Below are 72,089 nucleotides of genomic sequence, written 5' to 3' on the forward strand. Positions count from 1 at the left end.
CATGGAGGTGGGTATTTTGCTTATGTCATGCCTTGGGACTCACTTTTCGATTCGGCTCAAAATCTCATTCATTATTGCCCTGTATGGGTCACCTTAAAAGCCTTGCCAGTACCTCTCCTCCCATACGTATCCTCTATTGCAGCTCTTTTGGGGAGAGTATTGCATCTTCCGAAGTGGGATTTTTGGGTCTTCAGCAGAGGTATCCGAATTTGTATTTTGTGGGATATGAAGCAACCCGTACCTTCATGTTTGGATATTGATTATGGTTTGGAGGATCCTCTTCACATTCTCTTATCTTTTTCTTCCTTCCCAAATGTGTGCTACAAGTGTAGACAGATTGGTCATTTTGCTCAGAGTTGCCCTTCACAATCATGTCAATTTGCTCCTGTTGTTCCTCAAACTACCACTCCTCTTCATTTCGATAAGATGCAACAATTGAGCACAACAAGAAAAGAATGGAGAAGGGTACACCCCCCTGGAAAAGAAATCATTTCACCGTCTCTTTCGGTTCCTTTGTCAAATCCGTTTCAGGCTCTGTCAATGCCGAATACACTTATGCTTGAAACACGGTAATCTTTTGGTGTTAATGCTTTTGACTCTCAAGAGTCTTCTTCAGCTCAATAATCCTCCTTGGTTGGAATTGAGACTCTCAGCAGGCCTTACTAGTTGATGAGATGCACTCTATTGAATTGCAAGTTGATCTTTCTCCTTTGGATATAGTTCATGATTGTGTAGTGGCAATAGATGTGGATTTGCAAGCCAAACATACTCAGACTAGGGTTGATACTATGGATGCTACTACTGGACTCAATACAGATGCTACACCATTGTCGAATCTGGCTCCTGCCTCTCCATTTTCCCTAGATACTTTCCATCCTTGGTTGCGACAGGTTTTTGACCGTATGATTCAAAAAATTTGGGTGCCTGCTTATCTTAAAAAGAATTACAAGGGTAAAAAACACCTTCATTTTATTGACGGTGATGTGGTTCCTTTACAACAGTTTTTGCATGCAAACAATCTTACTGTGGAGGATATTCTACTAGATGCCTCACCTAATGACTTGTAAACTTTAAACTGTTTTAGCTTTCACTTAGCCTCCTAGTTTTTCCGTGGGGCCTACTTGTAATCTTTTTACTTTTGTACTTCATGGTGGGTTTTCACCCCTTCTGAGGTTTCCCACATAGAAATATAAGATTTCACTATTAAAAAAAAAAGTTGTGTGTGTGTGTGTGGTGTGTATGTGTACTATCTCGCACCACTACTACACCTTCATCTTTTTCTGACATTTTTCTACTGATGTTTAGAGCGTACAAGCGCCAAAACTTGTCAGTATGGCTTGTCCATCAGTATTAGCATCGGTATATACCTAATCCAATTAACATTGATATGTACTAACAATACCTTAAAGTCAGTGCAATGCTAACTGAAGTAGATATATACAGTTGGTAATACCAACAAAAATTTATATAATGACAGAATTACAAATGTGGTTTGCAGTAAGACCCCAAATAAAGTTTTTCTACAAGTTTTGTCATTTGAAAGATAAAAAATATAAGAGTATGTACACTAAGTTTGAGATCAAAATACTCATGTATTCATGGTGAATTTAATATACAAATGTACATAATGCCACTATAAAAGTGAAAGGGCCAAATATAAAAAGACTTGGTGATGGCAAAAGAATCAGTTAGTACTATTTACATCAATGGCTTCATCCTGTGTGCCAAATAAGTCTATCTCTAACTCTATAGTCAATTGATCACTTATATCATCATCGTCTTCTACAAATCTATTGGTCCTCTGATTCACTTTTTTGAGTAATATCAGGTGATACATGATCCCCATCTTCTTCCCCAATGTCATGATCTCCACCTTCCTCCATTATGATGTCATTATATGTGCCTTCTTCTTGGCCCATATCGTGATCTTCATCTTCTTGCCTAGATCCATCAAGATCAATGGGATCCACTGGCGGCATCTCTGTATCCACATCCCTACATACAAAAGTATATTTACTTTGAGAAGCAACTTGGACCACATACCTCCACCTTGGATCAAAACAATCTAGATGGAATACCCCCTATGTTCAAGATGCAAATAAATGCCATCAATTGTATTAATTTATGCTTAAATTCATATATGAACATGTACCAATTCTTTAAAAATGAAGGCATTATTTTAATTAATTTCATTAGTACGTACCTACTCACAATGCTCGGGAAGAACAAAAGTATCACTTTCATTGGTCCAAATTTTGGTAGAATCTATGCCAAAGAAACCACTAGTGTATTTCCTGTGACTATAGAATTGGGACCATTTTGAACAGTTCTAAACCATTTTACATCAAGAATGAAAATACTAAATCATCTAAAATCAACTTCATAGATTTTGCATATGCTCCCACAATAATCTAATTGTGAGGAAAGAATATTGGTATTAGAAGCATTTTCTAGGCTATATTGTATGCAGTTGGCCATGACTCCACAATCATAGGCGACTCTCTTTGAATCCATGCATTCCAGATAAAAAATGCCGTCCGTATGACCATATTGCACTATACATTTGTACTACAAAAGAACATCATTAAAACACTGAGGATGCATGTTATAGTGATTGTACCATGATTAAATTAATTAAGTCAAAAGGTAATAAACTTACTTGTTCCATACAACCTCATGCAAACTCTTGCTCTCGATTGACTACTATCTCTCCATCATCTTTAGCTTTATGAAGAGCCTATTATAGCCAATCACATGACATGGCTTTGGGGAAAAGAGAATGGTCCTTTAAATATGATTGCACTTGCTTGTGCAAGACTCTCAATCTCATCCGTGCATTGACTCTTTCTACTTTGGCCTCTTCATATCTCTCAATCCACTTTTGACTCTTTCTACTTTGGCCTCTTCATATCTCTCAATCCACTTTTGCATCTCCTTGCTATTGAGGATACAAAACTTATTCAATTTCTCCCTTTGTTCTTTGCTCATCTTTCTTTCCATCATGGTAATGCCAAGTGTGTGGCATATACAAGAAACTCTTTGATATATACTATTGACTCTTGCCACAAGCTAGCCCTCTACCATGCTTCCTTCGGGTCTTGCTCTTTGCCTTTAAAATCCCTTCAAATTTTTCATAAACCATTAAAACAAAAATATCCAATGACTATGAATAGCTTCTGCAATGGTGACCTCATCAACTATGTGTACAAGAAAGGGAAAGTGCCTCTCAAGCAATCATACAGCTTTGATGGAGTCCACCCTATCCTTCTCAATGATCGATATAGAGATGTCTTTTTGCGAGATCCACCTAATTCACGTGCCCATGTAAGATTCACAATTTTCTACTGATGATTCAGAATTGAATGAAATATAGTCAAGGTGATATGATAGTAAGCATATCTCACAATGTGACTGATCTTGTAGATAGCTTTTCTAACATCTTCTAATAAGCATCCTCATTGTAACTGGGAGGATAAAGTATTGAAGCAAAAAAGGAATTCTAACAATGCATCACAATCATATCTAAACTAAGCATGAGGACAAACACAGTTCTACAAAGCACTAAAGCATGTAGAATACATGTAAGAACTTGTGCCAATCATGGGACTTGAGGCCACTAAGCTTATTGTCCTTTGTAAATGCTCCTTTCAAGTAATGCACATGTCATGTTGGTGTTCAAAAAGAGGCAATGTCTACCTTGACTATTACCTTCTCTCTCCTCTCTCTCTCTCTTGGAAAGGATCCATGGTGCTTTTAGGAGAACCACTTTTGGACCTCGCATTGGGGGCCACAAGTGAGGCATCCTATCCATGGCTCGCATGTCTTCTCGAACTCCTCTTGTGTCATTGTCACCAACCAAGTGTGCCCAAATAGACATTAGGGGAGATTTGGGGTCTCAAAAGGGCCTCCAATTAGTGTTCTCTAATTTCAAGGGATTAGAGAGGGATTTGAGGTGTACCAATGAGACTGCTCCTTTGAGTGGGGCAATGGTACATTGAGTGGTACAAAAGGACATGCTGAGACTTTATGGGTGGGGAGACCTCTCACCCATGGTATAGACCCGTGATTTTCACTCCTAGCCATTGATCTTGTCTACAATCTAAGGGATATACTCAAATTTGTGGTAGAGCCCTCCAAACCATTAGATCAAGGTGTAGATACAATGTATGCCATCAAAGGATAGAGGAATCTAATCTAAACCCTTGAAAATGGCAAGGTCTAATGGATGAAATCAAAAGAGAAGGGGGCTCATTTTAAGCCATCCATCTACAAATAGATCCAAGGGTGGAGATGCAAGGAAAAGGCACTAGATTCAGGCCATTGGTCTCAAGGAGATCCAAGGGTGGACATGCAAGAAAAAGGTGCTCAAGTCCACACCGTCCATTATGCACTTGAATCTAAACCGATGATCTCAAGTACCTCCATCTCCACCCTCCAAAATCCATCTAAATCTAGGCCCTTCATTTGATCCTTTGATCTCCACCATTAGATCTATCCAAGATCTAATGGTCCACAACAAATGGTGACCTGGACCATCTTTAGTACACCTTTGTTTTGTCAACCTTTGCTAGTTTGGAGCCCACCAAAGGTGCTTCCCACCAATTTAAGCATCCTAGTCCTTTGATCCATCCACCATCCACCTTCATCCAAAGGCCAAGGTTGATCAATTTCAAAATAAAGGTATCCATGTTAGTTGAGTAAATGCTAGGGGACCCTTATCCCATGGGTTACCATAGTGGCTCACTTGGTCTTAGCTTAATCCATTCCTTATGAGGCCCTTTTGAGACCCCAATTCTCCCCTAATGAGCCCCCACATTCTTGAAGATATGCATGGAATCCAAGAGATGATTGATTTGCAACTATCCCCAATATGGAAGCTCATGAAATATCAATAGCCTCTTCATACCATGAGGAGCTCCTCTCCATTCTCCCTCCAAGAGGTAATCCAATCACTTGCCTTCAAAGAGGGAGGTGGTGGGTTAAGTTGACCTTCATGTGCAAGATGAAGGCATCTAGCATGACCTTGATAAACCATTTTCCTCATACGTTTGGAGTGTCATGCAAGTGCATTAAAACCGCCACCACAAAGAGGACAATCATGGTACCCACTTATAGTAAGTCCTACATGCATTCATAAAAGGGTCATTATAAGGCATGCATAGATCACAGCATAAAACATAAAAGTATCATTAGGCATGCCCATATCTACAAGCACACACCTGATCACTCCCCATATCCTGTACAGTCATGCATGGTCCACATCAAAATTCAACTCATGAAAATGGCATTGCCTCGGAGCTCTAGAAATATCAAAGACATGTATGCCTCTCCATAGGGTCTACAGCTCCTCTATCAAAGGTGCCATGTACATGTCCATATTATTAGCCTTGTACTCCTTGGCACAAGTAGGGCATCATAATGTGTCCCTTCTTTATTATTATCCATGGTGGAATATTGTAGTTCACCAAGCCTACACGCCATGTTGACCAAGATGTCGAGTGTAACCTGAAAGGGTTCATGCTGTCCATTGCGAGCCCAAAACATAAGATGTGTGGCTCCCTTGCAAATTCCAGCCACATGTTGTCTATATGCTTTGAAGCAACACAATCTTGAGGAGTCCTCAGAGTATTATCAGTGGAATAGTGTGTAGCATGCCATGTCATCAACTCCACTAGGGACTTGCATCTGAATGTGTGCTGTATTCTAGCGATGATGGGAAAGTGTCTCAAGACCAATACTAGGATCTTCTCACCCTACAAATCCTCTCTATAATGTTATGCCCCACACTTCGTACAACTAACCAAATCTATGTGCTCATGAGAAACGTGAATACAATCATTAGGACAAGCATGGATGGCATCATAATCCATCCCAATCATTGTTAACATCTTTTTTGCTTCGTCTCTTGATGTAGACATGGTAATTGTGGTAAGAAAGATCTTCTAGAGCAACATATTGCAATTGATATATGCAAGAAACTTTAGGAATGAGATACTAATGATTGTAAAAACAATTAAGATCCAAACATTAATTGATATAAATTATGTGCTAACCTCATTAAGTTCGAGACACATGTCTAACAAACCATACTTTGCTGGCAAATTCAAGATTGAGAGGCAAGCCCACAGTTTTGACACCCGAGCACCATCATATAAGTGTGTTGATTACCACTCCCATACCACAATCTCAGACTCAGACATCACGTGTCAATATGATGTTGTGCCTCTAAAAATAGAATCCATCATTTCCACCATACTCGTATCATCATTTGGCACATCAAGGAGACTATCCCCAGGCCCCAAGTGTGCATATGCACATGCTCCCTTGCTACCCTCCTGACCCTATATAAACCAATCAGGTTGTGAATCCAACTTGCTAATCCAACCTTCACTAATTTGATGGTGATGAAGGTTGGTAGGAAAGTTGTCCAGGGTCCATCCACCTGAAGATACATTTGCATGCTCTCAAGTCACATCAACTTGGAAGATGCCCTATGTCTCCATTGCAGCTGGGACATGACCATCGAACTTGGAAGACTAAGGGAATGTAGAGTTATCAATAGATGACTAATCATTCATGAGAATATGTTAGACCTCCCGCAGGTCCCTCGACGTATGGGAAAAGCCTAAAGTCAGATTTTCCTTAAAATGAAAGTGGCTGGCAGAGCAGCTGCACCACTCAGAGCCAGTGCACACAGGCAAGAAAATGCGTAGAATCTTCATTTAAAAGTTTAACTTTTTAATAACTTTAATAAATGAAAATCATTTAAATCCGTGGATAAACTATATATGTGTGCACGTGTGCATACGTATGTACATATGTATGTATGCACATATGTACGTATGCACATACATACATATATATATATAAGGTCCATGCATTAGATAAATTTACCATGAGAGTCCTCTAAAATCTCCAAGACTTAATAACGGTGTTAATAAACACCTTTCAAAGTTTCGAAGCTCTAAAATCTCCAAGAGTTAATAACAGTGCTAATAAACACCATTCAGAGTTTCAAAAAGCAAAAATGGTATAATGTCAAAGAACTTTATAAAGGTACCAATAAACACCTTGCAATAGTTACAAAAAAAATTTTAAGCAAACACCTTCAAATGACGTATCTTGATGGAGGGGGAAAAGGAGGGAAATTTGTTTTTTTTAATTAAAATTAAAATTTTTATTTTATTTTATTTATTTTGTTTTAATTTATTTTGTTTTGTTTTATTTTATTTTAGTTTATTTTGTTTTATTTTATTTTTTTCACCACCTCCGCACTGCCGATCTCTTGGACAAGGGAGGGAGGAAGGAGAGGAGAAGGGAAGAGAGAGAGAGAGAAGGGAGGAGAATGGGAAGAGAAGGGAGAGAAGGGAGGAGAAAGGGAAGGAAGAGGGAGAGGGGGAACATAGCGCAACACAAGGGAGAGGGAGGAAGGGAAGGGACCACGATGGGAGCGAGAGTAGAAGGAAGAGGGAGAGAGGAAGGGAAGAGTAGAGGAGGGAGTAATAATTTTTTAAAAATAAATCTAATTAGATAGGTGAAGGGAAGAGAATGGAGAGGGAAAGAGAGGAAAGAAGAGGGGCAATGAATGAAGGTAAGGGAAGAGTGAGGGAAGAGAGAGAGAGAGAGAGTCGCACTACCGTGGCAGCGCAGCAATAGCGCACAAAAGAAAAAAGGAAAAAAAATTGTGTCGTCGCTTACCGCCGTTGCACTGCCACGGAGGTGCAACTCTCTCTCGGGGTGTGTGTGTGTGTGTGTGTGTGTGTGTGTGTGTGTGTGTGTGAGCCGCACACTATAAAAGAAAGGGAGGGAGAGAGGAGACGAGAAAGAGGAGAGAGAGAGAGAAAGAGAGAGAGAGAGAGAGAGAGGGACAGAGGGACGGAGGGAGGGAGGGAGGGAGAGATGGGGGGAGAAAGAAGGAGGGAGAGAAGGGAGGAGAAAGGAGAGGGAGAGGGAGAGGGAGAGGGAGAGGGAGAGGGAGAGGGGGAAGGGGAAGGGGAAGGGGAAGGGGTGTGCAACACGAGAGAGAGGGAGAGGAGAGGGAGAGGGAGAGGGAGCACAACACAATGCAAGGGAGAGGGAGAGGGAGAGGGAGAGAGGAAGGAAGGGGAACACGATGAGAGGGAGGGTGTGATTGAAAAGGGAGGGAGAGGTGAGAGTCAATATACTTCCCTCAAGGAATTCAAACTTACCGCTCTAAAATTCAAACTTCCCTCCCCCATTCCCCCCTTTTCCCCATTCCCCCCTTCTCCCTTCCCCATTGCCCAAATCCCCCCCTTTCCCTCCCCCCCCCTTCCCCTTCCCCCCCCCCCTTTTCCCCCCTTCCCGCCCCTCTCCCCTTTTCCCTCCCTTTTCCCCTCCCTTTCCCCCCTTCCCCCCCCCCTCTCTCCCCTTTTCCCCTACCCTCGCGTTTTCCTCCCCCTTCCCCTTTCCTCCTCCCCCTTCCCCCCCCCTTTCCTCCATTCCCCACTTTCCTCCTCCCCATTCCCCATTCCCCTATTGCCCCCTTTCCTCCATTCCCCCCTTTCCCCCATTCCCCCTTCTCCTCCCCCATTCCCCCATTCCCCTCCCCCTTTCAACCCTTTCCCCTCCCCCCCTTCCCCTCCCACCTTTCTCCTTTTCCCCCCTCCCCCCCCCCTTTCGAAACCCTTCTAGTTTAGCTAATATTTCAAACTTGAAATTTGATAAATTAGCCCCAAAATTAACATAACTTCCTCATATGAGACCCAAATTTAGCCCTCCAAGTACTCAAATTGATCAGCATAAGCCATCTAGAGTCATCTATATGATTAGAATTTCAAATTCCAGCTTATAGAAAATGTGTGTAAAGTATTGTGCCCGTCAAGTATGAGCACATTCGAATGACACACGTCAGATTCTCATAACACGGTGAAAAATGGCGTTTGTTGGTGAGTTTGACCATCCAAAGCATATACAATGGGTATCATAATTTACATGCGCCTCAACATAGGTTGGATTCACATGTGCAAAGTATCATGTCCATCAAGTATGAGCGCATTCTAATTACACATCTCAGATAGTTTCTTTTAGCGGTTGTGCATATTACTTGGTGAAAAATGGGGTTTGTGGCAACATTGACCATCCAAAGCATATCCGATGGGCATGATAATTTTTACATGCATTAAAATATTCAGGATTGATGCTTACACACAATATCATGTCCATCAGGTATGTGCGTGCTCGTTTAACACACCTTAGATCGTGTTTTTTGGTGGCGATTGTGCATGAAACTTAGTGAAAAATAGAATTTGTAGCGAGTTTGACCATCCAAAGCATATCCAATGGGCACAATACTTGGCACAGGACTCAAAAAAGGTGAAATTGACATGATTGCAAGGTATCATGTCCATCCGATAGGTGTGCACTTGAATAACACACCTCAAATACTATTTTTTGATGGTTGTGCATATTACTTGATGAAAAATTGGATTTGTGCCAGCTTTGACCTTGCAAAGCATATATGATGGGCATAATAATTTGCACGCACCTCAACATAGGTTGGATTGACATGTGTGCAAAGTATCGTGCCTATCGGGTATGAGTGCATTTTAATACACACCTCAAATACTATTCTTTGGCAATTGTGCCATAACATTTGATGAAAAATGGGGTTGTGGCATGTTTGACCATCTGATGGACACAATATTTTTCATGCATCTCTAATTATATTATATTAATACGTGTGCAAAGCATCACGCCCATCAGATATGAGAGCATTTGAATAATACACCTCAAATGCTATTTTTTGGCAGTTATGCATGACACGGTGAAAAACGAAGTTTGTGGCATGTTTGACCATCCAAAGCAAATTTGATGGGCACGATATTTTGAATGTGACTCAGCATATATTGTATTTATATGTGCACAAAGTATCATTCCCATCGGGTATGAGTGCATTCGAATGACACACCTCAGATACATTTTATGGCGGTTGTGGATAACACTTAGTGAAAAACGGGATTTTTGGTGACTTCAATCATCCAAACCATATCTGATGGGCATGATACTTTTTACACATATCAACATAGGTTGGATTGACACACGTGCAAAGTATCATACCCATCAGGTGTGTGCACGGTTGAATAACACATCTAGAGCGTGTTTTTCGGTGGTCATGTACGACATTTAGTGAAAAATATGATTTGTGGCGATTTTTGACCATCCAAATCATATTCAATGACGATACTTGGCACAAGACTCAACAAAGGTTAAATTGACATGATTGAAAGGTATCTTGCCCATCAGGTATGTGCGCAATTAAATAACACACCTCAAATACTATTTTTTGGCGGTTGTCCATAATACTTGATGAAAAAGTGGGTTTGTGCCGACTTTGACTATCCAAAGCATATCGGATAGACACAATAATTTGCACACATCTCAAATGAGGTTGTATTGACATGTGTGCAAAGTATTGTGCCCATTGGGTATGAGGGCATTTGAATAACACACCTCAGAGTACGAGAGCATGTACATCAAGCCTTTGAAGCTCATATATTCATGTCCAAGTTTGAGATGAAAAAAATCAATGAAGAGCATTTACATCAACAGTTGAGCCAAGTCTAACGTGCCAAACAAGTCTATCTCTAACTCTATATTGAGTTGATCTCCTATATCATCATCATACTCTAGCATCGTACATTCACCTAAGAGTACTTGATCATCTTCTTCAATAAAGTGTGGTGATTCTTGATGATCGTCATCTTCTTCCTCAATATCATGATCTCCATCTTCCTCCCGTACGATGTCATTATGTGAATCTTCCTCTTGGCTCATATTGTGATCTTCATCTTCTTCGCTAGATTCATCTAGATCAATTGGATCCGGCATTGGTAGTGGCATCTCCATATCCACATCTCTATCTTCAAACATTTGCTTACTTCGTGGTGCAACTTGGATCACGTACCACCATCTTGGATCAGAACGATCTGGATGAAAAAACTACTTATATTGAAGATGGGTGTCAAATGCCATCAATTATATATATGAAATTATGCTTAAGTACATGTATCAATGGATCTTTAAAAACGAAAGCTTTGATTAATTAAATCATTAGTATGCACCTGCTCATAGTGCTCAAGAAGAACAAAAGTATCACTTTCATCAGTCCAAACTTTGGTGGAGTCTATTGCAAAGAAACCACTACTGTTTTTCCTTTTTTTTTTTCCAAAGTTCTCTTTTTTCCTCACTTTTTCTCTTCTTTTCATAAGCATATGCCTATGCATATCCTTCTCCTTTCTTTCTCTTCTTTTTTCCTCTCTTTTTCTCTTCTTTTCATAAGCATATGTCTATGCCTATGCCTATCCATATCCTTCTCCTTTCTTTCTCTCCTTCTCCTTCTCCTTTCTTTCTCTTCTTTTTTCCTCTCTTTTTCTCCTCTTTTCATAAGCATATGCCTATGCCTATGCCTATGCTTATGCTTATGCATGAGCATATGCTCATACACTTATGCATAAGCATAAGCATATGCTTTCTCAATGTATTCTCTTATGCTTTGTCAATGTATTCTCATATGCTTTCTCAATGTATTCTCTTGTTTTTTATTTTTTTTTTTTGTGTTTATGTCTACGTTAGACATGGGATCACGTCGCACGTCCGACGAGTATGGAAACCCTCGTAGGAGGAGACATCATGATCTCTATTCTCTAGAGGACTTTGATTCCCCTCAGGCAACACCTCAGGGGCCTACCCCTGTGACCCGACTCCTCTCGGACATAGCACTGCGACTACCCCTCAGGGAACTCCTTCGCTAGCAGCCCATGGCTTTGTCGAGAGTCCCGACGAGTTTGTGGCATAGATGACCGATAAGGAGGTAGCAAGATTCTTCTCTCTGCTATTCCAGAGGACCTTAGCAATTCCCTCTCCTACTCCAACGGCTGGACCTACTACCCAGCCCTCCCCTTGTGCCCCTTCAACTGAGGGGTCATCACCTGGGCATGCCCATCATGAGGGAACGAAGAGTAGGAGGGGTCGCTTATGTTGTGTTGACTCGGGAGATGTAGACGAGTCAGCACACTCACATCCCTACAGGTCTCCACTTGGTCCCGAGAATTAGTACCAGTCAGGTCCCTTGCCCTCTCCTACTCCCACTGCTACTCCTCGCTTCAAAAGCGCTCACACAAACACTACTCGCTCTGACTCTGCCACTACCATGAGTCCTCCTTACCCAGTCGAGGACATGTCCTATCAAATCATAGCTACTGGAGAGATAATAGAAGATAAAAAGGGCAAAGCAGTGATGGCCACCATGAGGTGGTTAATAAGCCACCACTTCAAGAGCAGCATTGCTACTGATTGACGATATCAAGATGACCAAAAGAAGCAGGGGGTCATCGATGAATTGAAAGAAAAATACCCTAACCCCCCAAATTGGGAGTTCGATGAGAATTACATGCGAGAGCGCATGGGTTTGGTCTTGAAGCATCGTAGATCAACCTTGCATACTTCCATCGCAAAGGGGAGGGCTAAACCCAGCTAGGTAGACAAAGCTGATTGTAAGTTTTTCAAGAAGCAGCACAGGGACCACCCCAAAATGTTCGAGTGTCAGAGGAGGGCTACGAGGAGATTATCAAATTTTATGATTGAAAGATTGTTTGGAGAAGCTCCTAAATTCGTCTTTGGAAAAATATTCGCTCTTAAAATTTTATCTTGGGAAGGGTAGGGAAGAAAGGAAATTAATGGAATGGGGGAGAGGAAAGAGAGGGGGGGGGGGAGGGGGAGGAAAAGGGGAGGGGAGGGGAAAAGGGGAGAGAGGGGGGGGGAAGGGGGGAAAGGGAGGGGGAAAGGTGGGGGAGGGGAGGGGAAAGGGGGGGAAAAAGGGGAGAGGGGGAGGAATGGGTGGAAAGGGGGAAGGGGGGAAGGGGCGGGGGGGGGGGGGGGGGAGGGGAAGGGGGGAAGGGGGGGGGAAGGGGGGAAGGGGGGAAGGGAGGGGGGAGGGGGGAGGGGAAGGGGGGAAGGGGGGATTGGGCAATGGGGAATGGGGAATGGGGGAAGGGGGAATGGGGGAGGAAAGTTTGAATTTTAGAGAGGGAGGTTTGAATTCCTTGAGGGAAATATATTGACTCTCACCTCTCCCTCTTCCTTTTCAATCACATCCTCCCTCTCATCGTGTTCCTCTTCCTTCCTCTCTCCCTCTCCCTCTCCATCTCCCTCTCCCTTGCATTACGTTGTGCTCCCTCTCCCTCTCCCTCTCTCTTTCCCTCAAGAGAGAGGGAGAGGGAGAGGGAGCGACACACACACACCAAGAGAGAGAGAGTCGTGATGCTACGGCAAGTGACCAAAAAAAAAAGGTGGTAGCATGACTCTCTCTCTCAGTGTGTGTGTGTGTGTGTGTGTCACCGCCGCACACTATAGAAGAAAGGGAGGGAGAGAGGAGACGAGAAAGAGGAGAGAGAGAGAGAGAATGAGAGAGAGAGAGAGAGAGAGAGGGGGGGGAGGGAGAGACAGGGGAGAAAGACAGAGGGCGAGAAGGGAGGAGAAAGGAGAGGGAGAGGGAGAGGGAGAGGGATCTCTCTCTCTCTCTCTCTCTCTCTCTCTCTCTCTCTCCCTCGCTCTTCCCTTACCTTCATTCTCCCTTCATTCCTTCCCCCTCTTCTTTCCTCTCTTTCCTTCTCCATTCTCTTCCCTTCCTCCTCATCACCCACCTATCTAATTAAATTTATTTTTAAAAAATTATTACTCCCTCCTCTACTCTTCCCTTCCTCTCTCCCTCTTCCTTCTACTCTAGTCCTTCCTTCTACTCTCACTCCCATTGTAGTCCCCTCCCTTCCTCCCTCTCCCTCTCCCTAGCGTTGCACTCTGTTCCCCCTCTCCCTCTTCCTTCCTTTCTCCTCCCTTGTCTCCCTCTCTCTTTCCATTCTCCTCCCTTCTCTCCCTCTCTCTTCCCTTCTCCTCTCCTTCCTCTCTCCCTTGTCCAAGAGATCAGCAACGCGGAGGCGGCGACAAAAATAAAATAAGATAAAACAAAACAAAACAAAACAAAACAAAATAAAATAAAACAAAACAAAACAAAATAAAATAAAACAAAACAAAATAAAAATTTTAAATTTTAAATTTTTTTTAAAAAATTCCTCTCTTTCCCCCTCCATCAAGATACGTCATTTGAAGGTCTTTTCTTAGAAAATCTTTGTAACTATTGTAAGGTGTTTATTGGCACTATTGTAAAGTTATTTGAGATTATACCATTTTTGCTTTTTGAAACTCTAAATGGTGTTTATTGGCACCGTTATTAACTCTTGGAGATTTTAGAGTTTCGAAACTCTGAAAGGTGTTTATTAACACTATTATTCAGTCTTGTAGATTTTAAAGGACTCTCATGGTAAATTAATATAATGCATGGACCTTATATATATATACGTACTTATGTATGTACATACATACATATGTACACATGCACACACACACACACACATATAGTTTATCCATGGATTTAAACTATTTTTATTTATTAAAGTTATTAATAGGTTAAGAAAAAGTTAAACTTTTAAATAAAGATTCTTCTAAAAGAAAAATCATACTAGGATTTCTACAAAAACTTTGAAAGGTGTTTATTGACACCATTATTAAGTCTTGGTGATTTGAGTTCCAAAACTCTAAACTCTAAAAGGTGTTTATTAACACCGTTATTAAGTCTTGGAGATTTTAGAAGACTCAAATGGTAAATTAATCTCATACATGGACCTTCACTATATAAATATAAATATAAAAGTCTTATGGGCATGCCCATGCCACATGGACAGTGTAGTGCACTCGTCCCACCATATGTATTAATGGCCTTTGATCAATGAACCAAGGACATGTACGTTCCATGCATACATGTGCAGCATTGTGTGTGACTCCATATCTACCAGATTTTAGAGTTTTTGAACTCTCAAAAGGTGTTTGTTAATACCGTTATGATATTTAGTGGATGCGAGCGTTTGTTGTGTGTTCTTGAGGGTGGTCTATACTCTGACTCCTTGCGTTTTGGGAAACTTGCGGACCATGATCATGAGTGCCAATGAATGCGATTGTTAGTGAGCAGTCTTGACTCTTAAGCTAAGGGCCTTGGGAATGCCTAAAATTAGAAATGCTCGTCCACAATCTTCAAGACAAGTTGTGACTAGGCAAACTGTGGATGCATCGTCATGCCCATGCCAGTATTCATATGCCTAAAAATGTTCTCATGGTTGAAGAAGGAGTTGCAAAAGAGGATCTCATTGCCAAAATAGGCACTTCCCCAATGCTTGATCCACCCTGTGAGGTTGCTAACCAAGATACCGGGAGAGGATTTATGTAGGTGTCACAATCCTCTCAAAGAGTTGTTCCACATGCACAGGGGGAAAAACATAAGTCACATGGTCCAAAGTGGAACTTTGTTATTATTGTGGAATACAAAAATCTAGGGGAGCACCTTGCATAAGGAGCCACTTGCTTCGTGACTCAAGAAAGAGCATTCAGCATTGTGTCGCCCTAGGAGCTGGCGGTAGTAGCTCGCACCTTGATACAGAAGTTGCAAGCTTTTGGAAAAATTCGAAGATCAATTTGGGAAAGTCAAGGTATAAGTGGAGTAGAGTATGTAAGCATACATGGTGACGAAAGTACAAGTATTGCAGGCTTTCGTGTTAGAACTCCTTGTGTGGACACTAGCATGCAAGATAGATTGCCGCCTATGGCTCATGAAGCTAGATCGGCAACTGCTACTCCTAACTTGAGGAAACCCACGATAGTTGAGAGGATCCAGTTTCAAGACTTGGAGAATGCATAGTATGTACTTGGCAAATCAATCTTGTGGTCGAGATGTCCACTGAGTATGGTCGATAATAATGATATGAGAGCTACATGGAATTGCATTGCTAACTATGGGCTAGGCTTCAAGCTGCCTTCTTACCACACATTGCGTATGCCATTTTTAGATAAGGCATATTATGCAAAAGAAAAAGAGTACATAAATCGTAGCATTTTTGAGAAACTGCATAACATCGGATGCACAATTGTCTCAGATGGGTGGACAAGCATAAAATGCCATGCTTTATTGAATGTGATGGTTATATTGCCACATGGGGAGGCCTTCCACACATCAATTGATGCCTCACATGTAAGGAAGTCGAGGACATATATGGCTGGTGTGTTATCCAAGGTTATAAGAGAGTTAGGCCCTGAAAAGGTTGTTCAGGTTGTCATGGAGAATGCCAAGAGTTGTAAAAAGGCAAGAAGAATATTGCAAAGGGAGTATACCAATTTATATGCATCTTCGTGTTGTACACATACTTTGAATCTTGCATTGAAATATTGGTATAAACAAGTGCCATGGTTCAAAGAGATTGTTTGTGAGGCTCAAGACATCGTCTAGTTAGTACGATCAAAGCAACGTCTCAAAGCAATCTTTATGTCTCATGATGGTTCTACCATGTTGCAATTGCCAGCAACCACAAGATTTGCTATGTACTTCTACACTTTGTAATCTCTAGTGAAAAATAGGAGTTTTCTTATGGCGACATTTCATTGTGATGCATTTGAACAATGGATGTCATAGGTACCGATAGGGCAACAAAGGAGAAAATGCATGACCTGAAAGAAACATTGGGATCCCCTGCATTATGGAAACGGTTTGAGGATGCCGCTAATGCTATGAAACATGTTTTATATGCCCTTAGGGCATTGGAATCAAAGTCTCCAACAATCGAAAAAGCATGGATGCATTTTTGGAGTATTGAGCAAGCTCTTACTACAAGGAATCACCCTGCTTGCTCGAGCCAAGAGAATGAGATAAGACCATTTAATGCTACAAAATGCAAGGAATTGTGGCAATTGTTTAGGCCGCAATGGGAGCAAGCTCATAATCTATTGCATAGTGTTGGGTACCTTTTAGACCTCGAGTGGTGGAATATGAAGCCCAAAGAGATCCCAATTGTTATGCATGACTTTCATAAGGTGGTGTGACAATATTATCCCCACAACCATGAGTTTGCAAAGTGTTGTAACGAGTTAGCCAAGTTCGATGCAAGGAGGGGTTGTTTGCATCAAGCAATGTTCAAGCATTGGCAAAAACTACATCTGCTTGGAAATGGTGGATGATGAATAGTGGCATGTGTGAGCTTCTACACCTGATTGCAATGAGGGTTCTTTGTCAAACATGCTCAAACTCGAGCTCAGAAAGAAACTAGAGTCATTACAAGTACATTCATAGTACTTTATGAAATAGACTTCTAAAGGATCAGGCTGAGAAATTAGTGTACATCTATGCGAATCATAAAATCCTAGAAACATTAGGAGATGTGGGATATGAGGCGAACATCCCAAGTATCTTAGTAATCCAAGATAGCTAGAAGGAGGGGTGGGGAGAATTCAACACTTGAGCAAGACGTTCAGCACCAAATAAAGTTGCAATCCTTTGTTGATAGTTTATCTTTAGACCAAAAAGAATTACAACTTGAAACTCAAAATGAGGCACAAAGGGTTGATTAGGTACAAAGGGAGCCCTTGGTCGAAACATTACCAACCATAGCCGATCCCTAGAAACCTTTGTAGTGAGATTGAGAATAAACCATTCAAGACGAGCTTATCCACAGGAATTAATAAGCAGATGCGCCAAATCTCCCTCTAAGCTTGGGGAGCATCCCACCCTTCGAAGAAGGACACCCTTTTAATTACCTCCGAAGCAGCAAGTAGCTCGATCACCGCACAATGAGTAGAATTGAAATCAAAGTCCTCCCAGTGTATCACTAGCTCTTCACCTTGAATCATCCACAATGTATCATCCCACCCATCGTCTTCTTGAACAATGCACTGGACAATTAGCCATTGAAGGTTGACATGAAGATCAAGAAAGAGATCTCGCCAATTGGTAGCCGTAATGAGTGGAGGACCACCAAGCACCAAATCCTTGAACTCATCGAGAAGTGACATAAATATCCACCCTTCTCGTGTGGCATGCGTCCAAGGAGTGAACTTGAAAATTTTCCAAATCTGCAATCTAGTAGGGGATGTCAATAGAGCAAATGAAATTAAATACTTTTGCTTTTTATAGCAAGAGGAAACTTCCCATGGTTAGAGAGTTGTAGTTCCTAAGATTTCAATATATAAGCAAAAATCATTACATTTTCATCACTTCTTATCTGCTAGCCCAATGATAAGTCTCCCTTTTGTGAAGGGGGAGGTCTTGGGTTCAAATCCCACTCTTTAATAAAAAGAGAGGAGAGGAGAGGAGAAGGAGAAGAGAAAGAGAAAGAGAAGAGAGGGGGGGTGCGGGATCTGTTACAGTTTTGCAAAAGCCCAGAAAAACTGTCCGCTTCCAGAAGATGCAAAAGCCCAAAAACCATCGCGACCTGGTCCGCGATGTGCACAGATGTACATGGTAGACATGCGAATGCGCGTGGAAGAACTCAGAGGGAGCACGGATGTTACAGTTTTGCAAATGCGACCAGTACAAGCAGAAGATTTGCCAGCCAGAATACACGTAGGAATAGCGAGCACAAAGTAGGCAAACTGGAAGCGCAGAAGCAGGGAGGTTTTGCAGCCGCAGAGACAAGGAAGGCACACAGTTTGGAGGTGTAAAAGTAGAGAACTATGCACGGAAGAGGTCACAGAGCTACACCCAATGCTACACCCAGTCATAGGAGTAACAGGTTTTACACCACTAGCCATGGAGATTTCAATCCCAAATGCCACACCAGTTCTGTTACCTAGAAAAGAAATTAGGACAAGAGGCTAGACACTAAGCATGGCGACGCTCAAGGGCCATAGAGGAAAGGAGAACGTGAGGGTGAAACGTTATCATGGAAGGGAAAAAGGGATTAGAAGGAGAGGGAATGAAGAGGGAGACTATGGTACAAGGGAAAAGGGAGAGGGGGAAGAGAAGCATTGGCTCCTTTACTTCTACCATAATCTCAACCACCAAGGTCATATTGACTATGTGAGCAAAATCCCTCCTTTGCTCCTCTATTCTCTAAGCACGCCTTGGTCCATGTGCATGCTGCTCAATAGACACATGCATTTGATTATTGTGGTTATAGAGCTACTTTATCCATCATGGCAATGGCCTTATCAATTGCGTAACAAGAGGTTGGTGACTTGTACCTTCCTCATCTGATGCTTCCTCCTTTAGAGTAGCGATAGCTCATAGGATAGCACCATAGTGAATTACTTTCTTGCTAGATGATAAAGTGGAAGTACTCTCCTCTACCTCCAGTGTATGTGGATGTTCCCTAAACAACCCATCACAGCTCAATATGCTCTTCTTTGCCTTTGGGTGATACAATTTGTAGGCATTCTTCTCATCATTGTAGCCTAAGAAGATAGATTTTGTGTTTTTTAGTTGTAGCTTGTTTCTGTAGTTATCTGGTACATGTGCATAGAAATCACATCCAAGCATCTTGAAATGGGGAATAGATGGCTTCATACCACTATAGGAATTATGTAGTGTTTTACCCTTGAGTGCCTTTGTGTAGATACAATTTAGAATGGAAAGTGCAATGTTAATAGCTTTGGCCCAGAAGTGATTCAACAATCCCTTGCAAAACATCATGCTCCTTGCCATCTCCACAATGTTTTGATTCTAGCATTAAGCAACACCATTCTATTGAGGTGTATGTGGTGTTATCTTTTGATGCTTGATCCCTTTGGTCTTGAGAAAATCTTCGAACTCTTTTGAAACAAACTCACCACACCATCTGTTCTAAATTTCTTCACTCTTTTTCCTATTTCATTTCAACAAGCTATAAGCATTCTTTAAATTTACCAAAATCCTCGAGCCTTTTCATGAAGTACAACCATATCTTCTTTCTATAGTTGTCAATGATCAACAAAAAATAGGAAGATCCCCCAAAGGCATGTGTACACAAGTCTACATGCATCAATTTTAGAGTAGCCTTTGCTCTATTCTTAATTTCTTGTGGAAATGCCTTTCTCTATTGCTTGCCCATCTTGCAAGCTCAGGTGGTTGCTTCATTTCTATCACTACAGATAAGTGAGAATCCATACCTTGCATATGCATCTCCTTCAGCACTGTAAATCCAATGTGTCCAAATCTTTGGTGCCAAAGTCTACTTGTTGTGCCCACTCTAGTGGTGGCTGTAAAAGACATTTTCTCATACTGGTGGTGGTTGTAAGAGACCTTTTCTCATACTAGTGGTGGTTGTAAGAGACCTTTTCTCATATAGGTTGCCACCACTCTAGTGGTGGCTATAAGAGACCTTTTCTTATATAGGTTGTTACTACTTTCTCTTGTGCCAAGAAATTTGCCATCACTATCAAGAATTTATGCTCCCATCTTGGTGAACCTCACCTCATGGCCAAGGTTAATTATAGAAGAAATTGATACTAGATTTCTCTTAATCTGTGGAGCATACAACACATTTGACAATTGAATCTTAGTTTTTGCATTTGTAGAAACAAAGGAAATAGTACCTGTGCCCCCAATAGGGCATTTTGCATTATTGCAAACCATCATAGTGATGGGTTTCCATAGAGGCTGCATGGAACTATATAGACCCTTTCTTGCAGGTCATGTGATGGGAGGCTCCACTATCCAACACCCATGAATGAGTAGTTGAAATTTCTTGAGTCAAGAAACACTCTTCCTTAATGGCCATAAATGGCACCAACTCTACTTTTGGTGTGTTGGTTGTCTCATTCCCCTCACTTGTCTTCAGGGTACCATTCTTTTGACCTACCTTCTTGACATGGCAATCTGCAATCATATGACCCTTCTTCTTGTAGTAGAAATAATCTCCTTGAAACTTATTCATGTTTCCCTTCTTCTTTTTGTCATCACCAGTAGAGGACTCACTTGTGGTTGAGGAAAAATCTTCACCTTTTGTATTGGTGGAGAATGCAATGTAACCATTGCTAACTCCATCTCACCCTTTCAATTTTAACTCCTCCATTAATAAAACACAAAACTCCTCAAATGTCAATGGTTGGGGCCTCACTTGAGTGTTGAGTGTTGTTACCAATCCATCAAATTTGGTTGGCATATCCAAGACACCATTGAGCTAGCTCCGTACTAGTCTTTTGTATCCCAACACTAGCCATCTGGTCACATAGATTCTTGATTTGGGTAATGAATGCCTCTGCTGTCTCTCCTTCAACAAAATTCTCAACTGTGAGCTAATTCTCTAGATTCCATATCCTTGTCTAATTTTACATATCATACTGACTCTTCAATATGTTCTAGGCCTCAAATACCTTAGTTGTATGTTGCATCAAGTTCAAAACATTGTTAGTAGTACTTGTAAAAAAGCCACACATAGCATCTGTATTCCTACATTTCCAAGCTTGTTGAACATTTGAGTTGGGAGGAATCATTCTTCTTGGATTTGCTGGGTCAAGGGTACCTTGTGGTTTTGAGTCAATCCCTAGCACCATCTCCAGAAGCTCATGTGAATCAAGAATAGGATCAATTTAAAAGTTCCACAGAGTGTAGTTAATACCATCTACCTTGCCTTTGATGAAGGTTTGTGGGTGAATCCATAGCATTTGGCTTGTTGGTGTAGCAAGTGAAGAGATGCCGTTTCTTGATGCCACCATCACTCCATATGCTATTCAAGCCCTGACACAGTGGCAAGAGTCATCATCATGGTGAAATGGGGTGACAAGGTTGTCACTGTGATGATGAGGTGAGAAGGTTGTCACTAGGATTATGAGGTGATGAGGTTGTCACTGGATGACCCATTGACAAGGAGATGACTAAGTTGAACATGGTGAAAGGAGGTGACAAGGTTGTCACTAGAATGACCAAGTGACAAGAGTGTCCATGGTGAAACAAGGTGACAAGGTTGTCATCTCAGTGATAAGAGTGATCAAGGCTATCAAGGTTGTCACTGTGATAGCCAAGGTGAACAAAGTGAAGAGGTGTGTGAATGGGGTGAAAGGGGATGGAGTGGGTGACAAGAGTGTTCATGGTGAAATAGGGTGGCAAGGTTGTCACTAGAATGACCCAGTGACAAGAGTGATCATGATGAAACAGGGTGACAAGATTGTCACTCTGATAACTAGGGTGAAGAGTGAAACAGGGTGACAAGGTTGTCACTTTGATAACTAGGGTGAACAGAGTGAGTGAACACGATGAAAGGGAATGACAAGTTTGTGTTGAGATATCGAGCTCCACTCGTGATATGCCAGCGTGACCGTTGTGCATTTATGTCACCGACTTGTTAGCTGCAAATGCGGTTGGTACATCACCCATGAATAATAGTTGGATGACAGCTATCCTTATGTACTCTAGTTTGTGGCTTAGTTAGTATGCCACCTTAATTAGCTGAGTTGGTTTGAGACCCACATATAGGGTTCTTCTATTTCTTTGTACTAGAGTTCTTTTGGCTTTCACAACTAAGAAGAGGAAAACTATTTTCAGCCTCCACCTTTGTGTGTATTCCCCCATTGTGTATGTGAGAAAGCCGCAAGTGAGACTCCTTCCTTCTCTCCCACTACCTTCACATGGTATCAGAGCCTGGTTCGTGGTAAGGAGCTCAAGAAAGCAAACCAAGCTCGCGGTGTCCTGGTAAGAGGACCAGTGTTGCTTTCCTTTTTCGAGTTTGGGAGCAAATCTCTGCAAGTAGCATAGCGGAAAAGTGCAAGAGTGCATTGTCTCAAATTGAGACACCCTTCATGGTGTGGTGAGAGGGCAGTATATGCTGCGGCTCAGGGCTAAGCCTTCAGTGACTTTATTTTTTTGATTCGAGGCCATTTCGAGGCCCGTTTTAGTTTTTGCTGTGCGACCACTGCTCTGCAGGTCGGCGAAAAGTTACCGCAGAATTTGCATTGTATGCCTGCGCGTAGGGATATTGGGAGTTGCACAATCATCCTTATTGCCTGTTGATGCAAAATCGTCACTAGGAAGTGACTGTGTGGTCAAATACCACTTTCGTCAGTTTTGCAGATTTGCCCTTGTGAGATAGAAGCTATGTTTTTTGCAGTGTTCTGTGATGGCGTCTAATTCTCTTTCACAGATTGTCACTGAAAAGCTTGACAAGAACAACTTCCAAGCATGGAAGTTTAGAATGACGAATTTCCTTATGGGAAAAGGCTATTGGGAGTTCATTACAGGAAATGAAGAAGAACCAATTCTTCCTAATGTTCCCAATCAACAGGAAATGCAGGCATTTAAAGGATGGCATGAGAGAGCCAGAAAAGTTATGTACTGGCTGTTTATCAATATTTCAGATTCTATGATTGTGCATATTCAGGATGCAAGTACGCCAAAGGAGGCATGGGATACTTTGGCAAAAATGTATAGCACAAATACGCAAGCCAGGAAAATGCAGCTCAAGCAGGAGTTGCACAATGTGCAGAGAGAAAATATGAGCATCAATGACTACCACATGAAGGTGAAGAAAATTGCAGATGCACTTGCTTCCATTGGGTCGCCAGTGGAAGATGATGATTTAGTTTCTGTGACCTTGAATGGTCTAGGAAAGGATTATGCACAGTTCCGGACATCCATTGCCGTCCGTGAAAAATTTCCTGATTTTGAGGAGTTGTTTGCTCTTCTAATTTCTGAAGAGCAGAGAAATGGTGGTGCATCTTCTTCAGGAGGAACTTCAAAAGAAACTGTCTTCTACTCAAATGCTGGAAGAGGTAGAGGCAGAGGTAGAGCAAGCCGATCTGGAGGCTGTGGTAGAAATCAGAATATGCAGCAAACTCAAGAAAACTAGTCCTATGGAGGAGGACATGGTAAATCTATAGGCAGGGGGAGCCAAAGAGGTCGTGGTGGATGGCAGAGAGGCCAAAATGCAAACAGCAATGTTGAATGCTACTATTGTGGTAAAATGGGTCATATGGCTAAAGACTACTATAAAAAGCAAAATGACATCATGAATGGAAAATTGCAGCAAGGGAATTATGCATCTTCTAGTAGACAGGGTGATGATAGAAATGAGCATCTTTTTATGGTGCAGCACATGATCAATTCTGTGACAGCAATGATGTGTGGTATGTTGACTCAGGTGCATCAAACCACATGACAGGTCATGCAGAATGGATGCAGGATGCAAGGAAAATAGAAAGACTAGGATTTGTGGAGACTGGTGATGATACTGCACATCCTATTGTGCAGATTGGTAAAATTCCTTTGTCTATGCAGGATGGGAAAAAGAAATACCTGTCTGATGTATTTCATGTCCCGAACATCACCAAGAACCTGGTTTTTGTTGGTCAAATGGTTGAGAAGGGCTTGCAGGTCAGATTTAATCCTCATGGATGCTTTGTTGAGGATATGAAAAATAACGGTCGCTTGATAGCAAAAGGAAAGAAGGGCAGGATGTTTACGTTGGATGCGGACATGCCTGAATTGAGTGCAGCAATGTTTGCACATGGGACCGGTGTAGTTGCAAATATTGATATCTGGCATAAACGCATTGGTCATGTTAATGTACAGTGACTTAAATCAATGCAGGCCCAATATATTGTTGCAGGATTGCCTAAATTCAAGGTTGCAGAAATGCATAAGGTATGTGAAGCCTGTCAATTTGGAAAACAGGCAAGAAAACCATTTCCTAGACATGCTCAAGAGAGTAAGAAGCCATTGGAATTAATCCACTCTGATGTGTAGACTACTAAAGCTGCATCTATTGGAGGCTGTCATTATTTTGTCACTTTTATTGATGACTACAGCAGAAAAGTTTGGGTGTATTTTATCAAAAAGAAAAGTGAAGTGTTTGGGCATTTCAAAGCTTTTAAAGTTATGGTTGAAAAAGAAACAGGCCTACAAATAAAATGCCTAAGGTCAGATGGAGGGGGAGAGTACCTCTCAAATGAGTTTGCAAGGTTCCTGCAGGAGCATGGCATAAAGCAGCAATATTCATGCAGTCATACCCCACAGCAAAATGGACTTGCAGAAAGGAAAAATAGGCATATTGGAGAGGTATCTCGGGCCATGCTAAATGAAAAAGACCTACCAGATTATTATTAGGCTGAAGCAGTTGCTACAGTAGTTTACATAATGAACAGGACTCCCACTGCAGCAATACATGGCATGACGCCAGAGGAGATGTATACTGGTAGGAAACCAAATATTTCTCATTTGAAAATTTTTGGTTGCATTGCCTATGTTCATGTGCCAGATGAGTTGAGGTCCAAGTTGGATCCAAAAGCTGAGAAGTGCATCTTTATTGGTTTTTACAACAAATGGATATAAAGAATGCCTTCTTGCATGGTGATTTGCAAGAAGAGGTCTTTATGGAGCAGCCACCAGGTTATGTTCATGCTGTTCATCCTGAGTTTGTTTGCAGGTTGAAGAAAGCCTTGTATGGCTTGAAGCAAGCACCTAGAGCATGGTCTAACAAGATAGGACAGTATCTTGTCACTGTTGGCTTTTAGATTTCCAAGGCAGATTTCTCACTTTATGTGAGAAAAACAGAGAAAGGTATTATGCTGCTTGTCATTTATGTCGATGATTTGATCATCACAGATGATAGTGATGAAGATATCCTTCATGTGAAAATGCTATTGAAGCAGAAGTTTGAGATGAAGAATTTGGGAGAGCTGCGTTATTTCTTGGGCATTGAGGTGATTAGATCACCAAGTGGGATACGGCTCTTGCAGAGGCAGTATGGACTGGACATGTTGTCCAAATATGGGATGACAAGCTGTAAGCCTATTTCAGTTCCTTTGGAGAATAATGTGAAGCTGAGCGCAGATGCAGGTGAGCTTCTGAAGACCCTACTATGTACAGGCACATAGTAGGAAGTTTGATTTATATGACTATTACCATGCCAGATTTAAGCTATGCTGTTGGATTGGTAAGTGAGTTTATGCAAGCTCCAAGGAAACCGCATTTGGATGCGGCTAGACGCATACTCAGGTATGTGAAGTCCACATTGCAGTATGGACTATTTTATGAGACTGGGGTTCAGATACAGTTGCATGGATACACTGATGCTGATTGGGCTGGTAGTATTTCTGATAGACGATCTACCAGTGGATATGTGTTCTCGTTTGGGAGTGCAGCAGTCACTTGGAGCAACAAGAAACAACCTACAGTTGCCTTGTCAAGCACAGAGGCTGAGTACAGGGGTGCAGCAATGGCTGCATGTGAGGTAGCTTGGTTGCGTAAGCTACTTTATGATATGCATCAGTCTACAGATGGGCCAGTTGTCATTTATTGTGACAACATGAGCAATATACACTTGGCAAATAACCCAGTCTATCATGCTAGAACAAAGCACATTGAGGTGCATTATCACTATGTGCGAGAGAAGGTTTTACTAGGTCTTATTGATCTAGTTTATGTCAGGTAGCTGACATATTCACGAAGGCATTGGGCGCAGAGAAGCTGTGCAAGTTCAGAGACCTGCTTGGTGTGCAGGAATTGGGATTGAGCTCGAGGGGGAGTGACCATTGTGCATTTATGTCACCGACTTGTTAGTTGCAGATGCGGTTGGTACACCGCCCATGAATAATAGCTAGATGACAGCTATCCTTATGTACTCTAGTTCGTGGCTCAGTTAGTATGCCACCTTAGTTAGCTGAGTTTGGTTTGAGACCCACATATAGGGTTCTTCTATTTCTTTGTACTAGAGTTCTTTTGGCTTTCACAACTAAGAAGAGGAAAACTGTTTTTAGCCTCCACCTTTGTGTGTATTCCCCCATTGTGTATGTGAGAAAGCCGCAAGTGAGACTCTTTCCTTCTTTCCCACTATGTCCTTGATATTGTCAAACACTAATTGTTGTTGAGGTGCGGACCATCAGACGAAGGATTGCTTTTGGCGACGGAGTTTTCTGTTAGTGCCACTGCTATGTTGGCATAGATCGGATGAATCTTCTATAATAACCCACATGTCTCAAAAAGGAGTTGACTTTTCGGTCTGTGCGAGGGATAGGCAAGGTCAATATCACCTCTACCTTCACTGGGTCCGTGGTCGTTCCCTCAGCCAAGACAATGTGGCCAAGGAGAACCCCTCACAAGGCGAGGAAAAAGCATTTGTCAGGATTTAAGCACAACCTAGCTTCTCTGCACTTGTCATTAGCAAAGTCTATTGTTAGACTTCATCTTGCAGAGCTAGTTTATTTCACAGTAGTAAATGAGTAGACTATTTGTGGAAGAAATTATGTGCCACTTATTAGAAGGAAACTGCCTCTAATAAAGTTTACCTCATGAAGAGGTTGTTTGAGCTGCAGATGAAGGAAGAATGACTACTGCTACACCAATCACGTGTTGGTGACATAAATTAGTAGCCTGATGACCTTTTGATGATGTGAGCCACCCCACCCGATGGCCATCCTCCAATGCTATTTCCTCCTCCATCGATGGCGGGCGAGTGGTCTGAACCAGCATGAATCAGGTGGTGTAAACCACCACACTCGATGGCCATCCTCTAATTCTATTTCCTTGCCCATGGGCGGGCGGGCGGACATATAGGCTCAGTTCACACCACTCGGCGGCTATCCTCCAGAAGATTGTATGAAGGATTGCTGTCCTAGTTGGCCCAATACGAGGGACAGGCTCAGACATGGGCACAAAAGATTTGTATCCAGCACATGAAGGTTGCCCACTCCATGGCCACCTCCTCCAATCGCTACATGATTGGCCCATTCCATCTCCTCCGACCTTTACACCAATCGCACGTTAGTGACATAATTAGAGCTTGGTCACACGAGTCCTCAAATTCGCAAAGCTCCCAAATCACAGGCGAATTGGTTTGATTGTTAGAGGGAAGTAGACCCCCTCCTTCGGAGAAGGGGAGCAACTTCTCTTCGAAGGAGGAGGAGCACCGCTGGAGGAGCAGCTTCCGTGACAACTCCAATCGATGAGATGTAATGGAAATCCACTCTAGCCAAAGGCGCTTTATGTAAGAGCCATGAATGCAAGCCATGAATGCATATCTCCAAAATCCAGTCTTACGCATTAGATTCAGCGAACTTTTGGACATCGCGTGATCAGGCCCTTAGAGCACATTACCGCGCCAGCAAAATGCCTTGAAAGGCCAGGGTTGAGGTTGTTCCCACTCGCCACCCCGTAAGTGTAGGAGCCAACCGTGGGGAGATAAGGCCTCTCCACCCGAGCATTTCGCGGCCAAGCTGCGTTCAGCCAATACCTCTAGAGCTTATCTTATGAAATTGAATGGGTTCGTTGTAGGTTTCCTGTGATTATCGCAGGTTTTCTGGCGGAGAGGATCATGGGAACACATTTCCTACAAATGCTCAAAAATGCTGTTAAACGCTGAGCCAGCTTTCCAGAAAACAGCGTGGGAATGGGCTCTTAGTAGCCTGATGACTACGTTTCCTGCACCACACTGCGCGCCATCTTTTAATTCTATTTCCTCACCACACAGGGCAGCCATTCTCCAATTCTAGTTCCTCCTCCATGGCCTGATCTCAAGGAAGATCTAGTTCTTCTCGCGATGATGATGGACATGTACACAGGAAGGGGGAGAGAACTATGCAGCTCTATCGTCCCTCCTATGCATCGTTCGGAGCATCGTTCGGAGTTTTTCTGTTCCGGAGCTCCTCCATCCGACTGGTTGGCAGCTCCTTTTCGCAGGCAATCAAGCCCTCACTTTCCCCAGGACAGTAGAGCACTGATTGAGGAACGTTCGCTTTCAGGTACTGTCTTCCTTCAGCGTAAATGCATTTCATCCCGCTAAGATTTTTGTTATCTTTACATGGATGATTTTAGCAGAACCAGATACGCTAGGGTTCATGGAAAGCATTTCTCTTGAACGGCAACTAATTAGCCCTACGAATTTCTATCAGAGTTATCAGTTGATTGGTCCCTCTCACGCTTCATAAAGCGCTGTCACCGCTGTGAAGAATGTTGGAGGCTTTTCTTGTTCGATGGAGTATCCTTGGTTAGTTTAGTAATAGATGTGTGTTGCTCCTTATTTAAAAAGCGAAGTCATAGACATCTGGCGATTGGTGTTCCTTTCGCAGGTAGGTCAGGGTCAGAGCTTTTATGGAAGGAGTACTTTACGGATCCCTGCAAGCGGTGGGACAACCAAGAGAGCAAAGTAAGTATTGACGGGTCAGAACTGAATTATCGGTAAATCTATAGATTGACTGGTCTGATGGGTCTCTTATAAAATTGAAGAACAGAGTAACCCAAGGTCTCCAGATTTCAAGCATAAGATCACCAAGGAGTCTCTATGGGTAGATGGCTGGTACAATCCAGGTTGGGTTAGGCTCAAAGGATCCTCTGGTCAGGCCCAAGACTGTCGCTCGTTGAAGGAGAGTGGAGTAAAGGTCAATGCATTTGAAGCACAAGAACTGCACAAGAAGAGTGGCTGGGAAACACTTAGCTTAGAGGAGGCACTCACGTTTATGGAAGGGATGCCCCAGCCGCCTGCAATTCAGAACCTTACATGCATCTTGCATAAGTGCAGAACAAAGAAAAATCTCGCTTACACGAAGCGCTTGTATGCCTACTTGTGCAGAAATGGGCTGGAAGATCATAGGTATCTTGGGAACTACCTGGTTCCAGTGTTGGTCCAAGTTGGAAGCATGTGCGATGCTCAGCAGGTTTTCAACAAGCTGGTCGATCGGAATGTGTATTCTTGGGATTTTCTCATCAGGGGTTATGTTGAATTGGGGGATTCAAAGCATGCCCTCAACCTCTACCAGAAAATGCAAGGGGAATCTGTACACCCCAGCAAGCATACTTTTGTGTCCATACTAAAGGCTTGTGCTAGACTGAAAGATGCAGAAAGAGGCAGAGAAATCTACTCTGAGCTAGCCAGAAAGGGGCTGGAAAGAGATCTTTTTGCTGGCAGCACCTTGGTGGATATGTATGTGAAGTGTGGTTCGCTTGTTGAAGCATGGGAAGTGTTTGACAAACTGCCAGTTCATGACATAGTCTCGTGGACTGCGCTCATGGCAGGATATGCTGAGCATGGGCTTGGTGAGGAAGCGCTAAACTGTCTTGAACAGATGCAAATGGAGGGTCTCTTTCCAGATTCTATCACCTTTGTTTGCAGCTTGAAAGCTTGTAGCAGCATACGATCCATGAACAAGGGCCGAGAAATACATGCCGATATAGTCAGAAAAGGGCTAGAAAGGGATCTCGTTGTTGGCAATACTGTGGTGGATATGTATGCCAAATGTGGCTCACTTGCAGAAGCACTGGAGGCGTTTGACAAGCTACCAGTTCGAGATGTAGTCTCATGGAATGCACTGATTGCAGGATATGCTGAGCATGAGCTTTCTATGGAAGCGCTGAACTGTTTTGAACAAATGCAACTGGAGGGTCTCTCTCCAGATGCTGTCACATTTGTTTGCATCTTGAAAGCTTGTGGCAGCATAGGAGCCATGGATAAGGGCCAAGAAATGCATGCTGAGATAGCGAGAAAGGGGCTGGAAAGAGATCTTCTTGTTGGTAACACCTTGGTTGATCTGTATGCCAAATGTGGCGCACTTGTAGAAGCATGTGAAGTGTTTGACAAGCTGCCGGTTCGAGACATAGTCTCGTGGAACACACTGATCTCAGGATATGCTGAGCAGGGGCTTGGTGAGGAAGCGCTGAACTGTCATGTACAGATGCAACTGGGGGGTCTCTCCCCAAATGCTGTCACATTTGTTTGCAGCTTGAAAGCTTGTGGCAGCATAGCAGCCATGGACAAGGGCCGAGAAGTGCATGCTGAGGTAGCCAGAAAGGGGCTTGAAAGAGATGTCCTTGTTGGCAGCACCTTGCTGGATATGTATGCTAAATGTGGCTTGCTTGCAGAAGCACAGGAAGTGTTTGATAAGCTACCAAATCGAAATGAGTTCTCGTGGACTGCGCTCATTGCAGGATATGCTGAGCATGGGCCTAGTGAGGGAGCTCTGAATTGTCTTGAACAGATGCAACTAGAGGGTCTCTCTCTAGATGTTGTCACAGCTGTTTGCAGCTTGAAAGCTTGTGGCAGCTTAGGAATCATGGACAAGGGCCGAGAAATGCATACCGAAATAGCCAGGAAGGGGCTGGAAGGAGATCTCGTTGTTGGCAATACCTTGGTGGATATGTATGCCAACTGTGGTTCGCTTGCAGAAGCACGGGATGCATTCGATAAGCTGCCAGCGCGAGACATAGTATCATGGACTGCCCTTATGGCAGGATATGCTCAGCAAGGAGAAAGTGTAATTGTTTTTCATATGCTTGAAGGAATGAGACGAGAAGGGATAAAGCCAAATTGGGTCACATTCTCTGTTGTTCTTACTGCCTGCAGTCACATAGGTTTAGTGGGTAAGGGCCAGACTTACTTTGAGGCCATGGGCAGAGTTTATGGCGTCACTCCTACCATTAAGCACCACATTGGCATAGTTGATCTGCTTGGCCGTGCTGGCCAATTGGGTGAGGCAGTAGCAATGGTTAAGAAAATGCCGTTCCATCCTAATCTTGTCATGTGGCATACGGTGTTGGGTGCTTGTCAAAAGTGGGGTAATGTGGAGCTTGGAAGATTGGCCTTTGAGTATGCGTTGCGATTGGATGAAACGGATGCTCCATCTTATGTCTTGATGTCTAACATCTATGCAGGTGCCCACATGCAGGAGAAGACAAAATGGTCGAGGCAATGGGAGTGAGAAGACAAGCACGGAAGGAGTATGATCAAGCTGACCATATGTTCGTTTTGAACTTGAAAAGGGAATAAAATTTGGCATGCTTATCACGACATGTGGCACAACACAGTGAAGCGGTGCTGTACCTAGCCTGCCACGTCACCTTCGTCTTCCCCACCGAGCAAAAAATTATGGAACAATGCGCATGGAGTCATGTACACTCTGAAATCTGCTGATGCTGCAGTCCAGTAAGAGCTGTGCATTGATTATTGTGCGCGGATGGGGTGTCCGAGAAGTTCAGCAGTTGAGAAAAAAGCTGCATGGTCGAGGCTAACTTTGGAGAAGGCTGCTTAGTACACGACTCACAAGAACCATGATCTGAGCCTTGAAGCTTGAGCTTATGAAAACTTTGTTGGTTGCTGGGGCGGCGCTGGTTTGCAACTATTGTAGGTGCTGTCAAGGATGAGGGAGGTTTGAGGAGCTGCTGAACTCGAGGCAGAGGCTGCCTTGGCTAAAGGGGGTTTGCTCAGAGCAGTTGGAATAATCACGCAGGACAGATGTGGTGCTGTCGATGATGGAGGGAACTTTGAGCTCCGTATCACTACTGGGTGGACTAAGCTCTGATGGGGAGCTAGCAGCTGCAAGCAAAGCGAGCTGCTTGCTACTTCAGTCAAGACTGGAGGCTGCTATAGGTCCTTTGATGGAGCTTGAAAGCTCCAACTTCCAAGTATGCTACGCATCTGCCCCAGAACTCCAGGCTGAGAGATTGAGATGATGCAGGCATTTATTTTTGGTGAAGGATACAAGAGGTTCCCTTTATGCAAAGCTGAAGATCTTTCGCTAAAAATGAGGAAGGGTATGTCCCAGATTTGCATCTCTTATCACAAAGCATATCTGTAGATGCAAAGAAGGGGTGCACAATGAGTAGCTTGGCTATTGTGTGTGCCCGTGTTGTCAAGAATCTCCTGGTTTGTACTAACTGTTATGCGGCCACTGAGCTCACTCTCTCTAACATTTACCACAGAGTTAAGGACAAAGTCACACGAAAGTTCCAATGCTTTGTGCCCTTTTGTGCCCGTTTCTTGCAGCGAAGATAGATGAGGTCAAAAAAAAATTTACAAGGGTCTAAGAGCATTAATTGGGATGCACATTTGGGGAGAAGGTGATCACTTATGAACTTGTAGAATACTATATTTCTTCTACCCGATCTTTTATGCTTTGCTTTTCAAGCTGGACCCCTACTTTCTCTTGTACAACCTGCATATCCAAAAAACTACACACATAGCCTTTTTTGTTAGTCAAAAACCTCGATGAAGATTCTATTTGTAGCTGTAGCTCCTCTTCTTTAGTTTGTTTCAGCTCTTGATAGAACTTCTCAACCTGCAGTTGCAACTCTCTAATAGCTTCCTCTTATTTTGTTACTTTGCTATTCAAAGCTAAAACTGTAGATTCTTCCAAAGTATAACTTCCTATGGCCTTTGGGCTATAATCAACAATCTTTCTCTCAGCTTCTCCCATGCATGCTGACTCAAGCTGACACTCTCCGTTTGCAACTTACTAACTGCTTCAGACCCCATGAAAATGCCCTCAATTTTTTTATCTTCTGACATATTCCTAACTTCGTCTTCCAAATACTTCAATGAACTACTCACTCTTGGAGTAATAAATTGTTTGTTTGTAATTCTATGTTTCATTTTCTCTAATACTTCAAAAAATGATGTTTTCATCTCTGATAGCAACTTTGTCACAATAGGTATGCCTTCCCTTTGTTTTTGAATTTGTTGCATTAACTATTTTTCCACCTTATCCTTTTTCACTTTGAACTTTTGAAAATTTTGTTCTTCCAACAATTCTAGTTTTAGTTCCTATATTTAGAAATTATTATGTACATGTTCCAACTGGATCCTCTTTTCTATTTCAAGTCAAAGAATTTTGTTTGCATACGACTGTTGCACACCTTGCATATCGATAGCATAATTGCTAATAACTTACACAATATCTTTGAACTAAAGATAAGAAACTCTCTGCATACCTTCCCTAGCTCCATATTGCCTTGGTATTGTTGCAATAGCAGCCAACATCTTTGCTTTAACTCAGTGACAGCTCCTTTTTTGACAACCAAATTCCTCTCCAACAGCCTTCACTTTCTCTTTAGATACAATTGATGTACTCCATAGTGAATAGGAAACTAATTTTCCTATAGCAGCCTCTATCGAATCCTGTCATGGAAAGATTTTATTGCCTTACAAGAAAGAGATTCCGACATGCTGTGGAATTACCCACTCACTCCATATCCCCTACATTTCATCTTTGAAGAGGTAAAAATTCAGCATATCCCTCGAGCTCGAAATCTAGTTGTTGATTTCTTGGCATGTGAAGCTTGTACTTAAATCACGCATGACACAAATGGAAGCACCACCCCAACAAAGCCGCAAGCCATGAAGGAGGGTGATCATTTGTAAGGAATGCAAAGGTTGTGGTCATCATGAAACTAAGTGTTGGGCATACTTGATACGAGTTTACCAACTTCGGAAGATCATCAAAAAGGTCCTCAAGGACATTGCTCAAAAGAAGGATGCCAGACCGCACACCCCTTGAAGAAATAGCATGGCGACTACAAGAACTAGAAGAAGTTGAAGGTGACGTGCAAGCTCTCCAACTGTTGACATTCGTCATGGCATTCTTGTCTGCCTTGATGAATAACCTCATGCAGTGCGGTGTCTCTAACCCTCGCTTGTAAAGATGTATGTGATATCATGAGGGTTGGTCCTTTTAAGATAGTCTATGTGCTATTCTATGCTGAAGATTTTCCAGTGTGGTATTTCACAATACACCAGTCACACCCTACCCTGCCTATGTGTGCTTTGTGGATGTATCTTCACCCGATTTTCAGTTCAAGCTTCCTCTTTCTATTGTTTGTCCATAGATGAGCCTCGTCTTGCCTCTCTCTTTTCCATCTTCTAAGCATGGCTAACAGTCCCGTGTTTTGTGGACGGGTGGAAGAAAATCCAAATGAGTATCTTGTGGCGTTCAAGCGCCGTTGTGTTTCTCTGAACTTTCTTATTGAAGACAGATGGCTGTTGGTTCTTCCCACATTTCTAGAGGGTTTGGCTCAAGTGTGGTATGAGAAGCAGGCCGACGACGTTTGCCAAAGCTGGCCAAGGTTGACAACAGCGATGATTTCGACAAAGAAGAGGAGCCAGAGAATGTATACCTGCAGGTGGCAAACTTGAAGCAATCATAAGGCGAGACGGCGTGTCAATATGTGGATCGAGCGGCCGTGCTCCTGGATTGTTTAATTGCCATGCAGGAGGACAATGTCGGATTTCGAGCTGGAATGACTCAGCGTGTGCTGGGCTACCTTGTAGCAGGAGCAAGTGATGAATTCCACCTCAAGCTTAAATGGGAGAATCCAAAAACTATGGTGCTAGCACATGAGATTGCTCAAAAGTTTGATAAAGTTCAGTCTCTAACCCCGCTTCAAAGAAGACGATTGTCCCTCCGCAACCCCCTCAATTCCTGCAACAACAACCTGAGGGGTGACTACATCAAAGCTTATATGCAACAATAATGCCAAGTCCCAGACATAGCCATGATGGCAGCATGTGCCTTCCTTAGATTTATCAAAATGCTCCTCACCAAGGTTCCTCCCTCAAAGGAAGAACAAAAATATGACATCATAAATGAACTTGTCTTTGACCTGAACAAATGACCAACTCTATTCCAAATGGTGCGGCTCTACTATAGATTCAATTTATTCCTATAGAGATTTTGTCTAGTGGTCCATGTTGAGAATAGAGGCATTCGTTGTTAAGGGTGGTTGCCATGTCATTAGTTGTTTCATTGGTCATTTTGTAGGCCACATGCCTATTGTGCAGCTTAAAGTCCTACAAAATGATTATTCCCACCCTATGACATGTGCCACAATGTAACTTTTAGGGACCAGGTCATTCTACATGGTTAGTAACTCTTTTCCATGCATGCTTAGCTTTCACTATCTAGAGATAACTTTAATCATGTTTGTTTGCTATATATAATTTTTCTTTAAGCACATATCTTTACTGTACTACATTCTCTAGCATATGAAACAATCGTCTACATGCACAATTTGAGACAGCTTCATTGTAAAGTTTTTCCCTCCTAGATTTAAGTAGAACTACCTTATGCATACTTAAGGGGCCACATGCATCATCTCTTGATCATAATTGTACTTCATGCTAGTATGATGAGAAATCCATTAAGCAAAGTATGTATTTGAATTTAGATAACAGGACCGTTAAAGCATTAGTGGTATTAACAACATTTTTAAAAGACTTTCTTATTGTCTACAAATTTTGAAATTGCTTTTAACGTGCATATTGCAATGTTACATTATGTTCAAAGTTTTAGAGATAAAGATATAGTGGTGTATGTATTGTCCATTTACTACTCATGTTAAACTTGGATAAATATTAGCCCAAGTGGTTTACTATAAAATATGTGATTATGCCACTTGAGTTCAAATGGAGGTTTTCTAATTACATTTTTAATAGTTAGACAAAAAAGAGTTCTTAATATGCACACAAATTCTATGGATTTTTTTTTAAAAAAAACCCATGTATGCATGTCATATTGAGGGTTTCTTGATAGCTCACCCTCGAGATAACTGGGAGATTATAGTAGTTTTACATGGGAGAATGAAATAATAGTTTAAATCTTATTTCTTTTATGGATGCATAGATTATTCTAGAGTAGTTGCACCAAATTTTGACAATATAGAACAAATCTGGTTTTCCTAAATACCCCATTTAAAATGTGTACAAAATTTATGCTTATTTACGCCTTTGTATAGAAATACTCAGGTGATGAAAATATGCATATGAATATAGTGTCCTTTTTTAAAACACTTATGAAGCATGTGTAAATGTGTGGACATATACTAAGAGGTATATACATGAACTTGAAACAAAATTGAATAAATTTTCACAAAATTTAGCCTTCTTGAATCCAATACACAAGTATTGCAGTGAAAGCAATGGAATACTAAATTAAATGAGAATATTAAGAGCCCTCATGCTTGGATCAAGATAAGGATGTCACAAGAAAAGGAAATAGTTACTCTGGCTATCACTCTGAGAGTCCATATTGACATCAATGTGTGCTCTAGGTAGTACACTAGGCTTAAAGGATTGGGTATGCATGTAGCACCTCACTCCCATATCCCAGGGTCTTTTATACACTTAATTTAGAATGTTACTAGTGACGATTAGGGAAGCTAGGCATGCCCTTAAACAGCAATGGCCATAAGCTAGGAAATAGTTAATCCTTAATGCTCTCATGTGGTGGTAGCATTACATATCTATCATAAATGTTTTGCTCATAACCATTTTTAGACTCCATTAATATAAATTGGCATGGAGTTGTATGACAAGTTTATATTGGGAATTCATGTTGGTTACTCGAGGTTGCAGCCTTCATGGTGGAGGAGGTGGTGGAAGGAGGACAAATCCATAGGAAAATGCACATGACCCAATGCACTGGGTGTTAGTGGGCCACACTTAGGAGAAAGGGATACATGTGTGCCATCCTCTTCAATATGAAAGTTAGGGTCCCACATGACTTATAATGTCAAATCAATTGCTTTAGGATGTGCTTAGCATGTTGTCATAATCAAAGATTCCTAATATCATACTATATATATTCTTTATTGTGTTCTTTCATTGTGGTTCCTTAGGGAAAAAGGGATCTCGTTTAGGGCCCTTTGGCCAAAGTTAAAAATAGCTCTCAACCAATGGGGTGAGGGAAAACATAACGTAATTGAAATTACAAAAATAGGGAAAATTTATGGAATGTCAGAACAAGAAAGAATACTTTAAGCTTAAACAAATGTCAAGCATGACTAAAAATTCTTTCTGAGAGCTCCTGCTAATGATGGAAATGAAGGCTAGCTTTTGCATGAAAGGACAACAAATAGCCAATAATATTAAAATAAGCATGCGGTTTGAGAGATACAGTTCATAAAATGTGGGGAACAATATTAAATACACCCTATTTTACACATTCACGGAATCACTCCGCCACTCCTTGTGTTTCTCTCTCTCTCTCTTACTTTTAAGATGGCTCTTGCATTCCAGATGGTGTTGAATTGCCTTAACTAAATCGTCGACGATGAGGAGCGAATGAAGGAGTAAGATCATGAGTATGATGCATTTTTTGGACGCATGCCAAAGGGATCACTAGGTTTTCTTTAACAACCAAAGAAGGTACTAATTTTTGCCTGTTTTTTTAATGTTACATTTCATAAAAATGAAAATCGAGATGAACATTTTGCTAACAATTTTCCATCGTCTACTTAAAAGGATTATGATAAAGCCAAAAATAGAAGTTTGGCTTTGCAATAGCAAACATCTTCTAGTAGAGTCCAATTCAAGGCCATTGAGGAATACAATAAAGAAATGAAACTCACTAAACAAAGGCAGTCAAGGGAGACAAAGATCTATAAAAGGACAACATTTTGGAGCAAAGTATCAATGAGCGAGTGACAAAACAAACCGATGTTGTTTCAATATTAGACACCTTTGAGTCGGGTTAGGTTGTGTTGGAGTTTGCATGAGTAGGGTGTGGTATTATCCCTCAGCTAATTGTTTGTCAATGTGATAAACCAAGGGGGGGTGTAGCATTATCCCTTGTTTGAACATAGATAGTACTGGAAGTCTTGTAACGGTTTTGTGTTTTGGTTTTTTAGCAATATATCTACCCAAACACTCCATATTGCATCACTTTTTGCCTCTCGAGAATGATAATACTCTCTCTCTCTCTCTCTCTCTCTCTCTCTCTCTCTCTCTCTCTCTCTCTCCAAAATTGGAAAGTGTGCAATAGAACGCGATATGAGGGGTTGGGAATTCACTAAACCCCCATATAACATTCTATTTCACACTTTTATGTTTTTTTTCCATAGTCGATTTCTTTGGGACTTAAATCTCTAAATTAAAACAAAGAAATCAATCAAGCATTCATGGGTCACACAGAGAGAGAGAGAGAGAGAGAGAGAGAGAGAGAGAGAGAGAGCTTTCACTAGTGAGGATTCATTTTTTAAGAAAGGGTGCAATAGAACATGATATGGGGGGCCAGTGAATTCCCAACCCCCCATATCACATTCTATTGCACAATTTCTAGTTTGGCCAAAAATGACCCGGGTCTTGGGGGTAGCCTGAGAGAGAGAGAGAGATAGAAAGAGAGAGATTTTAAGAAAGTGTGCAAAAGAAGGCGATATGGGGGGGTGGGGAATTCCAAAAACCCCATATCACATTCTATTGCACAATTTTCAAAATTTTCAAACGTAGATAACCATTATTGTGTGTGTGTGTGTGTGTGTGTGAGAGAGAGCAAGAGAGAGAGAGAGAGAGAGAGAGAGAGAGAAAGAGAGCACTCTAAAGAAAGTGTGTAGAAGAACACGATATAGGGGGTAGGGAATTCCCAAACCCCCACATTGGTTCTATTGCACACTTTCCAAATTTGCCAACCTTAGATAACCATGATTGAGAGAGAGAGAGAGAGAGAGAGAGAGAGAGAGAGAGAGAGAGAGCTCTAAAGAAAGTGTGAAGCAAAACATGATATGTGGGGTGGGGAATTTCCAACCCTCTACATCGTGTTCTATTACACAGTGTCCAAATTTGTCAAACTTAGATAACCATGATTGAGAGAGAGAGAGAGAGAGAGAGAGAGAGAGAGAGAGAGAGAGAGAGAGAGAGAGAGAGAGAGAACACACTATTCAAAAAAATTGGACTTTCTTGCTTCATTTGGACTTTTTTTTGGAATTGGTCACCTCCACTCAATATCACTTGGTGAACTCCAAGATTGGGTTTTTTGGAGCACTAAATGGGTCACTTCAACACAAGTATGGCCTAATAAATCTCAAAATTTCCTAGAGTTGTAAGAGGTGACCTTCACTCAAAACATCAGTAAATTTGCAACAAAATGGTCACTTCCACACAAATATGACCTAATAGGTAGTGTATAGATACACCATTTGATTGGAAAGAGTTTGTTGAATTCAACATATAGGTGGTGTATAGATACACCATTTTATTGCATAATGTATTGTGTCCCCATGCGTCTTGAGGTCGTCCCTCATCTGGGTGTAGAAATAGTCTGCCCAATTTGTAAGCTGGGGCTCCACCAAGGGGCTCCACCAAGTGCAGCAGGATATCAGGCACAATGGACTGATGGTGGTCTATGTGCTTGACTTGCATGAATCATTGCAAGGCTCTTGCTGATTTGTCCACCTCGGGCTTGTTAAATGTGGTGAACTGGATTTGGCCCTTGCTCTTCTGTCGGTCATAGTGGCAGACCTTGTTGAGGGCGTCCAACTTCTTCTTTGTGGAGTACTTCTCGCCAACGATCAGCAGGCTGAAGGTGGCATGTACCATATCCTGATTGATCGGGTAGTGGTGGGGAGTGATTGTTGCATCTCACAGGACGCCAACATTGGTGTTGCTATTATATGTCTGGAGGAATTCTGCCAACGATTTCATGTCCAGGTGGCATGGGAGGCAGTCTACCACTCTGCTTAAGCCAGCAACTCTGAGTGCATCCTCCACCCCTGGTTCCTTCAATGCTACATAGGCTGCCACTGTATGGTAATGGAGGGTGTAGTCGTGACCCTTATAAGCAAAGTGCGAGTGCACAATGCACGCGTCTAATTCTTGGAGCCATGCTTCTCCCAACGATGAGTGCGATTGGGAGTGCACGACCTTGTATTCGCTTGCTGTTGGAGTCGGGGTGCGCTTTCTTGATCTTGAGGGGGCTGTACCAACTGATGTTATACCCTCTTGGGTGGCCTATCTATTGGATACTTCTTCTTCCCCTTGCAAATCTTCTATGGGGAACTCGAAAGGCATACGAATTGTTGCACAAGGAGTGCTTTGGGAATTTGAGGGGCGAGTGGCCTGTGGGATAGGGCGGGGGCGAAGTCAAATTCGAAGAATTCGTGTTCGGGATCCATTAGAAAGAGTGATGGCAGTTGAGTGATGAGGGAGTCAGTGGATGAAGAAGAGCGGGAAGACAAAAACCGGCTATTCTAGATGGCACTAGAAAAGGGCAGGAGGCTGTGAGAATTTTGGGCAAATTTTGCAAGAGTTTGGGGGAAACTGCTATGGCGACGACCTGACAGGATAAGACCTATTTATATAGATTTTGCATCCCCATGGCCGATGGGATCTTTTGAGGGCGACGGTCGACAGGGTAAGTCGATGGTGGTGGTGATGGTTGGCAAGTTAAGTCTAGCTCCCCCATCGGCTAACTTTACTACTAGATGGGTTTGCTCGAGTCTAGGCTTTCTCCATTTCACCCAGCATTCCTTGGTGCAGACACTCACTCCAGCTCCCCCATCCAAGATGGCCTCAACTTTTTTGTTTTGATAGATTATGGGGATAGTGGCATTCGTGTCATCACCCTCGAAGTACTGGCCTAGCTTGTTGATGGGAACCTTTGGTAGGTTTTGCCCCTTTTTTGGTGTCGATTGGTGGGGCTTAGGGCTGGCAGGGACTGGGGGCAAGAGCGGTCTGTTCATCCAATTGGATAGATGGTACTATAGGATGGGATACCCTCCTTCGAGCTACCGCTACCCCTCCTTTGTCGTCACCCCTCCTTTGCCGCCATGCAATGTGGCTGCCACTAACTCCTCTCCCTCTCCCTCCTTCTCCTCCTCCTTCTTTCCCTCTCCTTCTCCTCCCTCCTCCCTCCTCCTATCAGTGGTAGGCAGTCTCACGGGGCGATGGTGGTAGGTAGAGCAGCGTGGCATGAGGGGTGCGATGGTGATGGGTAGAGCGATGCGATACGGGGAGCTATGGGCACAGCACGAGTGGCAAGGGGCATCACCCTCCCTCCCAACCTGCAGCGCATGCCACAGGTTGGAAGGGGGGGTAAAGATTAATAAAAGTCCCCACCCCCTCCCAACCTACGGTGCATGCCACAAGTTCGGGGGGGTAAGATTAATTAAGTTTAAGTTTAAATCCCCCCTCCCAACCTTTGGCGTGCCCTCTTCCCCCCTCCCAACCTACTATTGTTAAAATTTCCGCTTCCTCTATTTTTTAAAAAAAATAATAAATATGTTTTTACAAATTCTCTTTCTTTTTTTTTAAAAAATTAACTTTAGTTAGTTTAAGTTTAGTTAAGTCAAAATTTTCATTAAAAATTTTTCCTATCTCTATTTTATCTAGAAAACAATAAATACGTTTAAAAAACAATTCTCTTTATTTTACTATTTTTTAATGAACTTTAGTTAAGTTACTTTTTTATTATTTAAATTTTCTTATGAAAATAAAATTGAAAAAGTAAATTTAGAATAAAGTTTTTCAACTTTCATGTTAAAGAAAATATTTAAATAAAGAGAAGGAAGAATATTAAAATAAAGAAAAAGAAAGAAATGCTACGGATGACTGATGCTATCGACATAGAGTTATTGTTAGGATAGTTCTTACACTTTGATTAGTAGTACTAAGGAGGGATTACCAACTCCAAAAAACTTAGGTAGTTTAATGTAAACATATATAAATTTGCAAGAAATCATGGCAAAGTCTGTGGCTCTCAAGGTCATTAACAAGTAAATCAGGACACTCTGTGGCTCCCAAGGTCAGGGTCATTAGTCAAGAATCTTGATAGCTGAAGGCTCCCCTCTCTATTGCTTCAAAAGAATAATTTTTGTGAAAATGATCGGAGATCTATGCTATCTTGGGGTAAATTTCTACAAGATGTCCCATTTGTCTGCAAGCAAAGCATTGGCATGGAATGCGTGGAAGGCTAAAATACTCTACTTGCTATGGAATCTCTCCATCATGGATGTACAGAGTGAAACAAAGCGTGGTAGATCCTCCACTTTGGTATCTATCATGGATGGTACTTCACGGTAGGGAGAAATGTAAAGTGTTTTTTGTTGGTCACTAAGCAACATGTTTCAAGCCCAAAATATAGTATAGAGGCAATAAGGACTGCTGGCATGGTCACAAAGATAGATATTAAAGAACAAAATGGTTTGATGAAAGTTATGTGCACAACATGCAAGAATAATGAATTGCTACTCTATACTCTAAGAGTTAGCGATAAGAAGTACTTTGTGAAGGCTATACTAGACTCACACTTACTTCAAAATCTCAAGAAATACTTTTGGCCTTGGAATCTTTGAAAAAAATATGGGATGCATTACCGAATAATGTTGTACCTACAGCAATTCTGCCACCAATAGTATCCCATGCTGAAGGAGCACTACTCGTAACATCTCAAGTTGTAGCAAGTGTGCCACCAACACCATCTCGATCTAAGATAGTATTATCTTTGACTACAATAGCAGGAACTCAAAGGAGTCATCTTCATATTAATTTGACTACCATCACTATTCAAAGAAAAAAAGTCAAAATAACTCTAATGCCACATGCAGATTGTTCGTGTGTAGCTTATCTACAAGTAGGCGAGCACTTGATAGTGATGAAGAGGATGCAACCATGACCTTGCAAGTCGGGGATAGTTGATCTCATACGGTTTCTTATAGAAGGTCCTTTGGGTGATAAGAAAATATGAACTTCATTCATGTTTGTGATAGAAGCACAAAGGGATCCCTTGTATGCAAGATTTACAACTGTCATTGGGTACCCCCTTTCAAAAGTATATCATGGTATAGTTCAACACAATGACTATATTGTCACAGATGGCACCGCCATTCAAGTCTTGCAACCTTTCTTGATTTGTTTCTTATCAAGGGGTGGTGGTACTCTATTTGAAATTCCTGTAAAGCTTCTTGAGCTATTTTATATTGAGGAAGAAACGGCTAAACTAAATGCAGCAATGCAGGACTATCGAAAGTCAAAGCATCCCAAACTGATAGAGGAGATGCTAAGAAACTTATTGAATGATGGATGGATGGTATCACTTTACCAAATGGGTTAATATTGCTACGGATGGGTATTAATGTAAATGTCATTGATACACCCCATCAAGTGAAATTCTTTGAAACATATTACAGTTGCACTACCTTCTTTACAGAGGAAAATGTTGAAGAAAATAGAGAAGATAGTGACTCAAAGACTGATGATCCAGATTCTAATGATGATTCAGAGGAGGTTGATAACTCTACATGGATGAAAGACACTTGAAGTTGCAGGAGGAAAGGAGAGTCAAGGAGGTTTCCCTTACCATATGGGAAGGCCAAAGGAAAGTCATAATCCATGAAGTGCAAGGAAAAGGGAAGCTATAGAAGTGGAAAAGAGAGACAAATTAAAACCCATTAAGCCACCCAAAGTCTCATTAGAAGGTGGGTCAAGCAAACAATTTTTACCTACAGAAGGTAATGACGAGAGAGGACCTCAATAGCCGGTAGCTCCAGTGGATCCTAGTAAGGAGGTGCATGAGGATCCTCATAAGGAAGAGCCAGCAACTTGATAACCTCTTATGGTATCTTCTTGGTAATAATATCTTGATATGTAACAGTCAAACTATTGTCTGATAGTATTCAAACTGCTTATGCCTTCTTACCAAGTTTTTTGCTGATCTTGAAGATAATTCTCCATGTTCTTGAAGAAAAAGGAAGCATCTTTGCTGCAGTTCTGATGTGCAAGATGGAGTATAGCTCCAAGAGATGCAAGAGCACCAAAGGAAGAACACATGACCTATGGGTCTAGTAGATTTTAAAAGGTATCCTAGCCCTAGGGCCAAGCAATCCACTAAGCAAGAAATGTCCAATTTGGCCTCATCATTGAGTGTACCCTAGTGGTTTGAGGAGTGAACCATAGGTCAAGGACCGAGAAAAAAAGCATGGGAATTTTCTTATGATTCATATATCAACATCAAGTATTACAATTAGCTCCATATTATTGTGATTTCTTCACAAAATTTTTCACAAAGGTAGTTATATGACTCTTTGGCCACCATTCTAGTCATTGAGATACATGTTGTGGGTGAGGATGTGAAGATTAATTTCCCCCAAGGGGGTTTGGAACATGGATTCGTGATATCTTTTGCCCTATGTATCAATGTGAGATCTTTGTGAGAGGAGTGTGGTGGTCTTGTCATGTGTCATTGAGGACATGAGAGAGCCCTCCTTGTTGAGTAAAAAGAAGTATATGAAGTCAATTTCCCCCAGCTTCATATCACAATACCCTAGGGCTACATGGGCTCAAAATAGAATGCCAAAAATGCTACAAGTCACCCTTTATATAGCTAGGTGGAAATTTGAGGGAGTCCTACATAGTGGCCCATTAGATGGGCATAATAAACCCCCTTGGGTGTCCACATGGAGGATATATGGCCCTTGTGATTCATATGGCATGCTTGGTGTCTTCTTCATGATGGTACAATTTCTTGAATCTTCACCATCTCGAAGTCACACTTTAATTAAATGCATCACTTTGTGTACCCATGCTAACTTACCTCACCCAAAACTTATTGATGTTGACCTTTGACCCCACATTGAGCCTTTCATAGAAAAGTTAGCAACTAAAATTTGAGTTTAGCATTTAGACCTTACGTTAAAGTCATTCTAATAAAACCAGAGCTGCCAACATTTGAGCTAGCCTAGTTACAATAGTATCCTTTGTATAATCATGTTAAAACTAAAATGGACCTTTCAGTAATTTGAGGGGACAATTCATAAGTAATAATTTCTTAATCAATTGGATCCAAAAAACTTGACAAGCAAAGAAGGAAGAGAAATTGTGCCATAAGTATAAAATCAAAGCCCATGACTATATGACTAGTAACTATTAGAACTTGAGTTCCTGTGACTAAGCTCACCTTCCTAAACATGTGTACCGAAGGTCTTAAGTTTAAGTTATAATATTGTAACCAAAATTGCTCGCCTTTTCTTCCATAAAAATGTGTCACTAAGGTCTTAAGTTCAACTTATAATATTGCATGCTTGGAAAATTTGGGTTTCCCATGTAGTTTTGTGCCGAGAGAGCATTAAGTTCCTTTGGCACCCACCCTTGTCACCATCTAGTAAATATCATTTACACCCTACGTACCATATCGGAGCATGGGACTCTAGGTTCTACAGTAGCCACAACCAAAATTTAGGAGCATTTCTGCAAGGCTTGGCCTGCTAGTATCTTCTATATTGCCATCGCTAGAGGTATTCACTAGTTGCATATGCCTCCTCCCTAGCTATTATCTCTTATTCCAAAGATTCCCTAGGTAGTGAGTTGGCTTCCCTAAAAGCAACCTAGGTTTTCTTTTCTATAGCCAGTGTGCTTTTCTTCTTTCCCCATGATCAGCACTATGTGGATTGTTGATTGTATGGTTGCTTCTCAAGTTTTAATAGAAGGTTCTTTACTATTTTAAAAAAACTTATAATATTGCAACACAAATTGATGTTGGACTATTCTTTTCTTTTTTAGAATGTACTCAACAATATTTGCAATCGTTTTCTCTTGTGGAGATTACCCCTAGATTACCTTATGTGAAAAGTCTCTTGTAGTGATTACCTTACGTTAGAAGTCTCCCTCAGTACATAAACCTTGGATATAGGGGTTGATTTGAGCTAGGTTTCTATTATTTATATGCATTATAAATAAATGTAAAATGTGCCCACTATAGTTTTATGATGGGAGGGCATCATGTTCCCTCGACAGCCATCATGTTACCATCTAGCAAGATAGCGTGGGACTCTAGGTTCTAGAGCACCCGCCGAATCACTCTTTGCTAAAAACTATATTTTGATTACTATTCATCTTTCTGACTCTTATCCGACTGTGTATAATTGTAGGTGCTTCATACTAATGGTTGGAAAGGATTAGTTCTTAAATGTTCAGGGATGATTGTACCTTGAACAACTACAAAGGGCTATGGTTGAATTTTATGACATTGGTGTCCAAGAGCGAAATTGAAATTTATTTTTTTTTTTTGAAAATTGATGAGTGAGGTGATAAAAGATTCAGCTTGACTTTGATGAATAGAGCATTAGATCCAAACATATTGATAGTGGTGTTGTTTCTCATGTGTCATGAATATAATTGCCATGTTTTTAAATACATCTCTAAAGAGACAGATGAGGTTCTTAAGTGGTACTTTGGCCAAAGTGAGCTTCTTAATGTGATACAACAATAGTTTAATGATGAAGCACTTCATATTGAAGGGTATGGACCATATGATGTTGAGTGGAATCTTGCTATAGATCTAAAGGCTTTGAAATGCATGTTTGATGTTTGCCAAACAGCACATGCTAGGTTTCCTTGTTTGTATTGCATGTGTGAAAGAGGTGTCCCCCATTATAGAGTATAAAGACATGAAAATACAAACCAAAATGTGGCTCCAAATCATGATACTACAGGAATTGATCATAATTAGGACCCAATCCCATTGGTTAGAGTTCATATTTTTGTTGTGTATGTCATGGTTAGGATAAGTGAAAAGTTAGTTTATATGTACACTGTATTTGCATGGATCATGAAACCAACATTGGAGAGTGAGACATAAAACCAACATTAGAGAGTGAGAGAGCCACAAAGAAAACAGAGCAAGTACTTCTAAATGTAGGTTTACACTATAGCCAAGTGAAGATTGAGAAGGACTTGAGAAGATCAAGAAAGATAGGAAATGTTTCATGCAAGCCATGATTCGGAGGCTTGAAACCAAGGAAATTCTTATCTAATCCTAAGGAGGGAGGTACTAGACTTAAAAATTTTGAGATGTGGCAAAAGCTACATGATGTTATACTTGAATAGGATTCTAGAGGCCAAGAAATGGTGGCAAAGGCTCAAGCATGGTTTACTAGCACTTGATTGTGTATTAGCTTGTTGCAAAAACTAAGGCTTGAAGATGGAGATGCTACAAAATTTGATGCAGCTGTGAATGAGTTCAATAGTAAATACAAAGCAACATGGGGTGCAACAAACTTGACCCAATGCATGGTAACAATCTCTCATCTAGAGATTTCACTTTCTCATAAACCCGAGCATCATATTATATTCAAAAAAGGTACAAAAGGTAGATCGCATCTTGGGTCTACATCCCATATTTACATCCAACATAAAAACAAAAAGGGGTGCAACAAACTTGACCCAATACATGGTAATGCTCTTTGATCTAAGGCTTTCACTATGCTCTTTCATCTAATAGTCATGGGTCGTGTCAAAGTAGCATATTGATTAATGAAGTGGCGATAGTATCCTGCTAGATTGACAAATGAGCGTACCTGATGTTTGGTTGTTGGTTGGGAGAGCTTGAGGATGGCTTCTACCTTCTTGGGGTCAGGCTTGACGCCCTCAGATGAGACAATATGTCCCAGTAACCTCCCTTGAGTGGCTCCAATGGTGCATTTCTTAGGGTGGAGATTGCCATTTGCATCATTGACCCTTTGGAAGGCCAACCTAACCTTCATGACGTGCTCCTTACGTGACGAGAATATACAGAAATCATCTAAAAACACCTCCGAGAAATCCCCCAAATAAGGAGCAAACACCATCTGCATAAATCTTTGAAAGGTAGCACGAGCATTGGTGAGGCCAAATGGCATTACTTTGAATGCAAATGTCCCCCACAAATGTGGTTTTAAGCACATCTTCTTCGGCAATTCTGATTTGTTAAAACCCAAAGTAACCATCACAGAAAGTATACATCTCATGACCACTTACCTTCTCAAGAAGGAGGTCTTGAAAGGGCAGAGGATGATGATCCCTCTTGGTGGCCGCATTGAGTTTCTTATAGTTAATGCAGACCCGCCACTTGTTCTCAAAAACTTGAGCACCATTTTTTTTTTAAACTAGTAAAAAGGGCAAATTACATCTTAGGTCTACATCCCATATTTACATCCAACAAAAAAACAAAAAGGAGAAAATGTGGTGTGCAGGCTATGTTCACCCACTCCTCAGCGATAGTGGGAGGCCATTATCTAAGGCAGGATAGGTGCATGCCTACCCTATAGAGAAATGGTGGATTGAGGTTTGATCCAAATGCAAAGCACAAAAGAAGGACGTGCCAGTGGTAAAAGAAAAAGGGATAGATAAGGAAGAGGGAAGATGGGCATACATGCAAAGAAGAAGGGGAACATGAGTAGAGGAAAGGCCAAAGAGCAAGGGGACACACCCATGTAAGATGTTGAGAAAGCTGGCCCATACTCCCCACCTCCTATTCTCACCACTATTCTCCACACCCCTCCCCCTTCTTCCCCCTTGCACATTGTCCCCATCCCCTCCCTCCCTATATCCACTTAACATCTAGTTTTCAACATCCCCCTTCCACCTTATCCCCCACTCCCAATGCCTCCTTCCTTGTTCTTGAGTCTCGCATAACTCCCCTTATCCCACCTCCCATCATGTGCATTGTGGGAGCCACCCTAGCACCATGAGTTCAAGTTTCATTGGCCACTACCCTTCCCCTCAACATGCCCATCCTCTACCCCCTCACATGGCTACTTAGAGGACCCTGGTGGTGTAACCCCAACCTTCATCAGCCTCTAGCACATCTATAGATGTGAGGTCTAAGAGAGGTCTTGCGATCTATTTCTACTAGGTTGGTCCATGGTGCTATTTCAACTTCGGAGATATGGCTACATTACCAACACCTATTTCATTAATTTTGGACTGGTGCACTGTCCAAATTCGTTTTGTGAGATAATTTTGGATAAAGCATTAAAAAAAAAGAGGCTCTTATAAAACAAAACTTTGAGTCAAAAAGTAAGATTTTTAAAAATCAAATTAGAAAAAATGACGTAACATGTTATTAAAACTAGAGTACATTAAAAAAAGAGGACATCACATTGTTAAAAGAGACAAAAAGTAAGATTTTAAAAAGTCAAATTAGAAAAAATGGCATGACATGTTATTAAAACTAGAATACCTTTTTAAAAAAGCATGACACATTTGTACAAGAAGTAGATCATATAACTCAAAGCCATATGGTGTTAAAAAACACCTTCCATTAGCTCAGCCTAGAAGATCTCATCTTTGTCTCTCTTGTCTATTACAACTTTACATTAGAGAACTAAAAAGTCTTTGTGGAACTATAGTTTCATTTCTTGTCTATTACAGTTACTTTAGAAAACACATAAGTCTCTATGGAATTGAATTTCTATGGAATTAAATTTCCATCACTTGACTATTAAGTCATCAGAGAGAGCATATGTCCTCGAAAGTGCCTACTATGGCATTGGCTTCATGAAAACAAGTAGACTTTAAACTTGCAGGCCATGTGTAACCAGAGCTGGCATCGCAAATCTCCTCACAGACTCTCCTCACAACTTGTTTCAAATCTTCCACCGACTTGTAAGCATTCAACAACTCTTCTTTTCTCTCTTGGCTTTCCTCATCTTCACCATTTTTTTCAATACAGCTTCTAGCCACCGCCATATCTTGTACGAAGATTTAACTTGTTATCATAAGAAGTACGTGATTAAAAGAAGTGAAAAAGAAAGCTAGGGATATTCACCTCTTCTGCTGAGTTCAAATCAAGCAGCCATGTGCGTAACATATCCTCCTTGAATGATTTTCCCTGCATTGGTACATACAAAAGAGATCTAAGACTGAATTTGAGTTCAGTAAATGAAGTCTGGTAGTAGCTAGTCATTGTCTTAGAGGGAAAGTGGGAGAGGGAGAGTGAGGGAGCGATAGCAAGGGATGCATAGTGAGCTGCCCCTCCTTCAAGAGTGACAGAAAGTGAGGGAAGACGTAAAGTGAAAGACGAATACAAGTTAATTAGAAGGACTAGGATGTAAGAAATAAGAGTGTTTGTGGAAGGACTAGGATGGAAGAATACAAGTGCACTAAGGCACGATGTGTTCGCTATGATAAGGATAAGGGTTGGAATAAAGTGAGAGAAGCATTGGAAATGCTCTACTTTAAGTGAGTGGAGACTGTCCAACTGAATAAAATTTTACAAAGCAAATAGTTGTGGCTTGTCCCATGCTGACTCATTCTTGATGAAGTCATTTTCTGAAACTCCCCTGAAGTTCACAAGCTTTCCAGACTCTGCCGTAACCTCTACATTGAATTGAAAGCTTTGGTGCATATCTGTTGGCATCCTTCTCTCGCTGATTAATCTTTCCACATATGCAACCACCTGTTGTGGGATTTCTTTTCTCATGTAAGAGGTTACTATTTCTGACCCATCTTCATCCTTTTTAATCCACCTGTTTGCCCATAGCTTTACCTTGGGTGTTGACAAAGAAGCTATATGCTTGACCACATTATAGTCAATGTTACGATGACTAAGTGGAATTTGATTCTCTGACAGCAAATACTTAATGGCACTATGCACTGCATCACGTCTCACCTGTACATTGATGCATTCTTCCATGCAATGGTCTTTGTCTTTCTTTCCAAAAAACCATTCTTTTTTTAAAAGTTTTTGTGCTACCATGGATGCATACTTGTCAGGTAAGTACTTTATAGCCTCCACATCCTTGTCGTCAACTCCTTCTTATCCATTACCTTTGACTTTTTGGAGATAAACAAAGGAGCTTCATAGGTCAACTGTCCACGCTCACAAGTAATGCACATTTCAAGCATCACATTGAACACTTACAGGACGAAATATGATAGAAGTGTAGTCGGCATATCTGTCTCTCACCACCTTGAGGCTTGTCATATTTTCTTCTCGCTCTTGAGTTCCCCTAGGCACAACTGCACTCAAAGAAGTATAGAAGTTTGTGAGTGTGTCAACGTCTGCTTTTGTGACCTTTCGCTTCAAATCAGGATTTGGAGAACCAAATTTTGTCCATATAACCCTTGCCTTCTGTAAGACTTCTGATGTTGAGGATATCTTATGCTTTCCATGGACATAATGATTAAGTCTTTTGGACTCAATCAAATACTTGATCTCATGCTTGAATATACAGATTGTTGCAGGATAATAATGGAATGAACTTATCTTTGCAAATTGTTCTGAAGTGAGTCTTTTGACGTCCTTTGCTTCGTTTGCGATCTGATTACAAGCATAAGCCCAATGTTGACCATCAATGGGCTGGAATCTACAATGAAGGAGGAATTCCTTCTTTGCTTCCTTTAGCATATTCTCACCTTGTGCCTCTTCGCCTTTTTCATGTGGAATATTTTTAAGAGTGTCTTTAAAGAATCAACTGAAGGTTTCCTCGAAATGTGTAGGCCTTGTAAATGTTATTTGATCCACAAAGCTATTTTTAATTGGACAAAACATTATTGGGCACAGGACCATGTTGCTTGCCACAGGTTTCTTGCCATCTCTCAAAGCCTCGTATATTTGCAGTGCATAGGATATATCAAGGCTTCGGCTATTAGTAAAGATAGCTATAGCTTCCACATCTTTGGCATTCACAAACCACGTCCTTTGACCCCAGATATATCCCACATCATCATCTGTTACTGCTTCATTAAGATGCAGATTAAGATTTTTGATTGATGTGAGTTCATCCTGATCATCTTCAGCCTCGGGTTCTGAGTCTTCTTCATCTTTCTCTTCTTTTAACCATTTTTCATCCACATGATCTTTCTCTATAGTGGGACGATGCCTTTTTTTACTGCTTGGAACTGTGGCTCTTGTAGTACTAGCCTTTTGCATTTCACATCGTGGTTTGCTAGCAAGAGCTTCTAGCATAACTGTAGTGGATCGACCTTGATCTTCTTCAATTTTTTTTAATTCCTGTGCACTCAAGGCTTGTGTTTCATCATCCTTAGTGACATCCACCATTTCTTGATCTAGAAGTTTGCGCTCCTGTTCTACATGTTTGTGATAGTGTGCATGTTCTTCTTGCCCCTGCATCGAAGTCTAAGCTTGGTCTCCTTCGTGTGAAGATCATTGAATATGAGGAGCATATTGTGCATCCTGAATCTTTGCATGCATCCTTTTTGCCACCACACTAGGAAATTGCTCCCAAGTATATGCAAGAGCCTACAATGCACTTTGCAACTCTGGAAACTTTGATGGTTGAGGAGGAGGCATCACAAAGGTCTTTGAGTCTCTCCTTGATACAACAAAATGAAGACCGCCACTTCAGGATCTGAACTCTTTGTGAAAATATCCATAAAAGTCTCTTTTGGCTCTATCATTATGCCTACTACAAAGCTTGAAGTCATATCTTTTTTGAAGAAAGTAGCATCCCATGGATCTTCAACATCATTGAACTCCCTTTTTGACATAAGTAGAAAGAGTCTCTTTTCCTTTTGATGAAGAAACCAAGCTCTTCTTCCCATGTGATATCGAGTCCACCTACCAAAGCCATTGGAGCTATATTCCTTTCCTTTCAAATTCAAAGTGACATCAGAGAACCATGCTCTAATCTCAGAGTCATTTAGGATAGCCCCACATTAGTTGATTGCTCCATAATCCTACAAGAAAAGATAATGAAGAATTTAGATACATACAAGTAAAGTACAATATACAATGCTTGATACAATAAATGTGGGAAATAGCCCAAAAGACTTTACAAGGCTTCATATGGCAATAAATGTGACCAATAGTGAAGAGGACTTTACAAAGTATTTTATAGCAATAAATGTGGAAAATAGCCTAGAAGGCTTTACAAGGCTTAAATATTTGTACAAATGTAAAAAAATTAGCCAATAAAGCTTTACAATGAAATAAAATATCCTCTAGTGATAAAGTCTCTCCTCTCTCTCTTTCTCTCCCTCCCTACTCCTCTCTCATTTCTCATTCTCTCTCTCATTTCTGATTCTCTCTCTCCCTTTGGCCAAGAGCCCCTCTTCTCTCTCTTATTTTCTCTCTATCCCTCTCTCCTGTCTCTTTCTCTCCCTCCCTATTCTCTCTCATTTCTCAAATTTACAAACTCAAATTTAAATAAGAAACTAATTGAAATAGAACTCAAAAACTCAAATAAGAAACTAATTTAAAAAGAATTGTAATGCCTACTAGAAAAACCCCCTCCTCTAGCTGCCACGGCTGCCAAGAGTTTTCATTCTCTCTCTCTCCCTTCACCCCTCTTCTCTCTCTTAATCTCTCTCTCTCTTTCTCTCTTCTCTCTCTCTCTCTCTCTCTCTCTCTCTCTCTCTCTCTCTCTCTCTCTCTCTCTCTCTCTCCTACTTTCTCTCCCTCCTTTCTTTTCTCTCTTAATCTCCTGCTATCTCTCTCACACTCTCTCTCTCTCTCCTCTCTCTCTCTAGCTCTCTCTTTCTCTCTATCTCTCTTTTCAAATTTAGAACACAAATTTCAATAAGAAATTGATTGAAATAGAACTCAAAAACTTTAACAAGAAACTAATTGAAAAAGAATTGTAAGTAAAGAAAAAGAATTACAAGAAGAATTTTCGAATTGCAAGTAAAGAAAAAGAATCGCAAGTACCTGGAAAAAGTGAAAAAAGTAAGGCTCCGCTTATCCTCTCTCTTCTGCTCTTGGTTGCTTCAATGAAATGAGGAGAGAATGAGAATGAATGAATGGAAAGAAGAGCATATATAAGAAAAACTAGCCGACTCCTCCCACTCACACATAAATTTGAATTTTTAAAAAAGAGAGGGAAATTTGAATTCATTCCTCTAGATAAATTTGAATTCAAATTTGTGTTCAACATTCTTCTTGATACTTTCTTCTCGTACGTTCCTTTTGAATTCAAATTTGTGTTCAACATTCTTCTTGATACTTTCTTCTCGTAAGTCCCTCTTCATTCTTCTCATAAGTCAAATCTTATTTGTCACTCTTGCTCATGATAGCTCTACTCTTAGTTATAAGAATTTGACCTCTCTCCTTCTACTCCTCTCCTCTTCTCTATGTAGTGGGCTCTCTCTCTCTCTCTAATGGAGCTTCCTCTCTATGTGATGGAGCTCCCTCTCTAGTTACATATCTCTCTCTGTCTAGTCGCATACCTTCCCAACCTTCCTCTAGTCGCGTACCTTCCTCTCTCCCTCAAGTCTTCTCATCTCTCCTCTCTCTCTAGTCGCTTACCTTCCCCTCTCCCTAAAGTCTTCTCGTCTCTCTTCTCTCTCTACTAGTGTTTCCCTCTCCATCATGTCTTCTCACCCCTCTCCCCCCCTCACTCCCCTTCCTCCCTTACTCCTCTAACTCTCCTCTCATCCCTAGGGGCCACGGCTCCTAGGAGTCCTCTCTCTCTCTCTTCCTTCTCTCTCTCTCCTCCCCTCCCCCCCCCTCTCTCTCTCTCTCTCTCTCTCTCTCTCTCTCTCTCTCTCTCTCTCCTTCCCCTCCCTCCCCTCACTCCTCTCTCTCTCTCCCCTCCCTTTTTCTCACTCCTCTCACCCTGGGGCTATGGCTGCCAGGACCCCCCTCTCTCTCTCTCTCCCTCCCCTCCCTCTCCTCACTCCTCTTACCCCCCCTCTCTCTCTCTCTCCCTCCCCTCCCTCTCACCCTGGCGGCCACGGTTGCTAGGACCCCCCCTCTCTCTCTCTCCCTCCCCTCCCTCTCACCTGGTGGTCGCGGCTGCCAGGACTCCCCCTCTCTCTCTCTCTCTCTCTCTCCCTCCCCTCCCTCCTCTCCCCTCCCTCTCACCCTGGCGGCCGCCAGGACCCCCCCTCTCTCTCTCTCTCTCTCGCTCTCTCTCTCTCTCTCCTGTCCCTCCTCTCTCTCTCTCTCCCTCCCCTCCCTCCTCTCTCTCCCTCCTCTCTCTGTCACCCTAGTGGCCACGGTGCCAGGACCCCCCCTCTCTCTCTCTCTCCCTCCCTCCCCTCCCTCCTCTCTCTCTCACCCTGGCGGCCACGGCCGCCAGGACCCCCTCCCTCTCTCTCTCTCGTGGCTGCCATGACCCCCTCTCTCACCCTCCCACTGCCCCCTCACCCTCCCATTGCCCTCCCCCTCCCTGCTCCCCCTACCCCCATCGCCCCTCCTCCCATGGTGGCTGCGGTCGCCAAGACCCCCTACCCCTCGCCCCACCCTCCCATCCCTCTCGCCTCCCCTCACCCTCCTGCCGCCCCCCCTCCCCGCTCCCCCTACCCCCTCCGCACACCCCCCGTCTCCTATCGCCCCCTACCCACCCACCCTCCTGTCTCTCGCCTCCCCCTGGCGGCCGCAGCTGCCAGGACCCCTGCCCCACCCTCCCCTCCCTCTCGCCTCCCCCCGGTGGCTGCGGCTGCCAGAACCCCCTTTCGCTTCCTACCCCGCCGCCCTCGCTCCCCCTACCCCGCCACCCCCTACCCCCGCTCCCTCCCCTCCCGCCTCTCTCTCCCTTGCCTCCCCTCCACCTGGCGGCCGCGGTCGCTAGTAACCCCTACCCCCCCTCCCCTCCCTCTCGCCTCCCCCTAGCAGTCATGGCCGCCAGGATCCCTCCCTCCTGGTGGCTGCAGCCGCTAGTACCCCCTACCCCCTCCCCTCCCTCTCGCCTCCCCCTGGCAACTGTGGCCGCCAGGATCCCCTCCCCTCTTGCCTCTCGCCTCCCCCCCTCCCGCCTCTCACCTCCCCCCCTCCTGCCTCTCGCCTCCCCCTACCCCGCCACCCCCTCTCGCCTCCCCTTTGCGGCTATGCCATGGCCGCTAGGACCCCCCCTCCCGTCTCTCACCTCCCCCTATGCCCACGCTCCCCCTCCTACCTCCCCCTACCCCCGCTCCCTACCCTGCCTCCCTCTACCCCTGCTCCCTATGCTGCCCCCTACCTCGCCTCCCCCCCTCCCTACCCCTGGTCCTCCCTCTCCCCCCTACCCCGCTCCTCCCTCCAACCTCCCCTGCTCGCGGCCCCCTACTCGGTCTCCACCCCCTCCCTACCCCTGCTCCCTCTAGCCTCCCCCTACCCCTGCTCGCCGCCCCCTACCCCGCCTCTCCCCCTCCCTACCTCTGCTCCTCCCTCCAGCTTCCTCCCTCCCTCCCTCCCTCCCCTCTTCTGTCGCTCCTCCCTCCCTCCTTAGCTCCTCCCTTCCTCCTTTCCTCCCTCTCATCCCCCTCCACTTCCCTCTTCCTCCTGGAGGCCGCGGCCTCCAAGGCTTCTCTCCTTCTCTCTAAACTTTCTCTCTCTCTCTCTAGTTCCTCTCTCTTTCTTTGTTTCTCTCTCTTCAAATTTTTTTTAAAAAATCTAGATAAAGAATTAATCAAAAAAATTTACAAGTACCTGGAAAAAGTTTGTAAGCTTGCTCTTTCTTGCTTTCTTGCTCTTCCTTCCTTGCTTTCTTGCTTTCTTGCTTCAATGAATGAAATGAGGGGAGAATGAATGAAGAAGGAAGACTATATATAAGAAAAATTAGGTTTTCTTCCTCCTCTCCTATTGGCTTTCCATTCCTCCCCTCTCTCCTATTGGCTTTTCATTCCTCCCCTCTCCCATTGGTTCCCATTACTCCCCCTCTCCCATTGGACCCCCATCCCTCATCCCAATCTTCCATTGGCCCTCCCCCCATCCATTTCTTCTTCCTTCCCCATTGCCACCACTCCCATCCCACATTTCCACCACGTCCATACTCCTCCCATTTCCCAAAATCCCATATTTCCCCATCTCACCCTCCTCTTTTTCATCCCCTATTAACTCCCCTCACTCATTTCACTCCCTTATTATCCTACTCCCCTATTACCTCCCCCTCTCCCATTCCATTCTTCCCTCCCCACTCTCACTTCCACTTCCCATTACTCACTTGCCATTTGAAAACTATTAATATATTATTATACTATTTTTTATACTTATTATCATACACCCCTATTACTTCCCCTCTCCCATTCCACTCCTCCCTCCTCACTCCCACTTCCACTTCCCATTACTCACTTGCTATACACATTTGCAAACTATTAATATATTATTATATGATTTTTTATACTATTTGCAAACTTACATGTGGGCAAAATCACAGGTGTCAAAGCGATCCTATTGTGGTCATACAACAACTGTGCTTTTATTCAAGGTCGTATTTACAAGGGCGTATTTATCCTCATCAACAAGCTTATTTCAGCTTTTATTTTGACATAATACTCAAGGTATGAAGTACACTAGGTGTTTACTTTGTTGTATCAAAATTGTTTGCCACACACACACACATATACACATACCGAGAATTTTCTAATATTATCGCATCTACATTTCTCCGATGGGCACAAAACTTTGTACACGCCTCAAACTTGGTCGTATTGACTTGCATACAAAGTGGTGCACCCATCCCATAAGTACTTGTTTGGATAACACACCTGCAAACATATTTTATGACGATTGTGCATAACACTAGGAACAAAATGGTGTATAATGTGCAATCGACTATGCAAAGCATATCCAATGGACACAAGACTTTGCACATTCCTCAACCTAGGCAGTATTGACTTGTGTGCAAAGTGGCATCCCTATCCGATAAGTACTTGTTTGAAAAATACACCTAGGATTGTGTTTCTTGACGGTTCTACATGACACCAAGGCAAAAATAGTATTTAATACTCAATCTACCATGTAAAGCATATCCGATGAGCACAATACTTTGCACGTGCCTCAAAAGCAGTGGTATGGTGTTCCATGCAAAGTGGAACGCCCATTCAATAATTACTTGGTATGATAATACACCTAAGAGCGTGTTCTTTGACGGATGTGCATAACACTAGGGGGAAAACAGTGTATAATGTGTGATCCCCCATGCAAAGCATAACCGATAGACACAATACTGTGCACGCACATCAACCTAGTTGAAATTGACTTTCTTGCAAAGTGGCTCCCCCATCTGACAAGTACTTTTTAGAATATTACACCTAGGACCATGTATTTTATTGGTTGTTGTCCATGACACTAAGGCAAAAATGTTGTTTTATGCTTAATCGACAATGCAACGCATATCCGATCGTCAATATACTTTGCACACATCTCAACCTAGGTATTATTGACTTACATGCAAAGTGGCATGCCCATCCCATAAGTACTTAGTCGAATAACACATCTAGGACAGTGTTTTTTTACGGTTGTGCATGACACTAAGCCCAAAATAGTGTTTAATGCTTGTTCGACAATGAAAGCATATCCGATGGGCACAATACTTTGCATGAGTCTCAACAATTGTGGTATTGCATTGCATGCAAAGTGGTACACCCATCTGATAAGCAATTGGTCGAATAACACACCTAAAAGCATGTTTTTTTATGGTTGTGCATGACATTGAGGCACAAACGGAGTTTAATACGTCATATACCATCCAAAGTACATCTGCTGGGCACAATACTTTGAACCCACCTCAACCTAGGTGTTATTGAGTTACATGAAAAGTGGTGTGTCGGTTAGATAAGTACTTGATCCGATAACACACCTAGGACCATGTTTTTTTACAAATGTGCTCGACACTAAGGCAAAAACGGCGTTTTATGCTTGATCGACAATGCAAAGCATATCCGATGGGCACAATACTTTGTACACACCTTCAACTAGGTGGAATTTACTTACATGCAAAGTGGGACACCCATCCCATAAGTGCTTGATCGGATAACATACCTAGCAGTGTGTTTTTTTACGGATGTGCATGACATTAGAGCAAAAATAGTATTTAATGCTCAATCGACCATGCAAATGATATCCGAAGGGCACAACACTTTTCCTATGCCTCAACCTCGGTGGTATTGAAATGTTCTCAAAGAGGCACACCCATCCGATAAGTACTTGGTCAGATAACACACCTAAGGGTGTGTTTTTTTGCAGATGTGCATATCACTAGGGGGAAAATGGTGTATAATGCGTGATCAGCCATGCAAAGCATATCTGATGGTCACAATACTTTGCACGCACCTCAACCTATTTGAAAGATACTTGTGTGCAAAGTGGAGCCCCCATCTGATAAGTACTTGTTCAAATAACACACTTAGGACCGTGTTTTTTTATGATTGTACATTACACAGGCAAAAACGGTGTTTTATGCTTGATCCACAATGCAAAGCATATCTGATGGGCACAATACTTGGCACACACCTTTAACTAGGTGGAATTGAATTACATGAAAAGTGACATTCCCATCGCATAAGTACTTGATCGGATAACACACCTAGCAGTGTGTTTTTTTACGGATGTGCATGACACTAAAGCAAAAATGGCATTTAATGCTCGATTGACCATGCAAAGCATATTCAATGGGAACAATACTTTTCCTACACCTTAACCCAGGTGGTATTGAAATTTCTCAAAGAGGCACACCATCCGATAAGTAATTGGTCAGATAACATACCTAAGGGCGTGTTTTTTTGCGGATGTGCATATCACTACGGGAAAACATTGTGTAATGCGTGATTGACCATGCAAAGCATATCCGATGGTGACAATACTTTGCACGCACCTCAACCTAGTTGAAACGGACTTGCGTGCAAAGTGGATCCCCCATCCGATAAGTACTTGTTTGAATAACACACGTAGGACCATGTTTTTTTATGGTGGTGCATGACACTAAGGCAAAAACGCTAATTTATGCTTGATCAACAATGCAAAGCATATCCGATGGCACAATACCTTGCACACACCTTCAACTAGGTGGAATTGACTATGGTGTTTTATGCTTGATCGACAATGCAAAGCATATCCCGATGGGCACCATACTTTGCACACACCTTCAACTAGGTGTAATTGACTTACATGCAAAGTGGCATTCCCATCTCAAAAGTACTTGATCGGATAACACACCTAGCAGCGTGTTTTTTTACGAATGTGCATGACACTAAGGCAAAAAAAGTATTTAATGCTCGATCGACCATGCAAAGGATATCCTGTGGGCACAATACTTTTCCTACGCCTTAACCTACGTGGGATTGAAATGCTCACAAAGGGGCACACCCATCCGATAAGTACTTGATCAGATAACATACCTAAGGGCATGTTTTTTTGTGGATGTGCATATCACTATAGGAAAAACATTGTATAACGCACCTCAACCTAGTTGAAAAGGACTTCCATACAAAGTGGAGCCCCCATCCGATAAGTACTTATTTTTAAAACACACCTAGGACCGTGTTTTTTTATGGTTGTGCATGACACTAAGGTAAAAATGGTATTTTATGCTTGATCGACAATGCAAGCATATCCGATGGGTACAATACTTTGCACACACCTTCAAATAGGTGGAATTGACTTACATGCAAAGTGGAATTCCCATCGCATAAGTACTTGATCGGATAACACACCTAGCAGCGTGTTTTTTTTACAGATGTGCATGACACTAAGGCAAAAATGGTATTCAATGCTCGATCGACCATGCAAAGCATATCCGATTGGCACGATCCTTTTCCTACGTGTTAACCCAGGTGGTAAATAAATGTGCTCAAAGAGGCACACCCATCCAATAAGTACTTGGTCAGATAACATACCTAAGGGCGTGTCTTTTTGCAGATGTGCATATCACTACGGGAAAAATGTTGTATAATGTGTGATCGACCATGCAAAGCATATCCGATGGTGATAATACTTTGTAAGCACCTCAACCTAGTTGGAACAGACTTGCATGCAAAGTGGTACCCCCATCCGATAAGTACTTGTTTGAATAACACACCTAGCACCATGTTTTTTTATGATTGTGCATGACACTAAGGCAAAAACAGAGTTTTATGCTTTATCAACAATGCAAAGCATATCTGATGGGCACAATACTTTGCACACACCTTCAACTAGGTGAAATTTACTTACATGCAAAGTGGCATTCCCATCGCATAAGTACTTGATCAGATAACACACCTAGCAGCGTGTTTTTTTACGGATGTGCATGACACTAAGGCAAAAATGGAATTTAATGCTCGATCGATGATGCAAAGCATATCCAATGGGCACAATACCTTTCCTACACCTTAACCTAGGTGGTATTGAAATGTTCTCAACGAGGCATACTCATCGGATAAGTACTTGGTCAGATAACATTCCTAAGGGCATGTTTTTTTGCAGATGTGCATATCACTACCAGAAAAACGTTGTATAATGTGTAATCGACCATGCAGAGCATATCTGATGGTGACAATACTTTGCACGCATCTCAACCTAGTTGAAACAAAATTGTGTGCAAAGTGGATCCCCCATCCAATAAGTACTTATTTGATTAACACACCTAGGACCGTGTTTTTTTATGGTTGTGCATGGCACTAAGGCAAAAACGGTGTTTTATGCTTGATCGACAATGCAAAGCATATCCAATGGGCATAATAATTTGCACACACCTTCAACTAGGTGGAATTGACTTACATGCAAAGTGGCATTCCCATCGCATGAGTCCTTAATGGGATAACACACCTAGCAGTGTGTTTTTTTATGGATGTGCATGACACTAAGGTAAAATTGGTATTTAATGCTCGATCGACCATGCAAAGGATATCCGATGGGCACAATACTTTTCCTATGACTTAACCTAGGTGGTATTGAAATGCTCTCAAAGGGGCACACCCATCTGATAAGTACATTGTCAGATAACATACCTAAGGGCGTGTTTTTTTGTGGATGTTCATATCACTACAGGAAAAACGTTGTATAATGCATGATCGACCATGCAAAGCATATTCGATGGTGAAAATATTTTGCATGCACCTCAACCTACTTGAAAAGGACTTGCATACAAAGTCGAGCCCCCATCCGATAAGTACTTGTTTGAATAACACACCTAGGATCGTGTTTTTTTATGGTTGTGCATGACACTAAGGCAAAAACGGTGTTTTATGCTTGATCGACAATGCAAGCATATCCGATGGGCACATTACTTTGCACACACCTTCAACAAGGTGGATTTGTCTTACATGCCAAGTGGCATTCCCATCGCATAAGCACTTGATCAAATAACACACCTAGCAGCGTGTTTTTTTATGAATGTACATGACAGTAAGGCAAAAATGGTATTTAATGCTCGATTGACCATGCAAAGCATATCCGATGGGCACAATACTTTTCCTACACCTTGACGTGGGTGGTATTGAAATGTTCTCAAAGAGGCACACCCATCCGATAAGTACTTGGTCAGATAAGATACCTAAGGGCATGTTCTTTTGCGGATGTGCATATCACTACTGAAAAAACATTGTATAATGCGTGATCGAGCATGCAAAGCATATATGATGGTGACAATACTTTGCACACACCTCAACCTATTTGAAACGGACTTGAGTACAAAGTGGAGCCCCCATTTAATAAGTACTTGTTTGAATAAGACACCTAGGACCGTGTTTTTTTATGGTTGTCCATGACACCAAGGCAAAAACACTGTTTTATGCTTAATCGACAATGCAAAGCATATCCGATGGGCACAATACTTTGCACACACCTTCAACTAGCTGGATTGACTTACATGCAAAGTGGCACGCCCATCTCATATGTGCTTGATCGGACAACATACCTAGCAGCATGTTTTTTTACGGATGTGCATGACACTAAGGCAAAAATGGAATTTAATGCTCGATCGACGATGCAAAGCATATCCAATGGGCACAACACTACACCTTAACCTAGGTGGTATTGAAATGTTCTCAACGAGGCATACCCATCGGATAAGTACTTGGTCAGATAACATACCTAAGGGCTTTTTTTTTTTCGGATGTGCATATCACTACCAGAGAAACGTTGTATAATGTGTAATCGACCATGCAGAGCATATCTGATGGTGACAATACTTTGCATGCATCTCAACCTAGTTGAAACAAACTTGTGTGCAAAGTGGAGCCCCCATCCAATAAGTACTTATTTGATTAACACACCTAGGACCGTGTTTTTTTATGGTTATGCATGACACTAAGGCAAAAACGGTGTTTTATGCTTGATCGACAATTCAAAGCATATCCGATGGGCATAATAATTTGCACACACCTTCAACTAGGTGGAATTGACTTACATGCAAAGTGGCATTCCCATCCCATGAGTCCTTGATGGGATAACACACCTAGCAGTGTGTTTTTTTACGGATGTGCATGACACTAAGGTAAAATTGGTATTTAATGCTCGATCGACCATGCAAAGGATATCCGATGGGCACAATACTTTTCCTATGCCTTAACCTAGGTGGTATTGAAATGCTCTCAAAGGGGCACACCCATCTGATAAGTACATTGTCAGATAACATACCTAAGGGTGTGTTTTTTTGTGGATGTTCATCTCACTACAGGAAAAACATTGTATAATGCATGATCAACCATGCAAAGCATATTCGATGGTGACAATATTTTGCATGCACCTCAACCTACTTGAAAAGGACTTGTATACAAAGTCGAGCCCCCATCCGATAAGTACTTGTTTGAATAACACACCTAGGACCGTGTTTTTTTATGGTTGTGCATGACACTAAGGCAAAAACGGTGTTTTATGCTTGATCGACAATGCAAGCATATCCGATGGGCACATTACTTTGCACACACCTTCAACAAGGTGGATTTGACTTACATGCAAAGTGGCATTCCCATCGCATAAGCACTTGATCAGATAACACACCTAGCAGCGTGTTTTTTTACGAATGTACATGACAGTAAGGCAAAAATGGTATTTAATGCTCGATCGACCATGCAAAGCATATCCGATGGGCACAATACTTTTCCTACACCTTAACGTGGGTGGTATTGAAATGTTCTCAAAGAGGCACACCCATCCAATAAGTACTTGGTCAGATCAGATACCTAAGGGCATGTTCTTTTACAGATGTGCATATCACTATTGAAAAAACATTGTATAATGCGTGATCGAGCATGCAAAGCATATATGATGGTGACAATACTTTGCACACACCTCAACCTAGTTGAAACAAACTTGAGTACAAAGTGGAGCCCCCATTCAATAAGTACTTGTTTGAATAAGACACCTAGGACCGTGTTTTTTTATGGTTGTCCATGACACTAAGGCAAAAACACTGTTTTATGCTTAATCGACAATGCAAAGCATATCCGATGGGCACAATACTTTGCACACACCTTCAACTAGGTGGATTTACTTACATGAAAAGTGGCACGCCCATCCCATATGTGCTTGATTGGACAACATACCTAGCAGCATGTTTTTTTACCGATGTGCATGACACTAAGGCTAAAATGGTATTTAATGCTCGATCGACCATACAAAGAATATCCGATGGGCACAACGCTTTTCCTATGCCTCAGCCTAGGTGTTACTGAAATGTTCTCAAAGATGCAAACCCATCCGATCAGTACTTGGTCAGATAACACACCTAAGGGCGTGTTTTTTTACGGATGTGCATATCACTAGGGGAAAAACCGTGTATAATGCGTGATCAGCCATGCAAAGCATATCCGATGGTCACAATACTTTGCACGCATCTCAACCTTGTTGAAAGATACTTGCCTTCAAAGTGGAGCCCCCATTTGAGAAGTTCTTGTTTGAATAACACACCTAGGACCGTGTTTTTGTATGGTTGTGCATTACACTAAGGCAAAAACGGTATTTTATGCTTGATCCACAATGCAAAGCATATTCAATGGGCACAATACTTTGCACACACCTTCAACTAGGTGGAATTGAATTACATGCAAAGTAGCATTCCCATCGCATAAGTTCTTGATCGGATAACACAACTAGCAATGTGTTTTTTTACGGATGTGCAAGACACTAAGGCCAAAATGGTATTTAATGCTCGATCGACCATGCAAAGCATATCCGATGGGCACAATACTTTTCCTATGACTTAACTTCAAAACAAAGTTTAATCATAAATCTCTCCAAAAAACTCCTCAACAAAAAAAAATAAATCTATTACAAATTTCTCTCTCAACTTCAAAACGACTCAAACCCTACCTATTGCATATGCAACAACTTCAAAACAAAATTTAATCATAAATCTCTCCAAAAATCTCCTCAACCAAAAAAAACAATCTGTTACAAATTTCTCTCTCAACCTCAAAACCACTCAAACCTCCCTACCTATTGCATACGCAACAACTTCAAAACAAAATTTAATCATAAATCTCTCCAAAAAACTCCTCAACAAAAAAAAAACAATCTATTACAAATTTTTCTCTCAACTTCAAAACGACTCGAACCCTACCTATTGCCTACGCAACAACTTCAAAACAAAATCTAATCATGAATCTCTCCAAAGATCTCCTCAACAAAAAAAAGAAATCTATTACAAATTTCTTTTTCAAAAACAAAACCACTCAAACCTCCCTACCTATTACGTACGCAACAACTTCAAAACAAACCTAAGGGTGTGTTTTTTTGCGGATGTGCATATCACTATCGGAAAAACATTGTATAATGCGTGATCGACCATGCAAAGCATATCCGATGGTGACAATACTTTGCATGCATCTCAATCCTGTTGAAACGGACTTGCGTGCAAAGTGGAGCCCTCATCCAATAAGTACTTGTTTGAATAACACACCTAGGACTGTGTTTTTTTATGGTTGTGCATGACACTAAGGTAAAAATGGTGTTTTATGCTTGATCGAAAATGCCAAGCATATCCGATGGGAACAATACTTTGCACGCACCTTCAACTAGGTGGAATTGACTTACATGCAAAGTAACATTCCCATCGCATAAGTACTTGATCGGATAACACACCTAGCAGCATGTTTTTACGGATGTGCATGACACTAAGGCAAAAATGGTATTTAATGCTCGATCGACCATGTAAAGCATATTCGATGGGCACAATACTTTTCCTATGCCTTAACCTAGGTGGTATTGAAATGTTCTCAAAGAGGCACACCCATCCGATAAGTACTTGGTCAGATAACATACCTACGGGCGTGTTTTTTTGCGGATGTGCATATCCCTACCGGAAAAACGTTGTATAATGCGTAATCGACCATGCAAAGTATATCCAATGGTGACAATACTTTGCACGCATCTCAACCTAGTTGAAACAGACTTGCGTGCAAAGTGAAGCCCCCATCCGATAAGTACTTCTTTGATTAACACACCTAGGACTGTGTTTTTTTATGGTTGTGCATGACACTAAGGCAAAAACGCTGTTTTATGCTTGATCGACAATGCAAAGCATATCCGATGGGCACAATACTTTGCACACACCTTAAACTAGGTGGAATTGGCTTACATGCAAAGTGGCATTTCCATCGCATAAGTACTTGATCAGATAACACCCCTAGCAGTGTGTTTTTTTATGGATGTGCATGACACTAAGGCAAAAATGGTATTTAATGCTCGATCGACCATGCAAAGGATATCTAATGGGCACAATACTTCTCTTATGCCTTAACCTACATGGTATTGAAATGTTCTCAAAGGGGCACACCCATCCGATAAGTACTTGGTCAGATAACATACCTAAGGGCGTGTTTTTTTGCGGATGTACATATCACTCCAGGAAAGGTATAAGCGAGATCGACCATGCAAAGCATATCCGATGGTGACAATACTTTGCACGCACCTCAACCTAGTTGAAAAGGACTTCCATACAAAGTGGAGCCCCATCCGAAAAATACTTGTTTGAATAACACACCTAGGACCGTGTTTTTTTATGGTTATGCATGACACTAAGGCAAAAACAATGTTTTATGCTTGATCGACAATGCAAGCATATCCGATGGACACAATACGTTGCACGCACCTTCAACTAGGTGAAATTGACTTACATGCAAAGTGGAATTCCCATCGCATAAGTACTTGATCGGATAACACACCTAGCACCGTGTTTTTTTACAGATGTGCATGACACTATGGCAAAAATGGTATTTAATGCTCGATCGACCATGCAAAGCATATCTGATGGGAATAATACTTTTCCTACACCTTAATCTAAGTGATATTTAAATTTTCTCAAAGAGGCACACCCATCCGATAAGTACTTAGTCAGATAACATACCTAAGGGCGTGTTTTCTTGCGGATGTGCATATCACTATCGGAAAAACATTGTATAATGCGTGATCGACCATGCAAAGCATATCCGATGGTGACAATAGTTTGAACGCACCTCAACCTAGCTGAAACGGGCTTGCGTGCAAGGTGGAGCCCCCATTCGATAAGTACTTGTTTGAATAACACACCTAGCACCGTGTTTTTTTATGGTTGTGCATGACACTAAGGCAAAAATGCTAGTTTATGCTTGATCGACAATGCAAAGCATATTTGATGGGAACAATACTTTGCACACACCTTCAACTAGGTAGAATTGACTTACATGCAAAGTGGTACGCCCAACCCAGAAGTGCTTGATTGGATAACATACCTAGCAGCGTGTTTTTTTACGGATGTGCATGACACTAAGGCAAAAATGGTATTTAATGCTCGATCGACCATGCAAAGGATATCTGATGGACACAACACTTTTCCTATGCCTCAACCTAGGCGGTATTGAAATGTTCTCAAAGAGGCACACCCATCCGATAAGTACTTGGTTAGATAACACACCTAAGGGTGTGTTTTTTTGCGGATGTGCATATCACTAGGGGAAAAACGGCGAATAATGCATGATCGGCCATGCAAAGCATATCCGATGGTCACAATACTTTGCACGCACCTCAGCCTAGTTGAAAGATACCTGCGTGCAAAGTGGACCCCCCATCTGGTAAGTACTTGTTTGAATAACACACCTAGGACCGTGTTTTTTTATGGTTGTGCAGTACACTAAGGCAAAAACGGTGTTTTATGCTTGATCCAGAATGCAAGCATATCCGATGGGCACAATACTTTGCACACACCTAGAAACTAGGTGGAATTGAATTACATGCAAAGTGGCATTCCCATCGCATAAGTACTTGATCGGATAACACACCTAGCAGTGAGTTTTTTTCGGATGTGCATGATACTAAGGCAAAAATGGTATTTAATGCTCGATCGACCATGCAATGCATATCCAATGGGCACAATACTTTTCCTATGCATTAACCTAGGTGGTATATAAACTTTCTCTAAGACGCACACCTATCTGATAAGTACTTGGTCACTTGCATGCAAAGTGGAGCCCCCATCTGATAAGTACTTGTTTGAATAACACACCTAGGACCATGTTTTTTTATGGTTGTCCATGGCACTAAGGCAAAAACAGTGTTTTATGCTTGATCCACAATGTAAACCATATCCGATGGGCACAATACTTTGCACACACCTTCAACTAGGTGGAATTGAATTACATGCAAAGTGGCATTCCCATCGCATAAGTACTTGATCGGATAACACACCTAGCAGCGTCTTTTTTTACGGATGTGCATGACACTAAGGCAAAAATGGTATTTAATGCTCGATCGACCATGCAAAGCATATCCGATGGGCACAATACTTTTCCTACACCTTAACCTAGGAGGTATAAAAATGTTCTCAAAGAGGCACACCCATCCGATAAGTACTTGGTCAGATAACATACCTAAGGGTGTGTTTTTTTGCGGATGTGCATATCACTTCCGGAAAAACGTTGTATAATGCGTGATCGACCATGCAAAGCATATCTGATGGTGACAATACTTTGCATGCACCTCAACCTAGTTGAAATGGACTTGCGTGCAAAGTGGAGCCCCCATCCGATAAGTACTTGTTTGAATAACACACCTACGGCTGTGTTTTTATATGGTTGTGCATGACACTAAGGCAAAAACGGTGTTTTATGCTTGATCGACAATGCAAAGCATATCTGATGGGCACAATACTTGGCACACACCTTCAACTAGGTGGACTTGACTTACATGCAAAGTGGCATTCCCATCGCATAAGTACCTGATCGGATAACACACCTAGCAGCGTGTTTTTTTATAGATGTGCATGACACTAAGGCAAAAATGGTATTTAATGCTCGATCAACCATGCAAAGCATATCCGATGGGCACAATACTTTTCCTACACCTTAACCTAGGTGGTATTGAAATGTTCTCGAATAGGCACACCCATCCTTACATGCAAAGTGGCATTCCCATCACATAAGTACTTGATCGGATAACACACCTAGCAGCATGTTTTTTTACGAATGTGCATGACACTAAGGCAAAAATGGTATTTAATGCTCGATCGACCATGTAAAGCATATCCGATGGGCACAATACTTTCCCTATGCCTTAACCTAGGTGATATTGAAATTTTCTCAAAGAGGCACACCCATCTGATAAGTACTTAGTCAGATAACATACTTAAGGGCATGTTTTTTTGTGGATGTGCATATCACTACCGAAGAAACGTTGTATAATGCATAATCGACTATACAGAGCATATCCAATGGTGACAATAGTTTGCATGCATCTCACCCCAGTTGAAACGGACTTGCGTGCAAAGTGGAGCCCCCATCCGATAAGTACTTGTTTGATTAACACACCTAGGACCGTGTTTTTTTATGGTTGTGCATGATACTAAGGCAAAAACGGTGTTTTATGCTTGATCGACAATGCAAAGCATATCTGATGGGCACAATACTTTGCACACACCTTCAGCTAGGTGGAATTGACTTACATGCAAAGTGGCAATCACATTGCATAAGTACTTGATCAGATAACACACCTAGCAGTGTGTTTTTTTATGGATGTGCATGACACTAAGGCAAAAATGGTATTTAATGGTCGATTGACTATGCAAAGGATATCGAATGGGCACAATACTTTTCCTACACCTTAGCCTAGGTGGTATTGAAATTTTCTCAAAGGGGCGCACCCATCCGATAAGTACTTGGTCAGATAACATACCTAAGGGTGTGGTTTTTTGCAGATGTGCATATCACTATAGGAAAAACGGTGTACAATGCATGATCGACCATGAAAATCATATCCAATGGTTACAATACTTTGCACACACCTCAACCTAGTTGAAAGATACTTGCGTGCAAATTGGAGCCCCCATCCGATAAGTACTTGTTTGAATAACACACCTAGGATCGTGTTTTTTTATGGTTGTGCATTACACGAGCAAAAATGGTGTTTTATGCTTCATCGACAATGCAAAGCATATCCGATGGGCATAATACTTTGCACACACCTTAAACTAGGTGTAATTGACTCACATGCAAAGTGGCATGTCCATCCCATAAGTACTTGATCGGAGAACATACCTAGCAGTGTGTTTTTTTTACGGATGTGCATGACATCAAGGTAAAAATGGTATTTAATGCTCGATCAACCATGCAAAGCATATCCAATGGGAACAATACTTTTCTACACCTCAACCTAGGTGGCATTGACATGTTGTCAAACAGGCACACCCATCCGATAAGTACTTGGTCAGATAACACACCTAAGGGCATGTTTTTTTGCGGATGTGCATATCACTAGGGGAAAAACGGTGTATAATGCGTGATCGGCCATGCAAAGCATATCCGATGGTCACAATACTTTGAGTGAACCTCAACCTAGTTGAAATTGACTTCTTGCGTGCAAAGTGGAGCCCCCATTTGAGAAGTACTTGTTTGAATAACACACATAGGACGTGTTTTTTTATGGTTGTGCATGACACTAAAGCAAAAATGGTGTTTTATGCTTGATCGACAATGCAAAGCATATTCGATGGGCACAATACTTTGCACACACCTTCAACTAGGTGGAATTGACTTACATGCAAAGTGGCACGCCCATCCCATAAGTACTTGATCGGATAACATACCTAGCATCATGTTTTTTTAGGGATGTGCATGACACTAGAGCAAAAATAGTATTTAATACTTGATCGACCATGTAAAGGATAACTTGGCATGTCCATCTGATGAGTACTTGATCGGATAACTTCTCCCACCAATAAATTAAGTACTAATTAAGAATTATAATAAATGAGTAGATTATTAAAAAGAGACTAATATTTATGTAATTATTGCTACTGCAGCTTGCTTGCAAAGGACTCTCATAAAGGAGATGGCTATAGATTTTGTTCCAGGGATGGATGTGATTTTATGTAGCAAAAGAGAAGTAGTTGCATTTGCTACAATCCATGATAGTGATCCCAATTTAGTTTGCCACTTTCGAAGACTTGGCAAATATAAGGTGGCAGTTACTGTATCAAAGATTCTTAGCGCACATGTTGAGCTAAAGTATAAATGTGGAGATATGGAAACACTTGGAGATGTTATGCCATACAATACATCCAACAAATCATTTATAGCATGGGACAAAGATGAGACTTATGCAACAGATTATCAAGAATACAAAGTGCACCACCTTGGATTTTACTATAGGGGACATTTTACAAATGAGATCATTTGCAAATAAGACTGTAGCAGAAGGTGAAGTATTGGGATTTGAACAAGTGGGAGCAATGGTCATTTGCACAGATGAGGATTCTAAAAGTCATTGATGATGGTATGGTTAATAACATAACATCCTTATGTGATCCCTACTATGAGGTAGGCAAGAATATGAGATGGAGCATTTAAACATGAGAAACAGGCACGTGGTTTTCAATGATAAAGACAAGGTATACTACAATATCAAAGGACCTAAAAAGTGTGCCCATGTGCCAGGATCTATCACTTCAAATGTGGATGATTTCAATGTACTCAATTATAGAAGTGACATCTTATCTAGAGTGGATGAGTTCATTGGTTCCGAGAAACAAATTGATTTTAGAAGCGAAGCCTTATCTGGGGTGGATGAGTTCTTGCACAGTGAGAAGGGCAAAGATTTCAATAGCAATGTCTTGTCAAGTATGGATGAGTTCATGTATATTAACAAACCTGGTGTCAATCAAACTTGTGGATTTGTGAAAGCCATGCAAGATGTCCCAATGAGCAATGTTCATTCAGGAGTGGAAGAGTTTCAAGGTTCTCAATACTCTCATAGAATATTGAATTCATTGAATGGTCCTAAGAGTATGTTAAAAATGAGGATGAGATCAATAGAGGATTATTTAATATTTAACTTTGATTGTGATATGGCCAAGGATGCAACGACCAATCATAAATACTTGGTTACAAACAAATGTGAGGAGAAGAAGTGCATAAATACAAATAACAACGTGCACGAGGAATGAAAACAGT

At 41.8% G+C, this 72,089-nt stretch overlaps 1 protein-coding gene across 2 annotated transcripts; it reads left to right on the forward strand.

The window, feature by feature from the left end:
- The first annotated feature begins 27,971 nt into the window (after positions 1–27,971).
- On the forward strand, positions 27,972–32,461 carry LOC147901056 (pentatricopeptide repeat-containing protein At4g39530-like). Of its 2 annotated transcripts, none has more exons than XM_087376092.1 (3): positions 27,972–28,539; positions 28,867–28,943; positions 29,029–32,461. In XM_087376092.1, exons 1-3 carry the CDS (start codon positions 28,338–28,340, stop codon positions 31,486–31,488), a joined length of 2,739 nt encoding a protein of 912 aa, XP_087232218.1. In that variant the 5' UTR covers positions 27,972–28,337; the 3' UTR covers positions 31,489–32,461. The 2 variants fall into 2 exon arrangements, with proteins under 2 accessions (XP_087232218.1, XP_087232219.1); XM_087376093.1 differs by lacking the exon at positions 27,972–28,539 and adding an exon at positions 28,706–28,784.
- The last annotated feature ends 39,628 nt before the right edge of the window (positions 32,462–72,089 follow it).

This window comes from Dipteris shenzhenensis, chromosome 6, assembly GCF_047967505.1.
Source record: "Dipteris shenzhenensis isolate YYH24624 ecotype China chromosome 6, Dip_SZ_1.0, whole genome shotgun sequence".
Taxonomy (NCBI): domain Eukaryota; kingdom Viridiplantae; phylum Streptophyta; class Polypodiopsida; order Gleicheniales; family Dipteridaceae; genus Dipteris; species Dipteris shenzhenensis.

Excerpts from the sequence above, each read along its gene's own strand:
- LOC147901056 (XM_087376092.1), top strand. The coding sequence starts at position 28,338 with ATGATGATGGACATGTACACAGGAAGGGGGAGAGAACTATGCAGCTCT. Across the intron at positions 28,540-28,866 it reads TGAGGAACGTTCGCTTTCAG|GTAGGTCAGGGTCAGAGCTT; the intron begins GTACTGTCTTCC and ends TTCCTTTCGCAG. Across the intron at positions 28,944-29,028 it reads GGGACAACCAAGAGAGCAAA|AGTAACCCAAGGTCTCCAGA; the intron begins GTAAGTATTGAC and ends ATTGAAGAACAG.